Genomic DNA, 72,089 nt, shown 5'->3' on the forward strand with positions numbered 1-72,089 from the left:
AACAAAATGTCCCTTACAGTGCAAAGTCTTAGACACTTTGGTTTCTGCATATAATACAAATATAGAAAAAATCGTATGCAGTGGTAGAGACTTTAAATAAAACTAAATCATCATTGTGTTCGACATCTTCTAGATTTTAGTTAAAGATATGAAAAGATGAAACTCGAAATAACGTATTTAAAATATTATTATTATTATTTAAAAGGTAAGGGTTAGATTTTGGGTAGTGTATGTATTTTTAGATTTAGAGTTAGTGTAAGTTAGGGTAAATATTCTAAAAATGTTATGTTTCAATTAACATACTGGCATTATTTTTTTAGATAAATTGGTGTGTGAAGTTAGTAAAAAAATTGGTCTATATCGACTAAATTTAAAATGAAGAGTAAAGGGGCTGGTTCTAATTGTGTGTATGTTAACCAGGAATTATAAATTTTTCTAAATTTAAAAGCAAGATTGTCGTGTGATTTATAAGCATTCTGATTGACTGAGTACATCGGCATCTTTCGACTATTTACGAAAACGTTCGGGAAATCTTAGAAGAGAATCTCCGTTTAGTTGAGTTTAAATACTTGATCAGTAACGCAATATACATATACATACAATAAATGAAAATACCTTATAGGAAAAATAAGAAATGCACAGTAATATAAATCCAAACGTTCGAAAGAAAGCAATGAAATAAATTCAGATCATCTTCAATGTTGTTAGAAAAACATAGTAAAACATCGGAAAATGTCACAGAAAATGTCGATTTTGTTTGGTTTTATATCACAACATGCGTATAAGTGAAATAAATTAAATAGATATAAGAAAGGAATGAAGAATAACATACATTGTAGTTTGCAAAAAAAGCGTCGAACATAAAACCATCTTCAAAATTGTTAGACAATAAAATCTGAAACAGCGGTCTCGCAATTTCGAATTCGCGAAAAGTGAAGAACAAATTAAATGTCCTCGAGGCTTTTAAAAAACCGATTATCTTTCAACTAAGAGAAAACTAGTTAAAAACTAAAGACAATCCAGACGTAAAAACAATACAGCACTCAAATAATCATAAACTATGGGAGAAGACAAAAAATAATTTAATCGCTTTCAAGCGTTCAATAAATCTCAAAAATACAATTTTTTTTTACAAAATGAAAACACTCAGCAGATAAGTAAAATATAAGTCGAAAACCAGTAGACGATAAACCGTTTAAAAGCACTTTTATTTATTTTCAGGTGCGATTACGCACAGTTGTAAACGGCGATGTCCGTCAATCTGTTAACTCATATCTCACACTTCATTTTCCTTTGCATGAGATATAATTGGAACGCATTATATTATTCGCATTCATTCATCTTTGCAATATATTCTGCCAGTTTGCAGAAAAAACAAAAGTATCGCCTTTTATCAAGATCTAAAGTTTACTCAAGGATAAAGATTAATGAGTGTAAGATTTACAGTAACTCAACACTGTCATTGCCATATAAAGGTGTACGTAATCAGCGCATACATACACACACACACATATATATATATATTGTGTGTAGGTATTAAAGATAATTTTAGTAATAATTATGTCAGTCCCTTTAAAAAGTCGGTTCCTGTTGTTGAGTTCAAATGACAGTCAATACATGCACAGATCATATTATTATAATCATGAGATCACTCTAGCTGTCTAGAGATTTATATAAATGTTACTTTCAACGGTGTTTCCTGCTGTTACCCTTGGCCTGTCCTTTGCCACTAGCTAATGAAGTAACAGATTGCTTCGTGGCCTTGTTCCAATCTGCCAATCTGCTGTAATCGTAATTCCCTACACTGAAGATCCCCGAAAAGATGAAACACTAGTATAGGTATTAAAACTAATGATTATAATTATATAAGCACCTACCTATAAGTAGTCGGTTTTATGGTCGAAAACTCTGAATTGAAATTAAGTCGGTCACTTTAGCTCGCATGTGCTGATAATGATTTAAAATAATAAGATCAATGTAGCCGTTTATACATTGATATAAATGTAAATTTCAACGATATTTCTCGAGGGTAACGTTGACTGTGTGGTTTGTTTCTTTGTTAATGGAGTAAGAGATAGCTTTGTGGGTTCCAGTCTCCAAGATGGTTGTAATCGTACATCTCTTCAGTAATTTATCCTGAAAGGATTAGACAGTAGTGTCCGCACCTGTAAAAATTAACTTAAAATAGTAATAATAATAATAATAATAATAATAATAACAACAATAGTAATAATAATAATTATTATTATTATAATAATAATTATAATAATAATTATAATTTATAAATATATGCGACGACATAGATATATTAAATACTGAAAGTAAACAAATTACCGATAAACTAAAAATTAGCGATAAAGTTGGCTAATTGAAACCTAGAGGCATACATTCTGCTTAAAGACCACAAATGGGATTTTAATAATAATCCCAGCACCCGCCTGAAAAACTCAACTAAACCAGAAATCGGTAGAATTAGCTAAACAATACTTTTTAGACTAAACAAACAAATCAAACAAGACCTAGAACTAAACCAGTGGGCAAATACTACCGAAGCAATAACCTGGTTTAAAAATATAGAACACAAAAATAAATGTACGTTTATACAGTTTGACAGCATAGACTTTTATCCCATGATATCCGAAGAACTTTTTAACATTGCCCTAGAATTTGCCGAGTCATTCACTGATATATCCTCGGAGGAAATCAACATCATTACAAAATGTAGAAAATCAGTTCTAACAAATAACAATAACCAATGGATAAAAACTAAAATTAAAAATTCGTGTGATTTGGCGATAGGTGCCAAGGATTCTGCAGAGGAATCAGATCTTGTGGGATTATTCATTCTATATACCCTCACAAGTATATTCGATACTACGGATATCGGCCTATATAGAGATGACGCACTAGCTATAATAAAAACACCCAACAAAGTCAAGGGAGATAACTTTAAGAAAATCATACACAAAGAAATGAAAAAAATTAGGCCTAAAAGCAGACTATCAGCTAACATAAAAATAACAAACTTCCTGAATGTTACGTTTAACTTAGATAAAAACACATATGAACCATATTTAAAAGATAACGCTACTCTAATTTACGTAAACCCTAAGTCCAATCACCCACTATCAATTATAAAACACATTACTTACTCGATCGTAAGAAGACTCAGTAATAACTCAAGCGATGAAAACGCATTTAGCAGGTCAACCAATATCTACGAAACTGCCCTAAAAATAGTGGATACAAAAATATCGATATCAAATATAAGCAACAAAACACTAATAACTATGATAAAATTAAAAATAAAAGTAAAAAAAACTATAATCAAATGTTAAAAACAAAACTTGGCAATTTATTCCTAGATCTTAGTGAAAAACACTTTCCCGCAACCAACCCCTTTCACAAAATCTTCAATAGAAAATACCTTGAAGTTATCCTACAGTTGTTGCGAAAATTTATAGATGATAATTAAAGCACATAATAACAAAATACTAAATAAAAACAATGTAAACAACAACAAAATAAAACATAAAAAATAGACACCATGACAAAAACACAACTAACACTAGCAGAAATAATAATAATAATAATAATAATAATAATAATAATAATAATAAAAATAATAATAATAATAATAATAATAATAATAATAATAATAATAATAATAATAATAATCACAAACCAACCACGGACAAGAACAACCATACTATAAATAGACATACCAATAACGAACAAGATAAATGCAACTGTAGACACCGCACACTTTGCCCAGTTCAAAATAAATGTCTAACAAAAAGCGTAGTTTATCAGGCAACAATATTTGCGAAAGAAACCCCGAATAACAAGACATATTACGTAGGCATGACTTCCTTAGATTTAATAACCCGATACTATGACTACAAATGTACATTCAACAATAAAAAAAACACCGTATAAAAACAACGCTAGCGAATAAATACTGGAAACTCAAAGAAAGCGGACATTTGCCGGTAGTCGAATAGAAAATAATGAGACAAGCTACCACGTGTAGGCATTTAGACGACCCATGTAGATTATGCCTTGATGAAAAAATTGCTATCCCGTATTTTAAAGAACCCCAAAATCTATTAAACTGTAGAAGAGAAATAGCAAATAACTGTGTTCACAAAAAAATACTCTAGGATAGCGATACAAAATAGTTTTAAAACTAACAAAAATAATAGAAAATAAACAAGTAAATAAATTAAATAAACATGAATATACATAAACGATCACACATATAAGTATGTATATATATATATATGTATATATATATGTATATATATGTGCATATATGTGTGTGTACACATATGTATATTTGTATATAAACTAACAAAAAAAATGTCTGCCTTAAACCACTAACCTAGTTCTAAAACATATCCTTTGTTCGATAAAATACATGCCCATTGGCTGATAGGAAGGGGCGCTGTGGATACTAGAAAGCTGATTGGCTAACTAAATCCTCAATAGAAGAGGACAATATACAAACGATAAACAACCACAGAATTCGCGCATAAGCCTGGGGAATCCTAGCGTGGATGAAACGCCGAATATCCAGTGTAGCTTAATCGCCATATACATTTTATAAATTGCTAATTCCCTACGTATTGAGCACTTTTGAAGTAAATACTTAAAGTTTACGCATAAATCTATACTTTCGTATATTAAATTTATGTGAGTAAATGAAGTAGTTATATATATATATATATATATATATATATATATATATATATATATATATATATATATATATATATATATATATAGTCAACCACATACCGTACTGTTTCGCAGCTGAACAGTGCAGCTAGATAAGCGACAATTTAAAAACGGAATCGAAACCCGACTGACCATATGACAGTCGGAGCGTCTAACCGTTTTATTATTATTATTATTATTATTATTATTATTATTATTATTATTATTATTATTATTATTATCATTTTTATTATTATTATCATGTATGAACGAGATAAAGGGACGATCTGATAGAACACATGGGGTCCACTGAAAGTGGATAGCTAGGGACAGAGATAGATGGCTACAGTTCTGGAAGGGAGTCCTCCTTCAATGATAAAACCCTTATTGATTGATTTTGGTTGATTGATGTTTATATGGATTTATGTAATTAGAATGACAACAAATGACCTTATTCACATTTATTTTGGGCCAATTTCTCGAATAGAACGTGATTGTACTACCTTTTTCAATAACATTTTTCTTTCTACTTAGACGTGGCGTAATCTCGGTTATTTGTGCTATGCCTCTCATTTGTGAATGAAAGTCGTAGGGAGGAAAAGAAGACATCGCACCCTTGATTTTGGAAGATGTTTTGTATTCTGTAAAAAAATAGTAAATCTGAACAAGAACTTATGTCGATGAGTGTATCATAAGTGAGATGTCTTTTTTGAGCGGTAGAAATAAACTAAACATTTTTCTACGATTTTATTTAAACAGATTCATTGTAACTTTTCATTTAATTTCTAATTGAGTGCCGTTACCTACCTTTGTAAAAGTGTGTAGACATACAACTCGCTAGTCCTTCATTTACACATGAACGTATAGCACCTGTTCTGATTTTAATCTCAACCCTCAGTGAGGAGGTACATTATTCTAAACTGAAGCAAGTTAGAAGAGTGTATTCCGTCTTTCTCTGCTTGTGTAGAGTCTATCCATTGATTTGACTTGGCATTTCCCTTTAAATGCGCGCAGATTGAATCCGTGCATCTTAACAGAATGTGCTGAGTTTATCGCTTTTTTGCTATCGTTCATTTTTTCTCTTTTGTCCAATGATTGTTTGACAAATTTATTGCATTTCTCAGTGCATTGAACACACGGGGCAAAATATAATGCGCAGATTACGTCGCGATATAATACCACATATTTCTCGCTTACTTCAAAAAGGAGTTGCAAAACTTATCATATAGTTGCGTTATGGAATGTTAATTCAGCTAAACACACACACACACACTGTATATATATATATATATATATATATATATATATATATATATATATATATATATATATACTTGCATGGGTGCCAGGCGTTTCACGGGATTATACCCAAAATTGTAGGAGGAGGTTGAGGGGGTTCTCAAAGGTCAAATCGTTGAACTTTGACCCCTTAATCGCCAGATTTTTGTTCGAAAACAAATCAGATCGAGTTCACCAAGCCTCACCACCCGGTATATCAAATTTCGAATGGGGACGCAACAAATTGACAGAGTTATTGTGTAGAGAAATGTACACAGACGCACAGACACACACACAGACAGTTTCACTTACATATATATATATATATATTTATATATCTATATATATATATATATATATATATATATATAAACACACACACATATATCTATATTTATGTGTTTATGTGTGTGTGGGTGGCATATTTAATTAAATAAAATTGAGGTTTGTTGCTATTAATTTTATTTTCGATCCTTTCCAACTTCCGAATAACAGTCTTCACTTTTGGCAAAACTGGTTGATGTAATCACTATGCTCATCAAAAGTCCGAGCACTCGCCTATACTTCAAGATTCATGAAACAATCGAAAACATGCTATAGAGAACAAAATGACACACACACACACACACACACACACACACATATATATATGTATATATATATATATGTGTGTGTATGTGTGTATGTGTGTGTGTGTCAGGGGCGTCGTCATTCGTTTTAGATGAGTACCACGAAACATCAGTGATCATATTATGACTTGGGCGTGAAAGTTTTAAAGCAAGCCTTGCACAAGGCCGCGCAACACTTTCACAGAGTTGGTAGTGCTAATAGCAATTACGAGTAGAAGTTTCAGAACGACTAGAAATATCCACAAACATATATATGTGTGCACTTGCATATATATATATATATATATATATATATATATATATATATATATAGATGTATGCATAGACGTATGTATGAATATATATATATACTTTTCAGAATATTAGAAATGATATCGTTATGTCCGCAATAAAACAACGTCGGTGTTCACAAGTGTCAACTCGAATCTCAGACTGGAGTTTCACCCTTTTTTGGGTACATGTTTTGAACACATCAGAGGCTGGAATCTGAAACTTGAATCTCTGGCCTGCGGGGCGATCACTTTTTCACTGGCGCAACCGCGTCACACAAGTACGTCCGTTAGCAAAAAAAGATGAAGGAAACCGCGGTGAAAATTAGCCTATGAAATAAATCTGTTTCGTCTCGAACAATGGGTGTGATCATCCAATTAACAGAGCGCAAGATGATCCGTCAAAAGTGGAAATTTTACACGAACAAGGCCGATGTTATCCAATATGTTTACCTAGGAAGCTATTAGTTATAAATTTTTCAAAATGTGCGAGAACATATAATTCTTTTCACAGTGTATATATATATATATATATATATATATATATATATATATATATATATATATATATATATATATATATATATCTATATATATATATATATATATATATATATATATATATATACTACCAGAAGTACCCGTGGTTGACTGGGTTTAAACACAGCCTTCAGAAAATGGACTGTGATTGATAAAAATATCATAGATGAAAAGGGTGTGTGTAAAGAGATAGGTTTTTATACTAAAAAAATTACTTTAAGCAAAATATGATGAAAGTAAAGATACTTTTGGCGAAAATATATATTTTATATCAACTTTGTTTTCATTCGTAGCCAAGAGTGACCAACAAAATGATGTTTCCTTACAAAGAGAAAATGTTATATATATATATATATATATATATATATATATATATATATATATATATATATATATATATATACAAGAAATAAATGTTACCATAGCCAATAAAAGTTACTTTTATGGTAGAGAAGTTCATTGGTTTGTAAAAAGAAATAATTCACGAACAGGTAAAAAAAAAAAGATCAAAATGGCAGCGACTTTTATATGGATAGTCCCGTTTTCAATTTGAAGGAGGGGCACCTGAACATTCTGTGTGAACAATTGAAGAGAGTTCCGTCAACGTAAGGAATATTTATAAACATACAGGGTGTTCCAAATGTCTTGGGAACATAACGAGTTTAAATATGTTGTAATGTTCCCAAGAGTTTTGAAACACCCTGTATTTTTATGTTTTCCGTTATCTTGTGCTTGAGGACTATTCGATTATGGTATGTGTAGTTTATTTAAGAATTCATTTAAGTAGTTATCGCCTCAAATTTCGTTTTAATTTCAGTTTGCTGAAATTATTTCAAGTAAAGAGCATTAAAAACTATTTAAAAACAAAAAAAAACATAAACTGAACTTTATTGACTATGGTAACATTTATTATGTGTATATTTATTTTTCGGGTAGTCGTTTGTTGGCTTTTCTGCTAAACACTCCTACTAAATAATATCGACGAAATATCGAAAAGCAAAGAAACAAAAACAGTTCTGAAAAATAATGAAGCTTTACTTATTTTAGTAAAATAATCCGAAACAACAAAATGAGATATTAAAAAAGTAAACACGTAATTACTTTAGTTTTTAAAGAAAAGAATCAATATAAATATGAATAAGAAGAAAATGGTGCCCTGTCAAGCAGAACAGCTTCGTTTAAGTTTTACAGTATTGACCGGTGTAGTATTGTACCGTTAGATTCAGGGTTGTACTATTGTAATGTAAAGACCACGCAGAAAGGGTTGTAAACAAATGGATTCTTTCTAGTACATTGACAAAAAAGTTTAAACATATATATAAATAAAAAGGTCATGTAAATGTTTTAAAAAGACACGCAATTACGTGAGAATAATTTTTACCTTCTTTTGACACGATTACAAGTAAAGTTCTTATATTTTATGATTTATCTATTTTCGAAAGAGTGTCATGTGCATGTGGTGAAGGTAAAAACAGAGTTATGGAAAATTTTTGTCGAGAATTGTCTAAAGTTCCGACTTTTTTTTTTGCTTTAATTTTAATAAAAACGTAAATTTATGAGGCGAATTTATTCGACACAATATGATTCAATTCCAAAAAATAAATAAAAGCTAACGTGAATAAAGATTAAAGTAAATGTGTTATTGTGGACCCTCACCCCTTTTAAAAAAAAACCTTGTTATACTTTGTGACGTATTTACATTCTATGGAGGTCAGACGCGAATGAACACCCACTCATTTTATTATACCATATTTCTTCAAACTGAAACGTAATTATCAAAGTATACTGACGCAAATAGATATGAAGAGTCTTTGTAAAAGTTTGTGCCATATTTCCATGGAGTACAGGCGCGAACGCCGACCCCACAATTTTATTGTACCATCCCTATTTAAGTTGAAACACACTTAAGAAAGTACTCTTATGTACAACTATGTCAAAACCCCTCGTAAACGTTTTTTTTTTCATTTTTTATTCCAATACATTGGGAACCAGGCGCGAACGCACACCCCACAATTTGTATGGACCACCGTTCTTCCAGATCAAACATCTTCTATCATTATATGAAACCAGTTTTTTTTTAAATGCTTAACCATACAGAAGCATATTCGTTACCAAACACACACAACGGTTTAGCTTCATATATATATATATATATATATATATATATATATATATATATATATATATATATATATATATATATATATATATATATTGTATTGGTAGTAATTATTAAGTGTGTCTACCAAAAGAGTGCTCAATGTTTAGACAGAGCCAAAATAATTTAATTTAGTATCCAACTAAATGGCTACATATAGGCATACATGTTTAGGCGAAAACCCGGCAAGGGAATCGCTTCGTCAGGCCAAAGACAGGGGTGAGATGTCTTTGGCCTGACGAAGCGATTCCCTTGCCGGGTTTTCGCCGAAACATGTATGCCTATATGTAGCCATTTAGTTGGATACTAAATTAACTTATATATATATATATATATATATATATACATTTGTTGTTGTTATTTGTAACGATAAATACGGTTAAATAGTATCCTTGTGCTCGATTTCTAGAAACAGTCCAGCTACTCTAATGAGAAGTTGTCATCTTGAAACACGCGTGTACGTACATTACTGAATTAAAAAATAATAAAAATAAATTATATATATATATATATATATATAATAAAAATAAATTATATATATATATATATATATATATATATATATATAATGAACTTCATTGATGTTTACCCAATCCCGAGCAACGTTGGATCTACGGGCTCGTTTAATATTGTTACGATATGTTTATTTATGGAGATCCAGGGAACAATTGCATCTAAACGGAAATGCTATTTGTTGGTTAAAGGTTGATATATTTTTTCAATACTTCCATACAAATTAGCTAGGTCCTATTCAGTTAGACTAAAACCGGTATACGATGGTTTTAGCAGTAAGTTGTAAAACTATATGTTTATACATTTACATTCGTATGGTAGCTTAATTTACATCATTCATCTATGAGCTGGCATTACTATTTTAGGTACAAACTGAATTATACCGCATCCTTGTTAGATGACACTTTGTCAAATGTAACCACATCCTTTTTCTGCGTATCGGTTAAATTTTGCGTGTCTTTCGGTTTGTTTCATAATTGCCAGATGTCTTATATTTTCTTCTTCTTATCCTACTTGCATTATAAGTAATCGCAAAGTATAAGTAAGTGTACCTATTTTCTATGGTTTCCATAATTTTCCTCAGCAAAAGATGTTTTTAAGCCCCGAACAAATATATACCTCAACAATCATATGGTAACGTTAATAAAATATTTAAAAAAATCCCGATTTAAAAAAAAAAATGTGATTTTAATTGCAGCCAATTTTACGCTTTCCATGATTGTATATGTAATTAACTCATCACGACCATATTATATAATTGCGGAAAGAAAATCCACAAGATATTACAACTATTTTTCATTTATGTGCTGCCCTTCCGCATATATATGTTTATATAGGTTTTCTCACTTAAATCACTTTGGACTTCATACTAACGATTTCAGCTGTTTCATTTCATATATAATTTTAAGGTAGATCACTGATTAACTAGCAGAATTCGTCAAAATTCCGCGCTAGAAAATTGTTATAAACACATTATAAAAAATAAATAAAACATAAAATAAAACAAATAACGGCGAATTAAAAACAATTTTTAGCAACTGTATGTTTAAAAGTTTAAAGAAAAATATATTTTTCCAATGATGAGTTAACACTCAATACATAGTTTGGCTTTCTGGAAATCTTTTAGTATAAATTATAAAGACCAACTATTAATTCACTTGCAGATTTTGTTTAATTAAAAAAAAAACTCCATGATAAACTATCAAGTATCAGCTGAACATTATTTTTTTTAGTCTATACTCATATATTTTTGCGTATTGATAATTATATTAAACCCCCTTTTTTCTCTTTATTTAGAAATAAAATACAAGTCGTCGATTCATACACATAGAACCAATAAAAATTCATACAAACATAGCTGAGAGGTTACATTGTATAAATTTAAAAAAAAAATGTATTCTTAATAGAATGCTCAGTGAGCACAAAGGTAACACTCTCCTAAAACAAACGTCACACATTTTTTTACTAATTTCTCATTCTTTATTAAATTTTCCTTTCCGTCCTTCACAAAAAACACAATTAACAAACACATTTTTTTTTCTAAACAATTTTTCTTATCAAAGGAACGTCACATTTTATTTTAAGGAAGCAAAATAATTACAGGGAAAACAGAAACAAACATTATTTTCTTTCTTTTATTACCTGTTCGCATTGTTTTTCTTGCACCTCAGTTATTCTTGAACACAAAGTAATTCACAATTAATAAAATAATTTCGACAACAAACCAACAAAATACCTTTTTTTAAAGCAATCGCTTATCCAGTAATTTTTAATTCTTGTTAAGTTTTTCCTGAAACACAACACTTAAATTACATCAGCAATCTCTGTAAAACGTCAACTACGCACACATTTCTTAATTCCAGCCACAAACACACACAAAAAAGAGCACAGCTTAAAATGAAACCTTCTTTTCATTATGTATAAGGATTTTCATTTCATGTATATTACAAGCGACTATACTGCGCTATTTTTCCGTTACCTATTTTCCTTTATTATCATTTGTCGATTATATTCTACGCTATTTAACTTAAATATATTGAATCGATAATTCTATTAACAATGCATAAACACGAGCGAAGGGATGAGAGGTTTTGCCCGGTCGTAAAATACGCTTAAATATGATATTTTAATTTGACCAGTTTTCGTATATATTATTACAGAATCATAAGTTTTAAATTTAAAAGGAAGTGTTTGGATACTATCAGCTAGGATCGAAATCGACTACAAATTGTACCAATAAAAACAGCTGACGTTACCACTTTACCAACGTGACATGCATCTGAAATTAAAAAATATAAAAATGAACTAAGATGAATGTAAAAGATGTATAACGTTTAAAGAAAAATGTTACCCCATTTTTTACCCCTTTAAAAATATTGTATCTTGCTAAGGACACGTAAATGAACGCCCCGTAAAAACATCAATCATAAGAGATCCCTAGCACTGCTCTTCGACTTTTAGTCCCAGGAGAGATAGAGTTTGAAAATATGGAGACAAACAGACTTACAGACATGTAGTATTTTATACATTAGAATAGCGGAAGTGATATTTTGGTTTGCTCATATTTGGTATATGTTATTACAGAATTGTGATTACAAACGAAAATAAAGCACTTCGTTGGCATCAGCTAGAATCGAAACTGAAAGCAAAACTATAGCATTCAAAGTGATTCCGTTACCACTGTACTAACGTGACACATGCCTGAACTGATCAACAACTAAAAACTAAAACTTAATAAAGACGAATTTACAAAATATATAACGACTTTTTCAATTTTGACATATTTTTAACCCCTTAAATACTACTTATACTGGCTAAAGATCCGTAAAGGAACGGTATGTACAAAAAAAAATCCAGTCATCAGAGACCCTAGCGCCGCTGTGCGACTGTTAGCTACGGTAAGATCGAGTTATAAAATATGGAGACGGGCAGACCTAATGCCTTTTATATATAAGAAAAGCGGAAGTGGTAGGTGCCACCCCGGTTTTGCTCATTTGGACAATACGATTAAATATGATATTTTAATTAGTATGAAGGATGTATATATTAAAGCGTCGTGATTTCAAAGATAAAAAGAAAAAAAATATTTGGGTGACATCAGCTAAAAACCAAACCGTAAGCAAAACAGTATCATTTAAATCTGGTGACGTTACCACATTACCAACGTGACACACATACGAACTGATTAAAAATTAAAACTGCAATATAAATAAAGATGAATAACGGATTTTTCAGATGCGGTCTATATTTGACTCTTTGAAAACTATGTTAACTGGCTAAAACCCATAAAAGAACGTCTCGAAAAATATTCAATTTGGTGCTACTAGCGCTGTTCTGCAACATTTAATTTGGAGGGATATGGAGTTAGAATATATTCAGACAGAGAGACATATAAGATGTTTATATATTAAGTTTTACAAAATTCTTTCTAAATAGTCAGTCTTCAATAGAATCTAAAATCCAAAATTTATCGTCTCCTAATTTTGTATCATCGATATTAAACAGGATTTATCGATTTGCTACTTCTGTGTTGTGTCTGTATGTGTCTCCTAAGATTCCTGGTCGTGAATATGATCTTAAACTCTATGTGCTGGTGAAGCCCTAGCTTGCCAGCTTTGGGGAGTGTGGAACCACTCTTTAATTGACCATTTAATGGTAGTACCTGTTAGGGTCTCAACTATGGGTTTAATAGAAACCAATATGAAAAAAAAAATTCTATTAAACAATTTTTCTTAAAAGTCACTGACTTCGGCAGTAAATAACCTGAAGAGCGTTAATATGCCGTAAAGCAAAACAACCAACCAATCAAATCATTGGGTGTCTATTGCCTTTTTTTCTATTACATCTACTTTCGTCTTAGTATTTTTTTCAATAAAACTTTAGAGATGTCTCATGGCTATCAATTTTTATATAACCCACGACTCAAACTTCAGTTGTTTTTTTTTATTTCTATTTTTTTTATTTTATTAAGTTTTGTCTGATTTCAATTTTTTTTTACTCTGGTTTTAATTTTATAAAGTAGTTTGTTTATCTGTTTCCCTTCTTTTTCCCATACTTTTATATGCTCTTATATATTATCATTTTATATTTTGTAGACTTTTATAATTTATATCATATAATTTATATTATATAATTTGTTTACATTAACTATGTGTTGATGTTTTCTTTGTGTATGTGTTACGTTTGTAGTATCAACTCTGTTAATCCCTAATAACATTATATATATGTAATGTTTTAGATTTTAATTTTAAACTATTATCATAACTCCGTGCTTATTGACTATTACAAAATTTCAATATTATTTTTTCTTTCAAATTATATCCTAGGATTTGATCATTAGCAATAATTCAATATGGATCACCTTACTCAAAGTCAACAATCTTTATGTTGCCGTTTTTTTCTTTTCTTTTTTTTTTAGAACGTGCGCGTGTGAATTTCCTTTGTAAAAAGATGTATCTATTGCTTACCCCGTTCAGTTTCGAAAAACAAATAATAATCCGTGTAGGTATAGATGTGTGTTTAATTGTAATGCAAGTATTGCGCAATCACACCCACACCTCTCCGTAATCGGCACTATTTGGCTCCAGTTGAAAGGGTAAATCCAGCACGGCTGGAAACAATGCCGAGAAAAATGGAGAGCGAATACCACACCTAAGAGTCCTTAATAGTCACCTATTTATTACTGGCCAGGTTCAACATTGTTAAACCTCTGGTAATCACGCGGAGACCGGTATGTAAACGTGATCATGTCGTATATATGTAAGTATAGAATCCATTTAATAAAGTAATCTATCTATCTATATATCTATAAAAGTTAACATGTCCGTGTGTGTGTGTGTATGTGTCTCTGTGCCTATGTGTCCGTGTACATTTCCCTACGCAATAACTCGGTCAATGTTCAGTCTACGGACTCAATATTTGATATACAGCGTACTGAGATTTGGAAAAATCTTTGTAATCCGTTTTCGGCAGAAAATTTTCTCATAAGGGGTCAAAGTTCAACGATTTGACCTTTGAGAACTCTACCAAACTCATCCGCCTTACGAAACTAGCATGAATATTGAAAAAGTGTTCAATGCAAGTCAGAGTATGGTATATAGTTTTTTTTGCCATACAAACAATATTTGTCACATTTGTGCATACATGTTTCAGTAGAATCCCAATTCAAAAAAAGCCACTGCATTAGACAAAACAAAGAAATATATTGAAACGAAATCACATTTGTTTGTAAGATATTCGGATGTGGTATACGCTCTAAAAAGTGGTGTGTATAATGTCTGAATGAAACCAGTTGAGATTTGAAAGGAAATACGGTGATAGAAAGGGGATAAAGGTGGTGTGAGAAAGGAGAGGGGAAGTATGATTCAATGTGGTCAAGCTATAAAAGCAGGGAGGTAATATTATTAATTTAATCTGGTGGTTGTTTATTAGACTTTTTTCCGCAATATTATATCTTCAGCGCCATTACCTATCTTAATTTGCTTTGGTGTTTTATTGTGTTTCGATTCTAGTGACGGCTTTATATTAATCTGTTTTATTGACAAGTCATATTAATTTATTTATATATTCCTCGCTTTTATATTTGTCCATTTATCTCTAGTTTTAAATTTAATTATTTATTTACTTATTTATTCATAAGATATACGTCCATATGGTCAGATTAACAACTAATTAACAAATAGACGAGTTCATGTATAAGTTAAAAAAAACCCTGATATACTGAGAGCTGTTGCCCACCCTATCGCTGTCTCTAAAATACTAACAACGGCACAGATATATATATATATATATATATATATATATATATATATATATATATATATATATATATAAACGTAATTTTAATGATTTTAATTGTTTCTATTTCGATTGTTTATCTTTTACTCAATACTACAGTATGTTTTATAGGTTCATATGCTTCGTTATAGAGATACGTTTTTCAGGCCATATACATGCAAACAAGAATATAATAGCAAATATCTGTCTATATTGATAAGATGTACTTTTCCCAAAGTCCTTTAGAAACAGTGCTTAGTTATCGTTTGGGATCAAGTATGAGGTCGGTTTCCTTGTGTAATACTGCATCATTATCATGCTTCACGTAGGTATATATTGACATTCCAATTAAAAGCGGGATAGACCCATACATTATTTCATTTTATCGTTTCCAAGTGTTAAATTATTAATTATGCAAAGTGCACTTACTTTTATCCAGTTGTTAGCACACTGTTATTTTTTTATTCTCCTTTACTTTAGTATAAACAGGTTGCATCCGTTAGTGCAAATAATCTGGAGGCTATGCTTTAAATAAAATATAAAAAAATTAACTGCGCGCCCCTTATAATTAAAGGGGAAATATAAGTTTCTTATAAAGCGTATATGCCTGGTGACAAATTCTGCACACTTGGTAGATATAACGCCCTTCATATATTAAAATATCATAACAATAAGTCCATAGACGAATTTTTTTCAGGGTGCATTCATAAACGTTGTATTAAATTCGACAGGTTTAAACCACAATAAAATTTAAAAAATAATCTGATTACGTATCTGTTTTTGAGATGTATAATTAATAACTTAATAACTAGTATTATAATTATTATTATTAGTAGTAGTAGTAGTAGTAGTAGTAGTATCATCATTATTATTTCACTAGCAATTTTATTAATATTTTTCATGTTTTCTTATTTTATATTTTCCAGTATTTGTATTAATATTATTACTATAGCTATTATGATTATTATTATAAATATTAAAAACTTTATTAATTATACTATGTTTTGAGCATAAAAATAAATAAATATTCTGCTTCTTAAATAGTTAGTGCATTTCTCCCTTTGATCTGTAAAGGGCATTTTATTTATATTTAATTTTTGAAGAAATGGCAGTTGCCCCTTTTTCTAAATTAATAAGACGTAAAATTTAAAATCTAACGTTCCAACGATAATAAACTGACTACAATACATTGAACAGCATTTCTTTTAAAGTAATGTAAACTATAAATAATAATTTCACCCATTCGGATATAACATTTAACAGCATGCCAAAGAATAGATTGACTGAAATAATAGGAAGCGGTAAAAGGGAACGAAAAAGGTGTATATATTTTTAGTAAAAATAATAAAAAATATTATTATCTAACCTTATTTGTCTATCCTATTTTATTTTAGTTATCAACATAAACATCATTAACTTCATTTTTTTTTATTTCGTTTTTTTTTTTTAATATTTCCAGACATATCTGCCTTACTATCAACACAAAATGCTAATTTTATTTTGGTGCCCCCTTCTATTTTTGCTGATGAGGAGACTTTTATCAAATCACTGTTACAGACATATTCTGATTGTGCATTTCAATAAAAATATCGTTTCCGAAACAACTGTACGCACGAGTTGATTGTTTTTTTTCCCATGAATGTTTAATTCCCAATTATGATTCATTTTACTCAATATATGCTGTACTAATTGAGCTTATAATATATCTATATAATATATAATATATCTATATCTATATATATATATATATATATATATATATATATATATATATATATATATATGGGAAATTTTGCCACGGTAATAACTTCACACACTACAGTAGAGTGAAAAATATAATATAAAATATAACTTGTTTCATGATGAATAAAGATCAATAGAAATGATTTAAATAATAAAGAAATTGAAAGAATATAGCAAACCGGGTTTCTTTTCACTAAAATATACTCATTAATATAACAATTACAATAAACATTTTACAAAAAAAATCCCATAGAAATCAAATACAATCCTAAGCGATTTTGATTTTGCTTTCAAGGGGAAGGTCTCAAGGACGTAATAAAATAGTTTCTAGAATTTTTAGATGAAAGGGCGAGTGCGAACTACTCGAAATCGTAGACATGCAAACACTGAAATACTCGATTCACGCACGGTTATTTATGATGGTGGCCGCAAATTCCAGTACCATGTGTATTACTCAGAGCATATGAAGGTGAAACATTTGCATTACGAATCCGGTATGACACGTGTTGTTTTAAGCGAACATCCCATCTTTGCGATGCCCGCTCAAGATATTGCTCGCTGCAGCTACATTTGAATAAATAATAATATAATTATAATTGGTAGTGGAGAACATAGGTCTAGTTGAAAACAAAAGTGGGTTCCATGCAAAATCTTTACATACAAAACAATTCGCTTTTGACATCGCGCATGGATATTATATAGCCAAAGTAGACAAAGGTACACTGGGCATATATTTATTAGAGTTTATTTAGATTAGTAAAAGTTAGAAACTGTTTCGATTAATAGTAGATTTAACAATGTTTAACAAGTAGCAGTTGTGGCAAAGTGTCTCAGTAATACATTTAAGCTCGTCATTCAATCTTTCACGATAAACACCCGTCTGGCTGAAACTACTGTCAATAATTTTCCCCACTCTTTATCTGTGCCTAAATTCAAACGTAGATTCCATGAGCAAAGCTTCTTTCTTAGAACTGCACGCTAGTGGAACTCTCTGACACTAGCCTGTTTCCCACCTGACTACAAATTGGACGTCTTCAAGTCCAACATAAACAAACTCCTAACAAACCGCCCCCTTAAGTAAGACACTCTATCAAAACCCCCAATACTAATGAGTACTACAATACTATCTCATTGATTACTGTGCATGCAATAACCCTTATCCCTGAGTGGCATTTGGGCCTTGATAAGTGGTGACCCCCATGTAAAAAAAATCCGGATTGGCATTGGAATAAATCATCAAAACCTTTCGTGTTAAGGTCTTTATTAAATAAATGTTTTGATTTGAAGGACAATGAGTCCCAACGTGACAACGTCGACAAATGTTGGTCTACGATAGACGGAAGAAAGAAAACATGAAGAAGTCTTGGAAACAAAAATATCTAATGGATGAGTATAATTGGTTTCTTCCTCTACCGTAATCCTAAAAGCTAAAGAAAACCATCCGCTTTCGACTCAACATAACGAAAGCGAAGTCCTGGTTTATTGAAAAAAAATAATAAACCCTCTCCGTGATAACCGACAAATATATTAGCCAATGCTGGTTCCTATGGAAACCCCATGGACACACTATCTATTTGTACATAATATAATTAAAGCTGAATTGAACATAATATCATTAAAGTTGAATTAAACGGACGTAGTAGCGAATTTCATCAATTCTACGAAAATATTTTCGGGTATAGGGGGAGTTTGAAGTTGACCCAGATATAAGCCGTAGTAGATATATTAATACGCTACAACATTGGAAGGCAAGTAAATATACAAGAAATATCAAAAATACACATAAATTTGTCAGAATGGGTATTGTTTTGAATTGGATAAGGTAAAGCAATCTTTAATGCAAAAATAAACTGTAATGTTCCAACACCGGTTTTAAGATACTTCTCAAGCATTTAGCTAACTTTTGTTGAGATGGCCCTGTCATTGATAATACGTGTCTCCAAGACACCCCACTTTTATGAGTCTTAGGTAAACCATACAGTCCGCGGTGAACAGAATAAGTGGTCGGATAAAATTCGAAATGAAAGTAGGGAGAACACCACTTTACGTACATTTGATATCACGCAGGAGCAGGGACCGGGGTGTCAACGTGATTGTGCTGTATATATATATATATATATATATATATATATATATATATATATATATATATATATATATATATAATGTGTGTGTCAACGTGAGTAGGTTGTATTATATATATATATATAATTATTTTTTACTATATATATACGTGTGTGTTTATAATAATAATAATTATTATTATTAGTAGTAGTAGTAGTAGTAGTAATAATAATAATAGTAGTAGTATTCCAAGACTTTTTAGAACTCGGCTCCTATTGTTGAGCACTTTAAAATTGAAATGAAAGTCGATCACGAAATCATGCATGCAAAAATCATGTTATAATAATAAGATACCATAAAACGGACATCTCGGCATTTAAAAGTAAACGTTCGGATTTTAAGAATGTTTCTCGCAGTTGTTTGTTCATTGCTAATGAAGTTAAAGATGGCGTTGTGGCCGGGTTTCAAACCTCCAGACTAGCTGCCATCGTGTCACTTTGCACCGATGATTCCCGAAATGCTAATATACTAGTGTCCGTAGGTATTTCAAAATCATTATATTATTATTATCATTATTAATACTACTACTACTATTAATAATAATAATAATAATAATAATAATAATATATATATATATATATATATGTTTACGCCAATCCATATTCAAAAACGCTGTGTAATGACACTTCAGGCAGGTTTCATTTGATTTATAACATATCGATAATCAATACATATAGTGTACAAAACTTTTTTCAAAGATGTCTTTTTTTGTGCTTGGTAAATATTGATTAAACACAAACTGTATTTTTTGTATACATCACCAGAGAAATTAAGTTTGCAGGCACGTATACATATGTGTGCTTTGTTAAGAATTACATACACATAAATTTTCTGAAAGACCCTTTAATTAAAATGTACAGGAGGCAGTAATAGAGGGCAGAATGAAAATGTCATTGTATTAACAGTTTAAGTATTCTCGAACTGATCAATATTTAATCAATAATGTTACTTTTATAATCGCGTTTATTATAAAAGCACATGTTGATTAAGGAAAAGTGGATACCTTCCTCGCAAAGATAAGTGCCTATGAACTTTCAAGGATTCATTGTGCATTGTTATATATATATATATATATATATATATATATATATATATATATATATATATATATATATATATATATATAACAATGCACAATTAATCCTTGAAAGTGATTTGTAATTAATCTCCGATCGAGTTCTATGAATATTTTCTTACGTATATTTCGTACAATATTTTGTTACCATTAATAAGAAAAATAGATGCAAGAGACAGGTTTGGTTCAATCCACCAATCTGCGAGCACATAAAAATAATATACCTAAGGAATTCTATAGAATAATAGACCAACACTTCCCCCACGATAATAGACTAAGCAAAATAATAAATAGGAACTCTGTAAAGTTATCTTTCTCAAGTCCAGAAACTTAACGTACACTATAATTAGCTCCAAACATAGAAAAATCAGCAAAATAAGGAATAACAACGAACTAGCATCAAACGAAAATATACCAAAGAGAAAATGTAATTGTAGAATACCTGAAAAGTGTCCGTTGGATGGGAAATGTTTAAACTCGGAAATAGTGTACAAATGCGAGATAAAAATCGATAACTCTAAGAAGATATATCTGGGAGCCACGGGAACAGTGTTTAAGGACAGATACAGAAATCACGTAGTATCATTTAAAAAGTAACCTGGGATAGAAACTAATAGAAATGGCGTAAACGACACAAAAATAAACATTAGAAATAAAAACAAAAAGAAAAATACCACTGCATTAGGTGATTGGATTAGGGAACTTAACAGAAATAATTAAACATTTTAATTAAAATGGCCAGTAGTGGACAGGGGGAGGACGTACAGCCCTGGGAAATCAAAAAGGTGCAATCTATGTTTATTGGGAGACTTCTACATTGTGAATTCCAAAGAGGAATTTTGAATAAAAGACTTTATGCCATACAGGGATGCCTTCATAGAAATAGATTTCGGCTATTACGCCTTAAATGTAACTAAGGCATAACCTATTTACAACAATAAGGATCATCGGATGTCAGGATTATATTTTAATGTAGAGTTAAATAGGTAGAAATGTTACAGTATAAATGAAGGATCCACATCTAACATGCGAATATAGGTTCCTTTCTTCTTAACCGGGCAAGAAATACAAATAAAGTATATAGCTCATCTAAGAATGTGTGTGTTTTTTTCTCCATAACAGCAAGCATCCTTGTATTCAGTCGTAGCAGCATTAACGGTAAAATTAGTAACACCCTCTTCAAATCAATAAAAAAATTAAATAAGCAACTTGGGGTTTGTTAATCCATTTAAATATTTATTCAATTGATTTTTTCGTCTGACACCCTAGGTTGGTAGAATCCATGCTTACGTATTCTCGTACTTCACTCCATGGTCTAAGTGATTTTCACCCATAAATACAGGAGTTGACATCTTCCTACCGGAGTAACATACAATTGGAGCCGTGGGTGGTTTCGTTGTAAGAATAGTAATTAGAGGGCATACAATATTTTATTTACTTAGACAAACCAAGAACACAACGCACACACTATATGACAGGAGCAGCACAAGTGATTAATAACAGATGCGGGACAAACACATCCCATTCCTTTAGTTAAAGACATAATTTAATTGTTAAACAAGGCATTTTAGCACGTTCTGGAACCATCTGATTAAATTTATTATTAAATCATAGTCGCCTTCGGGTAGTCAACAAACCGAAAACACAAACTGCCTGAATTACCCCCATTTAACCATTATAAGAAACAAAATCGACCCAGTTTCAAACAGAATTAACTAGCAGTACTTAAAAACTTAATTGGATTATCTCCCTTCAAATCATCCCAAACAACGACACAAAAATATTTTTCAAGTAGAATAACATAGAATTATATTAAGTAAAATGTTTCTCGAATGTTGCTCCCATTAAGGGTCCCCGCTCTTTTTTCTTTCTATTCAAAAAAATGCTAAATTGCCAAAAGTGTGTTTATTCATAAAGTCTGAAGAAATGCTCGTTTTGAAAATTTTCAAACGATAAATGCTTGAAATTTTCGAACTGGACATTGAAACAAGCTAGTTAATAAATACATACATACATACATACATACATACATTTTTCTATTAGTCTGCGCCTGTTACAACGCTTGGCTGACACCGATGCTTGCCAGTCTCGCCCGATCCATGCTTGACTGGAATTCACGAGTCAAATCATGCAAGAGCACCTTTTATTCTATTTTTATATGAGGTGGGTGTGATCTAGAGGTTAGCATACTAACCACCTTGGTGTCCAGATTTTGAATGCAAGAAATCAATTTCACTGATGATAGCAATCTTTACGTCAGTTTTTATGTATTTTCTGGATGTTTTTCCAAAAAGAATTCTGAGTAGTAAACTATCAGGAAAAAAACCGAGCAACATAATTTTCGGTTTAATACGATACGATGATGATTTATTTTTATAATTCTTACCTATTCGTTCCACCCCCTCAGCGGCCTCGATCTTGAAGCAATGGCGCCGCTGGGGTAAAATATAACGGTGAAGAAAGGCAGGACACAAAATGATGAGGACGGCGTTTGTTGTGGATGGGTGTAACACGTGTTATCATATTTCTATAAATATGTTATCTAACTCAAGCGTTCACTGTCTATAGGGTATATATACTATACAACAATCTCACAAATAGTCTTTCAGTTTTTTACAAAGGAGTCGCTACTTATCATGGCCCGTAGGATAAGGGTAAATTAGTATACGCTAGCCAAGGGAACAATATCGTAGTTATCGTTGGTAATTAAAATTTGGTAAACTCGATTACGTAAGGGGACGGCTCATCAACAAGTTGGTAACGTTGGATATGAAGACGATCATATTGTAGTCAGTTGGAAAGCAGGGGAACAGATAAGAGTTCTACAGGTGTGCAGTTTTAAGAGAGGAGCTTTGTTCATGGAATCTACTCTTAGGCTTAGACACAGATAAGGACTAGACGAAATTATTGACAATGGTTTCAAGAAGACAGGTGTATTTCGTGAAACTTTTCCGAGGGTTCATAGCTCGCATAGGTGAGCTCTTGCCATGAATATAACTATAAATCAGAGGCAGAATCACAACAAGTTTTCTATAGTTTCAATGCGTATGATTTTTGGGTTAATATCAACGTCTAGCGAATTTGTATAATGCCTTTATCATTGCCGACGAAATTCTGTACGCACGCACAATAACGAAATTGAAGCTTTCGTCCGTTCGACATTTTTAATAAACTCACAAATTCCGATAAAGTTAGATTATTAAATACGACCAAGTTTTAATTTCTTGTAGTATTGATTATAAGATGAAGATAGAAGAATTGCTAATCAATAAATATTCACTCAGTTTTCAATGGATATGAAAATCAATTTTATCTCTGTCAATTGATGAATAGACGTTGTTTGAATGGACCCCACCATTTATGCAGGTCGCAGCTTCCAGTCTTACAGTAAAGTGTATTTTTTTATAATGTTGGCTTTTATGTACAATGTATTGATCTTTGCCCTGTATTTTCGCTTCGATTATGGCCGTATTCATCGAGCAAAAAATATCACACACTCAGAATAAAAATAGAGGAAACACAGATGTTCTTTTACTTCAACTTGCTAAAATAAGGACTTGTCTAATCTAAACAATCCATGTGTGTATATTTGAACAACACTTTGTAAATCGTCTAGTATGCCAGAGGTCATGTTTGTCACAAAAAAAACTAAACTAAAAGTGCATTCAGGAGAAGCGTGGCATAGCCTGGAATTTACTCTTTCCCAATACGGTTAGATTGAAGAAATTATTATGAATTATATTAGCAATGACATAAGCGGGTTAAGTGTTAAGTCAATCTTTTAAATGCTTATTAATATGCATATATATATTTATATATATATATATATATGTATATATATACATATATATATATACTAGTAGAAGTATCCGTCGTTGACTGGGTTCAAACCCAGCCTACAGAAAATGGACTGTGATTAATGAAAGTATGATAGGTTATGAAAAGGAGGGGTTTGAAAAGAGATAGGTTTTGATACTCAAAAAGTTTACCCTAAGCAAAATATGATGAAAGTAAAGATACTTTTCGCGAAAATATATTTTAACTACACTTTGTAAATCGTCTAGTATGCCAGAGGTAATGTTTTTCACAAAAAGAACCCCCCAAAAAATTAATTAAAAGTGCATTCAGGTTCACCTCCATAATAAAAGCTACAATCCGTCCTGTAACCTATTTTGTACAAATAAACTTCAGTATATGTCTAGCTTGCTTACAAAGTCACAATCATAAAAGCCCATTCTTACGAATTATATCTTAATACAACTTTTAAAATATCAAATTATTTACAAGTATTCATCTCTAGGTACTGACCTGATTCATTTTGTACACACTCTACGAATTATTCATATATACATTATATTTGAAATAACAGATAATAATTATGGTGAAGGAAGAGGAAAGTTAATTCAACAACATAACTTCCTAATGAAAGCATCAGCAATGTTTCTTCATATCTCATCTTAGAGATTTATTTCGGGAAAAGCGTAGCATAGCCTGGAATTTACTCGTTCCCAATACGTTTAGATTGAAGAAACTATTATGAATTATATTAGCGATGACATATCGGGCTAACTGTTAAGCCAATTTTTTAAATGCTTATTAATGTGTATTTATATATATATATATATATATATATATATATATATATAAGTGAAAGTGTGTGTATATCTGTGTATCTGTGTGTCTTTGTATATTTCCCTACGCAATAAGTCTGTCAATTTTTACTCTACAAACTCGAAATTTGATATACAGGTTACTGAGATTTGGGAAAATAGATGTTATCGGGTTTTTGGCCAGAAATTTGGGGATTGAGAGGTTAAAGTTCAACGATTTGCCCTTTGAGAACCCTACCAAACTCCTCCGACAATTTTCGGTTTACGCACTTGAAATTTTAGATATAGGTTCCTTGGACATGGATCTAACTTAATAACTCGATTTGAGCCCAAAACAATAAATGTTAAGGGGACATAATAGATGTCAAAGTTTATAAAACATTGATCTCTGCGGTCTCTTCCAAATTAATCAAACAATTTCTGGTCTAAAGTGTATTCAGAGATAGGGCAAGCTTTTTCTTCAGTTTGGGCCGAAAATTTTCAGTTACCAGTATACAAATGTATGTATGTATGTCTTTTTGCATGTTTGCCTTAAACTTTTAATAGAGACGATGGATTTTACCAAGATTAGTATTCTTTTAAATTTTGATCTTTCATACGACAAATATTGAAACATTTGCTAAAAACATTAATATCTTTCCCTTCAACTAAGCACTTTTCTACAGAGGGGGGGAGGGTCACTTTTTTCGCCGATATTTTTAAAAGGTATCCTCTCCTTTAGATTGTCAGCCTCAATTTTTACAAATGTCGCTTCCGGGTTGGCGGTTGTTGTAACAGCATAGACGTTAGGTTTTACCCCGTTCTTTTCCTCCTTTGCGGTACGGGTTCGAGCCTGCCTTCCTACTACAACTTTTTTTTTTTTTGCTCAACATACAAATCAACACATCCGGGCAATACCGGGCGCCCATGCTAGTATATATATATATATATATATATATATATATATATATATACATATATATATATATATATATATATATATATATATATACAGACACACACACACACACACACACACACACATATATATATATATATATATATATATATATATATATTGCGACGCTCGCTGTTTTTTTTTATAAACAAGCGTTTACAGCCCTGTAAAATGGTGTACAATTGTTTGCTTGATTAGAAATTTGGCGAGGTAATTTACGGGCGCCGCTCCCGTGGATCGATCAGTTGAACTACTGACTGTCAATGCGATGGTTCTAGGTTGAATCCTCGGCTTGGGAGAGGTGTTATCTAGATGCTCTGGTTAATTGTGATACAACAAAACAGGACTGTATGTCGATGACTACAAATCTCTCTCTCTCTCTCTCTCTCTCTCTCTATATATATATATATATATATATATATATATATATGTGTGTGTGTATGTATGTATGTATATGTATACATATATATTTGCATATATATATATATATATATATATTTGTTGTCAATCTCTATGATCTACTTCTGAATTAGTCATAGATATGCGAACATATATGTAAAGTTACACATTACAAAGAGATTTTTAAGGTGTAAGGTTATCAGTGAACAAACACCCCAACGACGGCAATATCCAGATCGCTTAAATACATTTGCTATAACACGTCGGTCTGGTATAAATGGTGCACTATAACCAGGACATATTGTTTCCTAGCATGGAAATAATTTCGACCCTTCGAGCTTAAATTGATTACGGTACCACTTGTTATAAATGTTGCTTTCAGACGAAATATTGACCCTGAAAAAAACACACGGCACAACAACAATTTTAACCATTAGACGCCTCGAATAAAATAATGTCCACGTTCTTTAAAAATGAATATTTCAGGCAAAATATTTATAAAAATGGCAGACCAGTACACACAAAAAAAAACGCACTCAAAAAGAAAATTCAGAACCTGAGAAAAGAATGGTTTTGCACCTAGAAAAAAATATACAGTTACAAAAGATCAATTAAAAAAGTGTATTGAAAAAATAACCATAAATGAGAAAAGGCAAAGATGAAAAAAAAGTGTCTCTAGAATATAGAAAAAAAAAAAGATATATCAATATCTCTTTCTCTCTCACGCTCTCTCTCTCTCTCTCTCTCTCTCTCTCAAGATATATATGCATGTGTGTATACCTATGCATGTTGTTATTACATGAAAGAAAAAGCTTAGTGGGGGATGCCCTGTTCTCTACCCTGCAACCTCTCTACCACAGAAGAGACGTTGCGAGCCTATCCTTGTTTTATCATTATTTCCATGGCAGGTGCTCGTCTGAACTCCAATCCCTGGTCCCGCCACACCAATCTTTCACGAAAAACACCCGTCTAGCTGAATCCACTGTGAAAAATTTCCCACGTGGATCAGTTTCTTTGAAATTGGGCCGTATGATAGGGGTCCCTGAAATATTGACTGAGGAGTATTTACGAAAAGTTGAATTAATTCTCAAGAAAAATATTTCCTCAGTCTAGAAAGATCTCTTTTTAATTGAAACTTTTACTTTTTCAAGCGGTTAACTATACATAATTGGTTGCTTACTAATATAACTCCCAGGTTTGGCGAGAGTTTATTAATTCGAAATAATCTTTGTGAGTGATCCTAGGAAGAGGGGTATTTTTTTAAATAATAAACTATTTCTTTTTAAAAAAAAGTTAATTAACGTGAAAAGTTTCTGAATTCGAAATGACTTTGATAATAGTATATAAGAAGAAATGATTTATAAGAATAAATTAAACAACTTAAAATGTACATGGAATTAAAAAAAAATAATAATTACGAAATGAAAAAAAATGTGATGTCTCTGAATCTCATTGTGAAGGGTAAATTGATTCAAAATGAATTTTCTATGATCTGTTAAGAAGATTAATTTTAATAATGAACCAAATGTTTGAAATAATTTTTTAATTGGATTCTGAAAAAATGGGTCGATTCGAAGTCTATGATCTTTTGAGAAGAGTGTTTTTTAATAATAATACGAATTACATTGGAAAGGAGTTAACTAACATAAATTCGGAATTTTTTATGGTCATATGCGAAAGAAAAATTGATTTTAACGATGAACCAAAGGACTTGAAATAATTTTTAAATTTTGGAATGAAATGTTAATGATCTTTTGTAAATCAAGTTTTGAAAAAATACACATACTTTTAAATGTACCCTGAAAATTGGGAAAAAGTTAATTACGAATGTAATAACAGAAACGCGGTTGCATTGGTTAACACATTCTAATTTGACCCAGGTGCTCTGAAATGATTTTTTAAAATTTTTTGTCCTTTTTTTTTAAGAAAAAAGTTGTTAACACCCTATTTCATTGATTACATGTATACCAGGTTTCTAAATAGTTTATTGTGTGAATTATATTGACCTAATTTAGCATTCCAACTCATGAAGTCTGAGTGCCCGTCTTAATTTATTCTTTATATGATTAATAAATATTCCGTGGTGGATAGTTTTTATTGGTCGTTCGGCGGCAGACTCCTTGCTCTAACAGAATTTAATTGGATTAGAACATCTGAAGACCGAGGGTTAACTAAATCCATATAGGTCGGCCTGATAAGGTCACGTAACACCGACTTATTTAAAATACATTATACTGGTTGTTAAAGAGAGAGTAAATCCAGTTACTGAAATAATAACTTTAAAACCGTATAGGTCGGCGTGATGAGGTCACGTAACCCTAACTTGGTTGTAATACATTATACTGGTTGCTGAAGGGAGAGTAAATCCAGTTACAGAAATAATGCCATGAAGACTAAATTAAAAAAAAACGTATAGGTCGGCGTGATGAATTCACGTAAAATCCGGCTTAGTGAAATACGTATAGGTCGGCGTGATAAACTCACGTAAAATCCGGCTTTGTAAAAAAATATTATACTGGTTGCCTAAGAGAGCGTTAATCCATTAACTGAAATCATGACGTCACTGCCTCGATGGAGGACGAGGATGATTACCCTGTCTGGTATTTGAAGCGGTATACCAGTCTACCAGGGGCCTGGTGGAAAAATAACTTGCTTCACTGAGTCCCTGACGGAACGAAGAGCATAGGGGGCATTGATCGCTGACGGCCGGTTGATGCACCATCCACGGAAAATAAGGGATTTCCGACATTTATGAATACTCATAAATTTCGGAGTGCATAGGGATGTGGCACTATTTCTCCGTGCCACTGTTTCTAACACACTCTGCAGCATGGCCGAGTGGTTACTTGGCCATGTTCGTAGAGATACAAAGAAACGCCTTCCCATAATTTCATTTCCTAGAGAACTCCCTCTTTCTGTTCAGGCCGTCATGAGCTGAGAACCATAAGTTTTGTCTCTTCGTAAAGAGGGGGGTAGAGATCACCCCCTCCCACAAAACTAGTTAGGTTAATCAGCTTTGAAAAGTTTATCGTTCAGTTTTAAATTGTACAAATTTTTATGTAATATATTGTATCTCTAATGCAAAATAAAATAGTTATGCTCCATATATATTACAATTGTGTCGCGTGTCGTCTTTCTTGTGTCTGCCATAAGTTCCTTCATGAACGCCTTCATTGAACAACAAAGCGGTCCGGAAAATGAAGAAAGAAAATTCCAGTCAGAATGCCACCAAGGGTGTAGAGCTCAAGGCGTTTCCTGGGAGAAGAAGAAGCACATATCACATCCAACATCTCAGGTATGCTTTTCTTCTTATAGTCGCTAACGACGGGCATCTTCATATCTTCTCGAGACCGCTTTAAAACATTTCCAATAACACGTCTGTCGGTCACACCTCAGTGACCGACTGATGGTGGCATATTTATACCTGACTATAAACGAAATAAATTAATGTTCTTTATTTTCTCTTCTGTTACTTTACTAAAGTTTATGTTTTAAAATCACGCTAGTAAAAATTTGCAAATAAGATATTACGAGCAGTGTTTTAAAAGAGACCCAGTAATATCAGCAGAGCGTTTGCCGGTAGGAGCAATGAACTAAAGTCAATCCCAAATGTGTGTTTTTTTTTTAATGCCGTCAGGTAATAACAATCTTTAAGTTGAAAGAGGCTGCCGGCATCATTTGCTGTTGACAGGAGTAAAATGAACCCGTGATTACTTTAATGAAACTTTGTTATACAATTGTAAGAACACCAAAATCAGACGATGGGCATTATCTAAAAGAATAAGCGGCATTCAAAAAATAAGGCCTCCCATATTTTATCCCGCAGGAATAGGAAAGTTGGAATTGCGAATTCCACGGTTTTGATGACTGCACATGCATTCATGATCTGAGAGTTTCTTCTACCTGTCGCTAATAATGACGGTGTGAGACACTAAGAAAACAACATTGTGCATTTAAAACAGATATTGCTGGAAAAAGTATATTGGAAATTCTCGTGACAATGTAGAAATACACATTCTAAAACACGAGAGGTCGGTTTTTTAATATAACTACACGTAGTTTTATAGCCTTTTTGAGTTTAATGAATAAGAAGATAAAATTATTGCAATAATTAATACATGACAATTTTTAAATATATATATATATACATATATATATATATAGAGAGAGAGAGAGAGAGAGAGGAGAGAGAGAGAGTGTCATTTACATACAGTACTGTTTCGTTGTTTCACAGCTCATCAGTGCGGCTAGACAAGCAATTACCTCAAGTATATATATATATATATATATATATATATATATATATATATATATATATAATCTATTGCATATAGTACTGTTACTATGTATAACAGCTAATCAGTGTTGCTAGAGAAGCAACTACCTCAAGCTTGAATCGAAACTCCACAGCCCTAACGACCAGTAGAAGTTTCTAAGCGTTGGGTTACTCGGATGCTGCTATGCGGGTGATGAATTAACATTGTTTTTACATTGTTCAAATACCTACGCTCAATGTGTTTGCACAAAGAGTATCGCTTAATACGCTAATTGCAGTTTGAATATCACTTAATAATATGCTCAACCCAAAATACACACACGCACATGGACGCACACACACACGCATATATATATAAACATATATATATATATATATATATATATATATATATAAATATCGTCTGAAGAGGTATCTAGTTACTTGTAATTGACTGACCGAAACATGCTCATGAATATGTAGGGCATATCTATGCTTATGTAAATGAATAAAAACTATATTTTTCATATTTTCGCACCTATTTATAAACCTCGTTAACATTTTATTATTTTACTTTCCAGTGATTTATATATATATATATATATGTATGTGTGTATGTATGTATATATATATATATATATATATATATATATATATATATATATATATATATATATATAGGTGTGATTGTGTGCGCACGCGTGTGTGTGCATATGTGTGTGTATGTATACGTATATTGTGGTTGCGATAGGGATTTAAGGCAAAATAGCTTAGCAAAACTGTTAATCTCGACTTGCCAATGCAGCTATGTGTAAAATTGCAACTTTTATTTAAGTATCTGTATATAATGAGACACTTTTGAAAAACTTTTTGTGTTTCATCATCTGATGAAAAAACAATAGTATTAGTTGCTGAAACAAAGTGAAACATAAACAGCTTTTGATAGTGTTAAAAAATTTTGTCGGATAAAAATATCCTAATCGAATGTCGAGAGTGATGAATGGTTTTCAACCAGAATCTCCCTATAAAATAGATTCAGCAGAATCTGGTATGTGATACGTGCATCCATTAAAAGAATGCAAGAGGACATTTTATTGGCTCGAAAAGTTCTTCACAGCAATGAAACATTAAAACACCGTAAAACAATAAAAGAACCACATGGGCAGTAATACATTTAAACAAATAATATAAAAAAAGTTGAATTGTAAACGTCAAGTCAGTTGAATGGATGCCATTTGAAGCGAATATTTTTTTTGTGTGTTTAGTTTATATTATTGTTTTATTTCGTCGTTCTAAATTATTTATTGAATGCGTTGTTTGTGAATTACTCATCATTTTAGAATAGAATTTCCATTTCGAAACTTTTATCACAAGCTGTATAATTTTTCACAATCGACCTCAATAGTTAACTGTTACAATATAAGCCAGTGGGGAGACCCGCCCCTGCCCGCGATTGAATGATGATCGAGAAATGTTTCACCTTGCCATATTTTTTGTCATAAAAAAGTTGTATACTGACTTACAAATAATTCGTTCAAAAGCGCCCTTGTCATATCAAAGAACGTACTGTTTATTGTATTGTTTGGTCTTACTGCTTCTGCTGTGATATTTGCGTGAATTGAAGATTAATTTGCAAAATTGCATAGAGCAATTGTGCTTTAAACAGTAACATTCATTTCGAACGCAACCCTGTAATATGAAAGAACATGCTGTTGATTTTATATATTTGGTTTTTCGGCTTGAGTGGCTATTAAATTTCTCAAAATACGTCATATTTGACTGTATAAAATGTAAGCTTTGAACAAATCCGCTGTCCTTCTTTAAATCCTATTATTTTCATTATCGGTTATCGATACTTATTAATGCCATCCCGATACAAGACGTATCTAATAATACTGCAATACAACCAAAGTACCTTCATGTGAAATGTTATAACAAATCTTCATAGCCGTTTTGGAATCAATAGGGAAGGCACTTACACACACAGACTTGTTCCTTTTATATAACAGTAGAGATAGACGGACCAGCATTATGAGATTATGGTTTAAACGAGACCAAATTTAAAACATACCATTAAAACATCTTTTAGGCATCGAAATATATGGCACGATTTTTTTTTTTCTGATTGCGATCCCGATACGTCAAAATTATCTGATGTTTACGATTACTGGTTCTGATTAGTCATCGAACAGAAATATATATATATATATATATATATATATATATATATATATATATATATATATATATATATATATATATGCAAATATTTTTTTAATGTAATAATTAATTAAATACCTACAGACACTAGTATCTCATCCTTTCGGGAATTTTCCATGCAGGGTGTCACGATTAGCACCAGTCGACGGATTCGACCCGGCAACACGAGCCATCTCTGGCTTCATTAGCAAAGATCGTATCCAATCGGTTACCATTAACCGCGAGAAATAACGTTGAATTTAAACATTTTGATTTTAAATGTTCTTTACGGCAGTCAACGTGATCTAATCGTTATACAATGATGTAGGGGCTGACAAAATATAATAATAATAATAATAATAATAATAATAATAATAATAATAATAATAATATATATATATATATAAGTGAAAGTATGTGTGTGTCTGTGTGTGCCTGTGGGTGTGTCTGTGTACATTTCCTTACGAAATAACTCTGTCAATTGTTAGTCTACAGACTCGAAGTTTGATGTACAGGGTACTGAAATTATGGAAAATCGATGTGATCGGTTTTTGGCCAGAAATTTGGGTATTAATGGGTCAAAGTTCAACGATTTGACCTTTGAGAACTCTACCAAACTCCTACGACAATTTTGGGTCTACACACTTGAAATTTTAGATATAGGTTCCATGGGCATGTCTCTAACTTAATTATTTGATTTTTGCTCTAAACAATAAATTTTAAGGGGTCATAATAGGGGTGAAATTAAAAAAAGTACCACTTTTTTTGCTCAACATACACCTCAAAATACCCGGGCAATGCCGGGCACCCACGCTAGTATATATATATATATATATATATATATATATATATATATATGGTATGACATGCAGACATTCAAGTGTAATGTAAAACAGAATCTTTTTTCCTCAACTCCCTTTATAATACCTCTACAAATTATGTCACAGATATTAGTCATCTTTGACTGAGGTGGCACTGCCCATGCGTTATAGTGAAAAATCAATAAATTCTTAGAATTATATATATATATATATATATATTTAGTGAAAATGGTAATTAATAAAAACTGAAGAATGTGCTCAATACTGTTGTAGAGCAAATATGCGTTGTATTTTTTTATTACTCTTAAGTTACATTATTTTTTCAGCTACCCGGCCGTTTTTTTTTGGCCGTCTGTAGCTTCCTCAATGTCCTCTGTTTTTTGGGTCACCCTATATATATAACATATATATATATATATATATTTATATATATATATATACATATATATATGTATGTATGTATATGTAGGTATATATATTCATATGTATATACATTCATTTATATATATATATATATATATATATATATATGTATATGTATATTCGTTTCTATATATTAAATTAAATTAGGTTTTTATTTCCGAATATCGTTTGATTTTTTTAAATAGAGAAAAAGTTTATTCATAATCGATTTTCATATTTAATCCGGTTTATGTTTTATTCTGTAAAGTTATAATTTAGTTCATATTTTATATAAGGGGCGTCTGCTTTTTTTAGTATTAAAGGTACTGTCTATTAAACAATTTCCATCCGAATACTTTTTTATTAATAAATAGTAAATGTTTCAGATTTAAAAAAATGATCCGCAATTTTTCTGATTTCACTCTCAATCGAACCCTTCGTTATTTCGGCAAGCTTAAACTTTATATACAAACATAGCTACTTATATTACTGCATCTCTGTATTTTATATAAGAAATAGCCCGATACTAAACATGAAACCAAGTGATACAAAAAGATAAAAAGGTATTAAACAAAATGAGAATATTATAAGATTCCGACCCAGAAAACAATTATTCGTTCCCATTTTTTGTCAGAAACATAAATCAATTAACGTTGCCGCTTAGGTATGTTTCGCAAGATAAAAATCGAAACTATTTCCCGTGTATCTTTATACAATGTGCCATGTTAATTTTTATTTTTGAATTTGGAAATGTCGAATGCAATGTTCATACGACTGCTCTTGTTAAGACGATCCTTCTCTTGCCGCTGTGTATTGGTTGATAGGCTCTGCGGATGTCAAGAAATTTGTTGTGCTTGCCATGTATTTTCTGCGTTGCAGGCCCACCAACACCTTTTTGTCTCCAATGCACGAATTTGAATGCAATGTACGATGATGCCTATTGACCAAGATTATTTTAAGAGAAGACGTATTTGATTCTGTCACTCAGCAGATCTCAACCCAGAACAGTTCATCCACGAAACCATATGTCCATAACCATTCTTAGTTTAGCAAATACGACCGCGCGGAAAGATTAATACGTGCTTACAAAGCATCCAAACCGATATCAAGTCTAAGATTTGTCCATGTATCAACGGTGTTCACCGCTGGTCCCAGGATAGGCACTTCATAAATATCTTGATCACCGGTGACCGTCAACGTTGTCTGGAATGAAAACCTGGATTCTATGAACAAAGCTTCTTTCTTAGAACTACACGCCTTTGGAACTCTGTTCCGTCTGCCTGGTTCCCACCGGACTACAACTTGGATGTATTCAAGTCCAACGTTAACAAATTCCTAATGAACCGCCCCCTTAAGTAAACACGTCATCAAATCTCCACACTAACGTAATGTACTTGCAATAACCCTTATCCCTGAGTGGTTTCCGGGCCTTGATAAGTGGTGATCACTGTGTAAAAAAAATAAAAAAGCGGTATGTTCTGTGACAAGATCCGTTTTAACCTAGATAGCTTTATACCAACAAAGGCCAAATAATAATAGTGGATAAACTTTAACGTATGTCAATTTTAATCTGTCACGTCCCATATTGAACCGATCATGTATTTAATTTATACAATTTTTAAAGCTCAAGTGAAATTTCTCACTATTTTGCTCACGCTATTTATTATATGACGGGCACACACCAGCTCTGTCTTTAATTATCGCCAGCGAACTCCATGGGAGTGTCCGTGTATATATCGGTCTTCCTTTTAAGTATCTCTCCTCCGTTAATTTTTCTTTGTTTCTGTCTTAATTTGTCTTTCGTATAATTTAATGTGTTACCTTATTTTCCCATAAACCATTTCATACTGTGATAGCTTTTGAAATCGACATCAAAACGATTTTTACGGAATCTTTGATTATTTACAGAAATACTCGAAAATATAACAGCTTTTATCCAATACTAGCGGGGGTACCCGGCGTTGCCCGAGTGTTTGTTTCCGGGACGGGGGGGGAGTTTTAAAAAATGTTATGGTAGGTAAGTAGGAAGGATCAAACCCGGAGTCATGAGTAAAAGTAGGAAAATAAAGTGTGAAAAAGAAAAACATCTGCAACGTTAACAGTTCGGCCACCAAGAAAAGTCCATTCCAGTTGTTTAGGAAAAAAGAAAAAAAAAACGACTACGGTAGGTCGGCGCGAACGTGAAAATATAATGTGAATTGTCCAGCACGCTAACCACTACGCCACAGAGCACTGCAGCTTAGTTTAGTGATTTTAAATAACTTCACATGAAAGAACTACGAAGCCAAACCGGTGTTCTCTTCTCAACTGTTCCTTGTGAACGATCCCCAAACGGTGTAAAGTGGTGGCAGGGGGAGGAGGAATTTATTAGAGAGAAAATATTTTACCACTTCCATTGATCTTAACCGATTTTGGCCGTGACTTCTCAGCAGAAAAGTATAGAAATCTAAGATTATCGAGGAATTTGAGAAACAATAAGCCTATAACACACCTCAGATATTGTTCTGCCGTTTGTGCATATTATATTTGCATGAAATATCTTGATTTTTAATCCTATTAATGTCAAAATCCGACGGGAAAAAATGAGTTTATTTTATTTATATAGAAGATAGATTAGAGAAGATAGATAGAAGAAGAATAGACGAATAGAAGAGAAGAAGAGAAGAGATAAGCGCTCAAGAAATGATGAAAAACTACAAGAAAATTAGGTAACGTTTAACGTTTCTTACAAACAAAAATCTGCGAAATAAACAACTCAGACAACAATAGCCATTTTTTTTTAATCAGAACAATAAACTATATATCTTTACTATTAACTAGGCGGTTTTGGTCATTTAAAAAAAAAGTGCTATTACCAAAATAATAAACGCAAAAATATGCAAACAGTAATTTTGCAATGACAATGTGAAAAGGTATATATATATATATATATATATATATATATATATATATATATATATATATATATATATATATGAAGTAATGTGATCTATAATTTAAAAGTTTAAAAAAAATTTTAAATTTAAAAATCAAAATTTAATTAAATTATAAATCAGTTTCATAAGAAGGAACAACAACAAAGTCAATTATCTGTACGATCGTTTCGGAAATCCGTGCTTTTTATTTGTGGTATACATGAAGTCAGGTAGAACAATTATACATAGTTTTTTTGGTAAGCACGGTCTCCTCATCAGCAAATTTAGGAGGATTTCTATTGAATTGAAAAGACACCAAAAATAAACCTAGCATTAACAGTAAGGCAGATGAATCTGAAAAATTGAAGTAAAAGGTTTGGATTTAAAATTTATAAGAAAATTAATAAGAAAATTGGTATAGGTTAGAGATAGAAATGAGTAGAAAAAAATATATTTTACCGTGTATACACGCATCAACGCTTGTGTAGATTTTGTTCAACCAAAACATTATTGCTTACAATGCACTTTTGAACTTGATTATCTTTGTGAAAATATGATTATTTAATTACATGTCATTTCGATATTACCATAAACTTTAATAATTACGAACAATTATAATGAAGATGTACCAAATGTATTTTACAAAAAATATCATCCAAAATAACCTTCTGTTTTAATATTGCGGGTCCTTTGTTTTATTCAATGTAAGCCTATGTAGATAAATGTGTTTATAATCCTGAATTAGTCCACTAGTTTTCCAACATTAGACCTCTTTAATTCTATATGTTTTATTTCTACAGGTTTATGTTTCTATGAGAATAATTTTCGTGTTTTCATGAATTAAAAAAAAAATCGACATGACATGTATGGACGTAATAATGTTTTCTAGTTGAAATGCGTTGGTTTAAAGGATCACCTATCTACACACGTACAGTCTCAAACAGCGTTGTCGTTGTTGAACGCGTAGGCAAAAAATGGGCTCATCTTCCGAATGAATCGTTCTTATCTCCGTGTGTGTTTGTTTCTTTATGTCTTTCGAAAGTGAGTAATCCGGCGTGTTGACATTTATCGGATCATCTGCAACGTTTACGATCTAAATTGGGTGGCGCAGAGTTATCTCCCATGATTCGTGAGAAGAAGAACTATTGACGCCATTTTTAGACGTTTATAGATACGATCGAATCTGTAGTTTTCGCACATAAATTTCTCTTTATTGTTCGTTTTTTATTTGTTTGCGTGACGAGCACCGTCGGTGATAACGAAACAAATCCTTGCTTTTACGATAAAAATGAAATAAATTGTATACGCCAACAAACTGCCTTGTTGAAAGACAGATGTCTCAGCTAACTGTCGGCAGTAATTCCAAATGAGATTAACAAAGAAGCAATAATTCTAAAGCTACAAAATGCTAGTGCCAATGAGAATGATTTTTAATATTGTTTTTTTTTTTTAGCTCTATTTCTTTACCTCGATAGGACAGTTTATAAATTGTTACCTTTATTTTACTTACAAAACAAAGAAAGATTAATGATAAAAAAGCACAGTTAAAAAAAGGGGGAAAATATGAAAACCAGTATTGGATTATTCATAATTCATAATAATGAGTTTAATCCTTATATTATCCTGAAAAGGTGTTTGCCAATGTAGACTTGAACTTTCTACTAATGCATATATTTAAACTTGGGCACCTGTACGTGAAGTGCAGTAATTGTACGCATTTTTGAACTGAATTTTTTTGTAACTACTTGGAGAACGTCCTATCTTTACTCTCGGTTATAGCCGAGCAAACGTTTTTTTTTTTTTTTTTTTTTTTTTTTGTAATTGTATTCGTAGTATCGCTGGCCCGGTTAATTGATCCATAAACCGTCAGAATACTGTAATTTTATCATCATCATCATAATCATCATCATCATCATTAGTATTATTGTTATTATTATTATTATTATTATTATTATTATTATTATTAATAATAATAATAATCACAAGGAGATTTCACAAAAGCCATGTAAGATCTCATTGAAAACTGCCTGTGGTGTTCCCTGGAAGCTGGGTGACACCACGTCTCCCCAGATTTCCAGTACTCTCCACTTCTTTCGATAACAATTGCAAATAAATTGCATTTTTTGCAACTGCTGTTTGCAATTGATTTCTCGTTGGAAGCGGCCAACAGTCTTCACTTGAATCTGAATGGCAATAAGCCTTCCCAAGGTCCCAGTTCTCTTGGCACTTATACAGCGGGGATATGGTCAGTGCTCACTCCTCGGTCTTTCCTTTCTCGTTGACTCTACTTGACTATTCGGTCTTACTATTTCTTTTTTTTGGGGGGGGGGAGCAGGGGTGTGGTAATGGGGATTCTGGTTAGGTTTGATAACATAGATATGCAGCTTCAATGGCCTTTGTTCCATGTAGCGCATCATGTTTGTCTTTGCAACATTTTGTCTTGCCTGCGCTTGTACAGCCATTTTATCTCTTGCGAATTAAATTATAATTACTTGATATAGTCTCTTCAATTTCACATATATCGTAAAGACTGGAGCCGATGGTGTAAAGTCCGCAACCGGTTTCGCATCATTTAGAATAATGGGATTAACTTAGATAATGACTTTACAAGGTTTTCGACAACGAATACTCAAGCTTTATTCTAGTGCATATCGTCAAACTCGCGGAACGTTTTGTGCAACACAATAATCTGTACTAATTTTCAAAGTGATCTTTTTATCTTACCCACAAAGAGAGCTTGCTGTCTTTCTCTCAATTATGATCGAGCTAACGTCTTATAATTATTCTCGTTGTATTGCCCGCACTGATATGTGCTCCATATGTAAATGAGCGCGTAGAAGCTAATAGAGAAAATATCAGTAGCAGCGTTGAGATAACTAGATTTCGTTAATATTAGCAGGAGTAGCTGGGGAAAAAATCTGATATGCAAATTAGGAAGTGTGCTGAACTCACACGACACATAAAAAGAAGAAAAGCACTACGTGCTCGGGAGAAGAAAGGATGCGTTTGAAAAGATGTAAGTGTAAAGTCGAAAACGGGAAATGGCTTTATACAGCCAGCTTGTAATGGGGCAGAAAAATATAATTAGGGGAGATGGATATTTTTCCGCAGTGGCAGAGAATTTGTGTAAAGACGGGGAGAAGAAAACAGTAATAAACGACTTGTATAAAAAACAGGAACGAATACCGAGTCTTATTTATTTGTGTTTATTTTTGTTCATTTTCGCGTCTGCTAAACGGCTTGGTAGTCCGCGAAAGTCTGGAACTTTTATTAATATGGTTTACGCGTAACGGCCAGGTTACACCTACAGCTTCAGTAATTTATGAACTGATTATTGCATAATTGTTTTATGTCTTGCAGATTAAATTATTAATACTATGGTCTGATTTTACAAACTGAATTATTGGATCTGGTCTCTTCGGCTCCCAGTCTATCCTAATGGTCGAAATCGATGGTTAAAAGTCGCCAAGAAAGGAACTGCACAATCACCAGATCCCGTACCTTGGTTATAGTAGTTGCAACGCACCGCCTAAGCGATAGCCTTTTTTACTCCTCTACAAAACCGTGCCCTTTTCGACAAGTATTAGAAGCATGTTAGAATAATTATGCCAATATTAAAAATAATGCGAAATCATCCGGCAATTTAACAACGGGAAAATTAAAGGAACGTGCATAAGAAAATTCGCTTAATGCGCAGAAATAGACACACCCTAACTCTCCTCTTTATACAGCCACTCGATTTGATTTCTATTTTATGTACATTTGAAAACTCCATTACATAAATGCGATAGAAAAACTGAACAAAGCGAAAGTCTATACTATAATACGAGAAGATGCAATGCCGCACGCACAAAATTAGCGTTCATTTTCTGATATAAATGCGGTAAATTTATTAAAAACTAATGTCAGATCTATTGACATAAAAAAAGACAGAAGTAAATATTCTAATTCAGAGATTCACCGTTAGTTCGAAATTACTAACCAATTTATCGCAACACGCACATTTTAAGCTATACAATTATTTTTCTTTTAGTAAGATATTGGGTCAGCTTAGTGCATTGAGTGACATATGCGATTGTTTCTTAGATTCAAAGACTGAGAATAAAATTAAACTGATACTTTTTTGTCGAAGATCAGGAACCGAATAAAACCAAAGTTATCTTATAAATATCTTCTAAGTTAATATATATATATGTATATATATATACATATATATATATATATATATATATATATATATATACAGAGAGTGAGGGAGAGAGAGAGAAAGAGAGAGATACAGACAGACCGACATACAGTCAGACAGAAAGCAAGTGGGTAAAAAGAAGTCAGTTAAATAATTATATAGGATTCTATCAGGGAGTATGCTTCGTCTTTAAAACTCCAAGTTATAATGAGTTTCTAATAGCGTCTTTTCATTTATTGCACTTCAAATAAATGTATATATATATATATATATATATATATATATATATATATATATATATATATATATATATAGGGCGGTGTCCTCAAAAAAAGCCCATTGGTATTGTTTAAATAATATGTAGTTTTATGAAAGATGCCTGATTTGCTCACCGTTGACATCTATGCATTTCTGGCCATGTTCAACAACGTTTTCAGTAACTACCTGCAGACCTACTCTGCTAATTCCCCTCGTAATGTGTTTCTTTATTTTGTCAAGATTGTGAGGATTACTTGCATAAAGATCTGTTTAAGTGCGTTAACGATAGAAATAATATAATGAAAAAATCGGAGAACGGGCTATTGGTAACTCTTTGATAAATTTCCCTTCTTCCATAAAAATATCATGGACTCAGTTCAGTAATCTGTGAGAAGTATGACATGTAGCGCCATCTTGTTGACAAAAAAAAAAGGAATTTGTCTTGTGGTGTCAGTGATTCGTTATAAATAATAGAGTAATTGGGCTACTTTAAATACACACACACACACACACACACATATATATATATATGCATATAAAATGAATAAAAAATAGATTTACATCCTTACTTCTAAATGAAGAATCTAAATGAACTAAGTATAAAGTAATGTTAAACTTCTTTTCCATATTGAATAAGTTTTAAGCAAAAACTTTTTCTTGAATCAAAGAAATATGTCAGTCGATATTTTTGTAAATAAACAAAGCAAAGTCCAGATACGAACCTAACACAGAATCGTAACAATTTAACATAACTGGATTAAAAACATAATTCAAATTGAATAAAGAAATTAAAGAAATCAATTAATAGTATTATTAAAACATATTAAATGGACATCGAATGGAAAGTAGTGGTAACATTGTATGATATTTTGTTAGAATATTGTTTTTAAAATGGAGATACGAAAATAAGTAACTTTATAAATATTTGACAAATACGTTGCAAGGATGCGATATAGGTAAATTCTTTCGCTTGTTTTCTTATAAGGGAAATGGTTTCCATAATGTTTTATTGTTAAAGTGTTTTTTTTATTCAATAATCTGAAAAAAAGGCTGTTCTTGTAAAAATTTCAAACAACATAATGTTTGGATTTGTGCGAATAATCTTGCAACAATTGTAACTACCGATGAAATACACTATTTATTGCTATAAACATATTCTTTGAAGTCTTCTTTTTTGTTAAAACAATATATAAATGCTCAATTATGAAATATGATAATTTTATAGCTTGCAGTTTAAGTCATCTCTTTTGGCTTAAAATTTATTGGTATATGAACGATTACTGTATTATATAAACGCAGTAAAAAATCGGAATACGTATGTGTGTATAAATATATATATATATATATATATATATATATATATATAGGTATTGTATGTACACACACATATTGGTTTGAATTAAATTGATATATTAATTAATTTTTTTGGTGGATTAATCTGGTGTTTTCCCTTCATATGTGCACTAAAGGCGTCCCTATGACGTAGGCGGTAATTTGGAAATTGTTTGTTCCCCAGAAAACACGTCTTCCTCTATTCTCTGTGGGCACATGCTACACTCTTCCAGGAGCTCACAGAAATTCCACGACACTTCAGGTTGTCTTTTAGTTTATTTTTGTAACGAAGTAGGGGCGACCTAATGGGCGGCAAGAATTTGGCAGTTGCCCATAAAAAATTCTAAAGAACTCTTGAGTCATCAATTCTTACAAGATGACCCAACCACCGCATTTGTATCCTGAGCAAAAATGATTCAATACCAGTTATTTCACATCTCTCCAGTAATTCACTATTTGGAAAAAAGGTCATGCCATCCAACATTGCAAGCAGAATGCAGACATCTCATATGCAAGGAATTAAGCTGATTTATATGCTTGCGGTAGCAAGGTCAACGTTTCAGTACCATAAAGACGAATAGGCAGAACAACTGAAGATTGCATACTGAACCCTCATCTGGACTGCCTCCTTCACTTTTAGAGACACATTGTGGCTGTTCCAGAGTCTGTGTCACAACCTACCAAATGCCTCATAGCGTCTTTAATTCTACCTTGGATGTCCTTTTCAAATTTAGTATTATCAGATGCAAAAAATCTGGGGTATGTAAAAGAAGATACTGTTTTCCAAATTTTAACATCAACATATATCACTGGTTGTGAAAGAGGGCGTAGCGTTTGGTTTGTGCTGGTAATTAATTTCAGTATTTTTATGCTAATTGTAAGATCGAATTACATGCATCAGAAACGCTATCTAGGATGTTTTGCATGTCACCAAAACTATGACTGACAAGAACACAGACATCATCATAAAGGAGATCTAAAAGAGTATGTACATAAGTCTTGGTTTCTGCCTTGAACAGTTGCTGGTGAAATAACCATCCACTTGATCGATACTTATCACCTACACCTCCTGAAGTGTTCTTGAAAGCTTACTCAAGTATCACCGAATATAAAACAGCAAATTGGATCGGGGCAAGGAAAAATCCTTGCGTAGTTCCATTTGACACTTCAAATGGTTCACTTTGTTCACAGCCAGATCGTACTGTCGCCACCATTCCTCAGTGAAAGGAGACACTCATATTAAACATCCTGTCTTGAATACCGAACCTCCTCAAAACAATCCACAAGGCATCCACAGAGTATATAAAATCCCTTTGATAGGTAAACGAATGTAATAAATAAGTTCTTAATCGCTTTCGTTTGTAGTTGCCAAAGGCTGAAGATCATGTGCACAGTGCCTCTTCCTACCCTAAAACCTCACTGGGTTTCTGGGAGCACACCGGGCTATTGAGTCTGTTTTAGATTACAAGAGGTAGAATCTTACCAGCAAGAGATAAAAAAAAATTCTGTATGATTATCGCACTCTCACTTATTTTCTTTCTACTTAAGCAGGTGAATAATTAGCGCATCTTAGAACACTGGTGGAAGGGTACCGAATTCCCATATTAATAAAACAGGGCACTTCATTTCCAGATTAGCTGTTGGCTTCCATACTTGTATACTTCTGCCGCTATGCCGTAATGACATTGAGCCTTCCTACTTGAAAGTTGCTTTACAGCCCATTCAATCTCCGTCATGGATGGATTATCAGCAAGCATCTCGATGGTTAGCCTCTGAGGAATATCTGTTTAAAATATTTGAAAAAGGCTCAGTCCAGCGCTAAGTAATTTCCTTCTTATCAGTGAAGAGAATGCCATCCGACGAAAATATTGGAGATTCCGCCCCTGTAATGCGTATCAATCACCCCCTTTAGGTTTTGGTAAAATGATTTAAAATCACACCTATCTGCCACATCTTGTAAGACCTTAGATTTCAGCTCCCACCAGTTTTATTTCAATTTCCAGAGCCAAAATTCTGCCAACCTATTGGCCATTCTGAGAGCTGTGTGTTTCACTGAATATTTTTTGTCAGTGTCCACACTTAATGGGATTGATGCATGTTATTGGGAAAGGGGGATAGTTGGATCATTTTCATCAAACCAATCTTGCTTTTTCTTTCGAATATATCCTAATGACTATTTGCCAGACTCATACACTGCAGTTTTAAACACTCTCACAGATGCCATAATGCCATTCCCACATACAATGGAGGACAGCTTTCATCAGTAGTCTTTTTAAATGAGTGAATTGTCTCCTTAAGCTTCAGAACGACGTACAATGATATAGTCAATGAGATGATACTGATTAGACCAGGGATGTTGCGAACTGGCTTTCTTGCAATTAGGAAGCTAAAACACTGTATTAGTGAGCAAGAACCAAATTAACTGCAAAGATACAATTTGTGTTGACTTTACCAAATCCATGTGCACTAATGATATTTCCCCAAGATTGTGTATTACTGCCCACACGAGAATTGAAGTCACCCAACACAAACAGCATACCGTGTATACCGACCCTGTTAATCTGTTCACGTAAAGAGGAGTAAAACCTCACTGATCAGATTAATTAAGCGTAGGTGCATATCAACTAAAAAATGTAGCATATTTGCCCTTTCCTACTGCAACGCATCAGGGCGTAAGTTTCTCATTATTACTAACAGGCAGGGGCTCATGATTTTTGAAAATATCATTCATGATGGTAAAACAAACGCCAGATTCACGTTTCTCAGTACTTAGTTTTCCAATCCAATAAAAAGTGTATCCATTTCAACTTCCTCTTGCGGTCATGTATCAGAAAACCTAGTTTCAGAAAGGCTTCGCAGAACTTGTTCGATGTCTTAACACGAGCTATGATAGTGGCATTTCGTTCAGGGTTATTTTTATTATCCCTGAGATTTCTTACATGCATTTGGGTTCAAATATTGGATGCCCAGAAATCTTCACATGATGACTGGGACAAGAGCAGCTAAACAATATTTAGGTCACCCTTTTATAGCCCCCTCCCCATGTAGAAGAAAAGCAATGTAATCCTATTAAGGGGTGATTCGTTATTAGAGGAGGACACAGGTCACCCAATTATTGCGGATGTTGTGGAAAACAGTTATCTACCTTTCACCACCTATGTGCAATGTTAATGCTAGGAACAACCAGTGACAGCCTCCCCGGGTTTTTTTCACAATCCCATCATCGCCACAGTATTTATTGATTTATTGTTAGTTATAAAAAAAGCCCATATCAATGTACCAAACCTTAGTGAAAATGGTTTACTGAACAACCGACACTTTGATTTGTTGTAAGTGGTCATTGTTAGTGCTGAACAAAGCAAACTCTCAACCGAATTAGCATGGCCTGTAGAGATGCACACTGAGCTACACATCAGATAATAAAAACAATCGCAGGGTTTTCTTGTAAGACTGTCCAATCTCCTAGGCCAGGTGCGAGCCAGCACTAAAGGTCTTGAAACATCCATGTAAGATTTCTGTGCAGCTAGGCACTATACAAGCTATTTCTTCATTCTTGAGCATAACTGTTAGTTCAGTCTAGTGGACACTTTGCATAGTGGTGCTGCACCAACACCATCCCCTCACAAGGTTTGGCAGACCTGCTGAGACCGGTACCCAGGGTATAGCTCTTGGAGCTAGCAAGTGAGAGATTTAGGATATGAGTGAGGACCAGTGATATATGTCCCCTCTATTGGCTGCAGCAGGCAAAGATGCAAAGGATTTACCTCTACCCAGAGCCCCCTATACCCTATACACAGAGCTCCATGTACCCTATATATAGATATATATATATATATATATATATATATATATATATATATATATATCGGATACAACAGAATACCGTAATGTGTGTGTGTGAGTATGTATATATATGGTGAGTGTTTGTGTATGTACACAATGAAACTCAAGTGTTCATAACGTAGTTCTCACTATCAGCAACATATGTATGCATCCGCTATGCAAATATTGTGTGCTAAATATACTGCTATGTCTTTCAGCTACAATTCCACTTGACAGAAAAAATGTTTAATATTATGCCTGCTATGACGAGGTAACAAATAATAAAATATGGGTCTAAATGAGAACATATATTTTATTCCAAATTTCTCTATCTCCTCCCTACATAGTATTCAGATATTTTATTTTTTAATTTAACAATTGCTTGTAAGTTCTTCACAATGTCAAATGTAGAAAAAATATTCATAAGTTGTGTTTGAACCTATTGGTGCAATTTTTTTTTATTTGTGTCTGTCTTTCCGTTAATCTTTTTCATTCGGAGGAGCGTATTTGTTTAATATGTAATTGCAAAAAAATCTCAGTTTTCTTGATGCGATACTTCTTGATATTAATGGTTTTCCTACCTCTTATACTGACTTAAAATTCATCTTCACACACACATACGCCCACGCATATATACGTATGTATAGAAATAGTTTTATATTAGTTGATTCGATTTGCGTAACAGCTGTTTAGTAGTTGGTGAAACTTTTCAAATTTTATTAAACAAGACTTCTTGTACATGGTACATATTTATTTTTATCCTTTACTAGAAGTACTCGGTTTTGATCAGTATTGAACAGAGCATAACGTTTGTTCCTTAAAAATGAAATAAAAATATATGCGGAAAGAAACTGAGACATATGAATGCAAGTATTACTTTTAGTTTTCAAAACTGTTCACATATTTTAAGTAAAAAAAGAAAATAATCGACCTGAGATCGAAACCAAAACCTAAAGACAGTGAATGAAATACAATTACTATTACACCAGCTCACTACAATCTTTAAAATGTTTTCAAACCTTATAAAATAGTTGACAAGCAGATAAAAATCCGAGGACCCCAAATACCAATTTTTCAATCATGATCTCATTAGCAGATGTTTTTTTAGTATGACTACCCAATAAAAATTCTCCACATGTCTGAATATATGTTCTAAATTTCTAGTTTGTAGATGGAAATTCCGTTGAGTGTATAGTTTGAGAAGTATCCTTACACGTACATATTCTCATTTATAGAGATATATAGACTACACCATTGTCACTATGTAATCCATTCAAAACAACGGCTTCTTTGCTAATTCATAGTAAGTCAACGTTAGAGTTAGCTGAGTAATGTTTTGTGTTTCACTATTCCCGCGTACTAAAATGTTCTAATAAGTTCTTGTTGCAAGACCCTAGAATAGATAAAGTATATGCACATCAATATATAGAATTTTATGTAAATGTGTAGAAATTCGTGGAAATTTGCAGCCTATCAATAAAACCAATTTATTTCATTTTAAAACATTTATTGTATTTCTTTATTTAACATTTTTCTATGAGTTAACTCAATTGCTTTAGATTCGAAAAAAAGGAATACACAATACAGATTTAAATTTGATTTTGTATTTTTTATATTCATTTCAAAGTCGATAATATTAAACCCGACATTCCCTTTTATTTTCTAAACATTTATTTAAATAAAATATTTTGCAAGCTTTCAAATACAATGAACTTGAACATTAGTCATTGCAAATATAGCCGAAGTTCCTTTATATGATCTTTTCACAGGTCCAAATAAAACATTTTGTAGAAAAAAAATTCCCACGTAGCAATATATATCCGAGTTAGAATTCTGGCGCCAATTTTATTCTTTTATAAATAAAATTTAGTCTATATATTTTAAATCATTTTTTTGTTTAGTAATTTTACAATTGCTTTTTAGATTTCAGCCTGTATATATGCAAAAAGCTTCTATCATTTGACCATTGCTTCTATTTTAAATTAAATGTTCTTGCCTGATTAGCTATTAGAAATTTATTGAACATTATATGCAACCAATTTCCGATACGTCCAAATATTTTTTTTTACATATAAACTTCTAGGTAATACACACATATATATTTAATAATTACAACAGGTTTGGAGAATATATTATAACCCCCATATATTTTTAAAATACATTAAACATCCGTAAACTTTACCGGGAACACAATACACACTCTGACTGTCAACTGTTACTCCGTTTGAAATTACATTCATAGCGAGCTTATTGCTTTTCGTGTGCATGTTATTTTTTTTTTAAATTGCATTTTCACCCCAAACAAGGCACATTGCCACTTTGATGTAGGGGGGTTCTATCAGGGACATAAGCTACAGAGGTACAATGTGTGGAATTGGCTTGCAAGATGTCGGTTCACGTTACACTTGAACTTCTGCATGACAGTACAGTTGGGGAAGCAGGAACCCGGTAGGGATTTCCAAAATCTAGCGGTTCTTGGGGAGAAAAATACTGGAGTAGAAGACTCCCATGCATGTAGGGATCTCAACTGTGAAGGGGCTGGATTTTGCTGCTTGTAGGGCTTTTCGGGCTTGTCGGGGGTATTTACGTCGAGGGGTACAAGTGCTTGCACTTCTTTGGAGTATTCCCCGTTAAAATGCTTGTAGAACAAGCAGAGGGATGCTACGTTTCATCGATGGGACAGAGGCTGAAGCTAAGATGACATGAGGTTGGAGACTCTCTTTTGGACCTTGTCTAGGAGAGACTCTCTGTTGGACCTTGTCTAGGAGAGAGAGACTACCAACAGATACATCAGCCCAAATATGCCAACGGCACTCCATACATGGCCGAATTTTGGCCTTATAGATGTACAGGATAGTTTTGTGCGTTAGTAGCTTTTTACCTCGATAGGGAGAACCTACTTTTTCACAGCGTTCCTGACAATGCTCTGAATGTAATTGTTCCAACTTACGTTTCCTGTTATTGCTAGCCTGGAGTAATGACGCTAATAATCTAAGTCAAAGTTTGTTTGCTGGCTTCGAATCTCCTGACTAACAGTAGTTAGTATTTATTTTGATAAACATTAGTTGCATCAAATATGAATTTAATAACATTTCTATGAAAATAATGTTCATTGTATGTTCATTTTACAACTGATATAAATGAGTTAATTAAATATTAACTATTAATTACATGAGATAATATTGTGATACATAGTGTAATACAAATAATAAAAACACAAGTGGCAATTAGTTAGTAAAACTTCATTCCAGCATAATTTGGTATACAATGATGTTTTTTTTTATTTTGTTTCATTTGTTTTTATATGTCGTATTTTTTTTTTACATTTTCCTCCAGTGAAGAGCAATCACACTTCGAAATTAACTCGCGTTCGTTTATTATAACAACAATGATCATGTATTTTTTATTATAATTATATTAAATTAATAGGTTGCCTAAAAGGGAGAGTGAGCTTACATTCATATCCCGACTTGCTATATTAGCGTTTTTAAAGCCAAATCTCGTGAATGTATGCCTTTTCCAAAGAGGAAGGCACAATAACACTATTATATAGCCATTATAAATAACGTCAACAACAACAATAATTTTTATATAAAAGAAAACAGGATCAAATGGGTGAGGCAGTACATTGGGATTTATTCAGAAAAACAGTACAAACAGAAACCGGTAGCAGTACTGAAACCGAAAGTCACCGAATCTCATGAGACATAGATATCTACATGGTGGTCAAAAAGTCAGGTAACATGTTAAAGGTAGAAAAAAACAATATGATCCATTATAATCTCTATTCGTTTAATATTATTTCTTGGATGAAATTTTTCCACAACGATGGATTGGTCGCCGTGACCCAGTTGAATGGCCAGCCAGATCTCCGGATCTTACCCCTCCTGATTTCTGGCTTTGGGGCTATGTAAAGGATAGCGTTTATGGTAAGAAACCTGATGCAATAGCGTCTTTAAAGTTATTTATTGAAGAGGAGATGGCGCGGATATCAGCTGACATGATTACACGTGTTACACAATCAGGGGTTAATCGCTTCCAGCGATTGATAGAGAGAAAATAACGACAATTAACAAAATAAACATATTTCATGTGTGTTTCATTTTATATTTCAATGCATGGTACTTAAATATACGTGTATTGCTAATATCGTTTTTTATTTAAAATGTTACCTGACGTTTTGACCACCCTGTATTTTACCCCACCGAAATTCAAAATAGTGAAATAGAGGGAATGTCCTGCCGTATTGTATATTTCGCCATTTCATCTGACTATAAATTGTAGATAAAGTAAGTAAAGATCCAGAGCAAATACACGCAATGGACCAGAGAGATCAAAGACATATAAAACGCGCAAAAATGTGTGTCTTTGTCACAAAAAATGCAGCGACGACTAATGGTCACTACCAAAGAGGAATTAATTGTAAAAGACTTCAAGATAACATCATTGATAGTAAGGGGTCCTACAAACAATCCCGAGAAAATTTGAAAAATAATGAAGAAGCTAAGAATCAGAGGGATGGACGGGTAAATATAATGAAACCGGCTGCAATATTGAGGAAAATCCTTGTATGCGGAGATTACGCGGCATGAGCTACACATCCAAGACGGACATATAGAATATAATACAGATGGAAAACACAAAATCAGCACGTCGCATCCTCAAAACTTAATCTGCATAACTGTTAATTTACCCTTTTTGCCGCTCTGCATTCCGCCCGACCGAACTCGTTTATTTGTTTAGTGTCATCGTAAACTGATTCAACACAGTGAGAAAGGTAAACGAGAATGAGATGACCGAAAAGAGAAATCATTCTGCAGAACTCTACTGGATAAGTGAGAAAAGGACTTAGAAATTGGGAAACATTTTTGTCACCTAAAATGCAGCGACGACTAATGGTCGCTACAATAGAGGAATCACTGGTAAAAGACCAATGCGATAACGCATTCTAATTTGCTAGGATGCACTGAGTACTGGACATACGGTGTGACTGGTTGACACTCAAACTTCCTTGAACTCTGCAGGTTGTTTTCTTAGAGAATTCCTTGAAAACAACTCATTTGATAAATAATAATAATAATAATAATAATAATAATAATAATAATAATAATAATTTATGATGAACTGAATGCAGCAAACTGGCCCAAAAGGCATGCAAGAACAACCGCGACCAATTGGGAAGGGGAATGCAATGGGGATTATGCAAATAATTGCATCTCGATCGCACAGACAAATGGTGCAAACATAAGCCGGGCGTACTTCAAAACGAGAATCACAAAATTCTATTGGACATGGGAATACGAACTAATAAACCCATCGAAGTAAAAAGACCGGATGTCGTAATAATTAACAAGAAAGAAAAATCCTGTCAAATCGTAGAATTTGCTGTTCCAGAAAACCACAGGGTTAATATCAACAAAAAGGATGAACGGAGAAAATACACAGAGCAAGCCAGAGAGCTGAACGAGATATGGCAGATGAAGGATCAAAATAATGCTTATAATAGTAAGAGCACTAGGAACAATCCTGGACATCTCTGAAAAAAAAATGGAAGAAATTAGAATCAAAGGAATGACTGTAAAAATATGAGAAACAATAATGAAAACAGCTGAAATATTAAGGAAAACCCTTCAACCTGGATACTAACACCAATGAGCAATTGTCACATTTGGGCTGGTGCATCTGCTACTAGTCCCTCGCTCCTAGACAAGGTTAAAAAAAGAGTCGCCAATCTGATAGGCCCTGAACTAGCATCTAAGCTTCAGCCTCTGTCCCATCGACGAAACGCTGCATCCCTCTGCCTGTTCTACAAGTATTTTAATGGTGAATGCTCTGACGAACTGCAGACACTTGTGCCCCCACGATGTAGACACCCTCGACAAACCGACAGGCAGCTAAATCCCACTCCCACACAGTAGAGATCCCTAGATGTAAAAGATCTTTCTACACCAGTAGTTTCTTCCCCAGAACCGCTAGACTCTGGAATTCCATTCCAAGTTCCTGCTTCACTAACTGTACTGACATACAGAAGTTCAAGTGCAACGTGAACCGACATCTTGCTGCCCAAATCCCAACATAGTGCCCCAGTATTTGCTGCCCCTGATAGTAGCCCCCTACACCAAAGTGGCAATGCACCTTGTTTTGGGTGAAAATGTAATTTAAAAAAAAGAAAAAAAGAAGCGTAGCCAGACAAACTGCTGCAGAGGCAAAATATGAAACGCCACATGGAATAAAGTATATCTATAAGCCGCATATCTATAAGATTTATAACGTCACCTCATTCCCTCATTACTAAATCACTGCCTGACGTCATAAAAAAACGATTGAGACAAAACAGCCAAGTAAAGTCAAGGAGGAAGGAAAGACCGAGGAGAGAGCAGTGCCCAGATATCTGCTTGATAGTTGCGAACAGAGCAGGGACATTGAGGGGTCTTATTGCCACTCTAATTCCAGTGAAGACGAATAGCCGCTGCCAAGGAGAAATCAATTGCAAGCAGCTGTTGCGATAATGCAAATTTATTTGCAAATTCTCTCGAAAGAGATGGAGAGTACTGGAAATCTGTGGAGACTTGTTGCTACTCAGCTTCCAGGGAACACTACAGGCTTTCAAGGAGAGTTCTGTGACGACCCGTGTGAAAACTATTTTTAGGCCACTAATAATAATAATAATAATAATAATAATAATAATAATAATAATAATAATAATAGTTTCTGTAGTAGTAATACTATCAATTTAGGAAAGTAAAGAACTAATATTTGCTTTTATGATTGACTTTTTTTAAGATAGTACCCTATAAAATAAAGAGACAGTGTGTTCCAAAATCTGTGGCACATTGTTACATTAAATATCTCGAGAACTATTAAGGACTGCAAAACGCATCTGCTATATTGGAAAGCTTCTAATCTCACCTTTCTTTTGGAATATAAAAAATGTAGGACGTTAAAGTTCCCTACTCGCTCTTCTGATCAGAATACTATGTCTCCGCTGGAAGGCAGTCCGAACTTGTTCAACACTATCTTCTGAAGTTGAGGATCGCCCCTTTCTCTTAGCTTTGTATAGACACTCACCTGGCATCAATTTACCATGCCATTTCAGAAGAATTTCCTTTCTCGTGGCCGTTAAACAGGTGTCTATAATTCAGTTTTTGCAGATTCAAACAAACAAAACGCATTTTCTGGTTGAGGTGAGAAAACAATATATTCAGCTTTAAAATAGCACGACGTTCACTTTACGACCATTCTTAGTAAAGCAGATATGCGGGCTTGTAATGTGCTCCAAACTTTTGAAACAGCGTGTATTACTTTTGATGAAAACATGCGTTCATTTAATAAATATCCTATTGAATTTTGATGGGTCATATATAAGCTTTGCTAACGCATTAATAATTTCTGTTATATATAATGGTAATAATTACTTTGGCAATAAATAAATTATTAGAACACATACGCCAGTCAATTACGTTCGTATTGCTATATGTTAAAAGCGGAAAACTACATTAGTGTCGCGGTTGACATAATAAACAGGCGTTCGATTATGAATAGAGAATGAAGTCTTTACGACTCTTGCTATAATTACGCCTCTCTCCAACTCCCAATACACATATATATATATATATATATATATATATATATATATATATATATATATATATATATATATATGGGGGTATGTGTGTGCGTACGCGTGATCGTGTGCGTGTGTTTCACTCGTAAAGGACTCTTTAAGCATTATTAACAGTCTGAGTGTTTATACTCTAACAGGAAAACCATGTGAAATAACGCGAATTTAACGATTGTCTTAGTCACCAAAGATACCAACAGATTTTTGTTGTTCCACTTTCTTATACATTATATTCATTTCTTTGTAAACCTTTCTTAGGGATAGAATTATATATATATATATATATATATATATTTTTTATATATATATATATATATATAACCATCCACATACAGTATTGTTTCGCTGTGTCACAGCTCATTAGTGCGACTAGACAGGCAACTGCCTCAAGCCAGAATCGAGTCCCCCCGCACAAATGACAGTCAAGACTTCTCACCATTGTTCTATACGTGTGGTAATGACTTAAGGATGTTTTGACATCTCGAATGCTTCCGCTCCATTTGTTTACACACACATACACACACACGCACGCACACACACACACACACACACACATATATATATATATATATATAGTGAACGTGTATGTGTGTATATATATATATATATATATATATAGTGAACGTGTATGTGGGTCTGTGTGTGCACATTTTCCCTACGCAATAACTACAGACTTGAATTTGACATACAGGGTACTGAGATTTGGGAGAATATATGTGATCGGTTTTCGGCCAGAAATTTGGCTGTTAAGGGGCCAAAGTTAAACGATTTGACCTTTGAGCACTCTACCAAACTCTTCCGACAATTTTGGGTCTATAGACTTGATAATTTACATATGGGTTCCTTGGACATGGATTTAACTTAATAATTTGATTTGAGCCCAACACAATAAATGGTAAGGGGCCATAATAGGGGTCAAATTTAAATTATTATAGTTATTAGTTTCAAAGTGCAAGCATATAAGAAATAATTACTTATTAGTGGTGAACATGAGCGAATCAAACAAAAATGCAAATAGTTTTTTACAAAAACTTTTTCATTATAACTAGTTACATTTATAAGCTAAAAACAAAAATAGCGACGAACGAATTATGAAAATATAGCAACCTATTGCTTTAGGGGTGTAGTAACATTGGTTTGGATCACTCCAAAAATTCATAGTAATATGAAATATTCACCATAGTTTATTCGTTGGTTGTTTTTTGTTTTTTTTTGTTTTTTTACACAGTGATCACCACTTATCAAGGACCGGAATCCACTCAGGGATAAGGGTTATTGCAAGTACATTACGTTAGTGAGGAGATTTGCTGAAATGTTTACTTAAGGGGGCGGTTCATTAGGAATTTATTAACATTGGACTTGAAGACAACCAAGTTGTAGTCCGGAGGGAAGCAGGCAGACGGAACAGAGTTCCACAGGCGTGCAGCTCTAAGAAAGAAGCCCTGTTCATGGAATCTGCGTTTTGATTTAGGCACAGATATAGCGTGGGGGAAATTTTTCACAGTGGATTCAGCTAGACGGGTGTTTTTCGTGAAAGATTGGCGAGGGGGGACCAGAGATTGAAGTTCAGACGAGCACCTGCCATGAAAATAACGATAAAACAAGGATAGGCTCGCAACGTCTCTTCTGTGGGAGAGGGGTTGCAGGGTAGAGAAAAGGGCATCCCCCACTAAACCACGAAGTCTATTTTGTACTCTGTCAAGGCATGATAGGCTGTTTTTGGCAGCTCCTGCCCAGATATGGCAACAGTATTCCATCCTTGGACGTACTTGACTTTTATATAGATAGAGAATTGCATCAGTAGTGAGATATCTTCTGGAGCGGTAGAAGGATCCCACCATCTTTCCAGCGACCTTGGCAACAGACTTGATGTACGTGTTCCATTTCAGATCAGGAGTTTTTACCGCATATCAACCTTTTTCGGGTCATTTAATGCCGAATTCAAAGATTCGAAGAATAATTTTTTTTAATAGAATATATTTGTTGTTTTCAAGTCGGTTCTTATTTAACCCATATTTGGGGCCCTAACAGGTACTACCACTCCGGGTCTCAGTGAACCTGGGAGCAATGTCAAATAAAGGGTGGCTCCACACTCCCCGAAGCCTGCAAACTGGGGCCTCACCACTGGATATAGTTTAAGATCATATCCAGGACCAATCTATAGTTGATATATACATAATAATATAGCTGAACCGAATGTTTTTTACGTCATTGGTTTGTTCTATTCGGAGTTATCTCGAAGCAATAAATATGAGAATGCAGTTTTTCATTGGAAAAAAGGAACGTCGGGCATGTGGACCATATTTTTTAGCAAAACACAACAAGCGAGAGAGAGGAATAGATTGGGTGAAAATTACCAAGAGGTTTACAGAGAAAAACTGTAAAAAAGAAAGGAAAACATTAATAGTTGGCTGGAGAAGGAGATAGACATTATAATATATTTCGATTATTATCATTTTAACATATTAAACATAACTTCTATTTAAATTTTAATGATTCCGTGCAACACCGGATACCCCTGCTAGTGCATAATATAATGGTCAAATTAGTGATACATAACATGATTTTGTCTGATTTTTGGTTGACGGGCAATATAGGTTGCATTAACTCGCCGTTGCTCGGCTGTTTTTCTTTTGTTTATCGTTCATCGCTGTTTACAATTCCTCTTGCGCAAGAGCAGAGGTAGGAAAATACAATTCCAGTCCATTAATTTATTCAAGATTTTAATCTATATACTAAAAAGAACAAGTTTATAATCGAGATTGTTTATCCCTTTCTAGTAGAACGAAAAATGTTTATAAAGTTATACTAAGCAACATGTCATTTATAGTTACCAATCACCTAGGTTCACTACACGCCTGAAAACACGCGCAATACCATCAATCGAATTCGTTTTATCTGATGACTTGTAGAAATGGCAATCTTTTGTATTCGCCTGGATAATCATCCACATAATTGCTCATCCAAGTGAACCACTTTGTCGTCAGCATATGTTATTTATATGTTATGCGTCTATTTTCGGACCCTCTGCTTTCTCTATTTTATTGATATTTAAACTAAACGTTTCGGATGGTTAACTCGGATACGTGTTTTTTTTTTTAGTATAATACTGATTTTCTATTTTATTTTTATGTTTTTGTTCTTGTGCTTATTTTGCTTTTGTGCCTGTTTTACATTTTATTTGCTTTTTGGCTGTTTAAAAAAAAATTCTATTGATTTAGTTGCTCGATAATATGTGTTATTTTTATTCTTCTTTTATCTTTATACTCTTTCTTTATCTTTTTAGTAAATTGTGAAAGGTATTAAACTTTCATGAAATTACACACACATATATATACATATATATATATATATATATATATATATATATATATATATATATATATATATATATTAGCAAAAGTATCCGTCGTGACTGGGTTCAAAAACAGACTACAGAAACTTGACTCTGATTTATTAAAGTATGATAGGTTATGAAAAGGATGGGTTTGAAAGAGATAGCTTCGAATTTAAAGGTATTAAAACCAAAGCAAAATATGATGAAAGTAACAATAAAATAGATAAACCACATCATTTATCATACCATACATGTTTACACTGAAACACTTATCACAATATTCTGTGGATCTATATTATTAAAAAAACTTGTTAAACTTTGTGACATATTTCCATTCTATGGAGGTCAGGTGCGAACGACCCCCCCTCATTATTTTATTATACCATATTTCTCGTAACTGAAACATGATTATCAAAGTATACTTACGCAGATAGATATGAAAAGTCTTTATTAAAGTTTGTGCCTATTTCCATTCTATGGAGGTCAGGCGCGAGTGCAGACCCCACGATTTTATTATACCATCACTATTTAAATTAAAACATACTTATGAAATTATTATTTTGTACATCTATATCAAAAACACTTGTGAACGTTTTTTTTTTTAATTTCCATACTTTGTGGACCAGGCGCGAACGCAGACCCTAAAATTTAATGAACCACCGTGCTGCCAGAGCAAACATACTCATCCCTTTGTCTCTATACATCTTCTATCATTATATGTGATCATTTTTTTAAATAGTCAACCATATTCGTGACCAGACACACATGCCCCCCAGCAATTCAGCTTAATATATATATATATATATATATATATATATATATATATATATATATATATATATATATATATATTAGCAGTTCAGCCTGGCCTTGCTCGGGTTCTATGCACTGTTGATTATTTTATGTTCATAAGTATATATCTATTAAAAATGTTGACGACTGTCTAAATAACCTACATCTAAAATTTCAAGTGTGTTGACTCAAAATTGGCAGAGGAGTAAGGTAGAGTCTGAAAAAATGTAAAAAACAATAAAAAATAAAAAGAGGAGTTTTCATTTTAGATATTCTTTAAAATAGAAGGAAACTATAAATTATTGAAAGCGCATATATATATATATATATATATATATATATATATATATATATATATAAAATAAAATAAAATAAAATAAAACAATTACAATTTAATTTCCCAAAATGATCGAAGATGGCAAATCTAAAGTAAATTATAAATATTAAAGAATAAATATTTAGAAAGTGAACCAAGCTGCTGTTCTATTGTCTTGAACTTGACTGAAAAAGCATATAACACTTTGGCGGTATCTGTAAGCATTTTGCAGTACCTGTTAGCTCTTCTAGAGGCGACCTTAATTTTAAAATATCTATTACGTTTACAGCAATTAAAAGAGTGTTATATATATATATATATATATATATATATATATATATATATATATGTATATATATATGTATATATATATATATATATATATATATATAATGCCCCTAGCATATACATAATTAGTTTCTCGGTTCCTGTTAGACTGTGTCGGTGCGTATGTAGTTGTTTATGCTGAGGATATCCTAATTAGGTAAATCGAATGCTATATCGGATCTATTCTTTTTAAATATAGAGCGTAGGCGTAGGCTCGACACGAAATTTCGGTAAGTGTCTCAGTCAGCCATCGAGTATTGATACACAGATCGATGAAGAAGAATATTTGGAGTTTTGTTGCAATTTATTTCATCTTTATTGAGATAACCGATAAGCTATTGCATATTATAGTCTTAAACCTCTATACACACGGGACTGATGGCTGTGGGATGAGCAAAAAGTGCCTGATCAATTTGTTTTACGATACTCTCAAGGATAGCTATTGATCTATTAATGCTGCTTGATTCAATGACAATCATTTATCTAGTCTGGTTTAGTCTCATGTTTTGTTATGATATTTGATGGAACTTCACTGAGTATCTTGGCTGACGAGAGGGGCTTATTTGGATTGAGGATGCTAAATCATTGTCAATATATAGCCAAGATTTGTTTGTATGGAAAAGTATTCTCATGCAAGCTGATCTTGACAACCTCCATGAACAAAGGTGCTAACCACTCGAGAATAGTTCATTCCGAAAAAAAATTAATTCTTTTCAGTTGGCATTCAAATACTCTCCATTTAGGATAGTTTTATACTACCAATCGATATAAGTGAAACGTCGGTCGTGGCCAAGGCTATTCCGTCCAGGCGGGATTGGATCAACGGTTCGCGTGGTCGCTGTAACGAGCGGCAGTTTTACGCGATAATGACTGAAAGCCCTTAAGCCGGAACCGATACCGGCGCCGTCATGTTTAGTATCAAGTTCATCATCGTATTATCTCCAGTCTCAAACGTCTGCGCTTATAAATTATCGATAAATACTAATAATTTTTAAGAACCCGTTGTGGAATTTTATAGGTTAGTTTGCTATAGGAATTTCTTCACTACTTCCCGCATGTTATCTATAGTGATTTTGTGTGTAATTTCGTACCTGATCTGTTACTGCACTATATTTTTTGTTCTACGTCAATAATAGATAAATTTGTTTCTGTGAATCTTACTTTAGCTAGCTGTACAGCCAACTTCGAGGATAATTCTGCCTTATTATCGATGAAAATTATTACGATTATCGCCCCTTTGTATTTCCTTATATAGTAGCGGTTTATACAATAGATTATAGCATAAGCATATCAAGAAACGTTAATCGATATTTTAACGACCATATTTTAAATGGTTTTAAACGTAAATTAATGTTTTTAATGGTAATGTTGTGTTGCACAACCTGTGAAGAGAATATTATATAAAAATAGAATTTAAATGTTACAAAGAGAACATGAAGTTATATTTATATCTTACCAGATTTGTCTTCAGATTAAAGGAATAACATCTATCAACAATTTTTATTTTTGTTTTCATTCGCCCATGTTTTGTTTTTTTTAACTTACGGAACTCATCGGGCGTGAATATTAAAGAATCTATCTCATTTAATATGGTCCACTTCGTGAAAGAATGGAACAATTATGAACAAATAAGAAAATTACTCGCTCTTAAATGGCGATATGCGTTTATTATACGCACACACACACACACACACACTAATTTCTCCATTTTGAATGCTATTCTGTTTTCCCTCCACTCACTACTTCCGGTCGTTTAAAATCTAGCACTACGGACAAATCGGGGCAACTTTGACCAAAGAAGTAAAGACTTACTCCCTTTGAAGTGTACTTTTGTATCTTCCTAACACATAACAACAATTTTTTTTTTTTTGCTTTAATTTGTCCATGTTTTTTTTTTTTGTTTTCAACTTACGAAACCCATCGGACATGAATATTAAAGAATCTATCTAATTTAACATAGTCTGATATATGTTAATATCACGGGAACATTATGCGTACAGAATATTAAACTTATTGCCAACAATTGTAGTGATATCCCTTTATGGATTTGGCACTAATAATCGGTGCATTAATTATTAATACTCACTTATATTTTTTAGCGTATTGAAAAATATCAATATTAAGTAGTTACTTGAAGTCGGCATTTGACAAAAAATATTTTCAGGAAAATAAAAAGTACGCAAAAATAAATATAAAATATTCGATTATTCTTTTACATTTTTATTTGTTTTGCCCTTTCTTTGGGAAACGCCCCTGGAAACGAATCATTCACAGACAAACAGAAAACGATTATGACATTTTGGAAATGAACAAAAACATTATAATGAACAAAATTAACAAATAAAATTATCAATTCCAAACTATGTCCTTGACTTTTCATATTGTTTTGTTTGTTTTTTTCTTTTTTTTTATTAAAACAATCCATCTTTCCTGACAAAACCAATTGTAATGTCATTCGCAGCGCAATACAACAACAGCCCCCTATTCTTTCAAGGTGTATAGGGAAAAATTATACGTGCCAATCCTTCATCCCTTCGGAAATCTAATCACAATAGCACAGAATTTAGCAAAAGCAGTGCTTTAGATACACTCTATATAGTGGCCAAACCAACTGTGATGGTGGAAAATTACATCAGTAACGGTGGTATTAGAACTGGTTTAGAGATTCTTCCTCAGGTGGACCATCCCGGCTAATCGCTGGGTTGTCTTGCTGATCCAAACTGTTTAGTTGGTGACCCAAAATGCAAGAGGAAAATACATCTTCGCGAAGGAGGAGTCTGATAATAACCATAATAATAATATTGTGTCATGACTTGAACCGTAACTGTGTCGCATAGCAATCATTTGTCTTGTATATGACCATGAAGTCAAGGTTTTCAGTTTTTGCCCGTGTGTAAAAATATATGATGAAAAAGTAAATTTATATCAAAAAAATACTAATTAAATATGCACACGTGATTTGTAGAATTTAGCTAATAATGACTAACGCTTTTGAGGTAATGAAGATGGATTGAATGAGAAACCCTGACTACTGAACCCCCACATCGCTATCTATTAATAAAAGGGTGCGCAGAACCGTTTTCCTCAGTCGAGGGAAGAAATCCCACGTAAGTTTGAGAATAAACTACTTCCCGCGCTACACATCGTTTACTCACCGTAAGAGAAGAAACTATCGATTCTCAGAAAAAAAGAATAGTTGCGTCACTCTCAAAGCAAACTGCTTGTTGAAAAAAAAGGCATTGCATATATTCTTTTTTCTTTTATTCATCAATGTAAAAATAGCATTTTTCTCGTATTCGGAAATTATTTGATAATTAATGTTTTTAAAGGAATGCCCAAGATTACGTTTTGAGTGAATTATTTGTTGCGTACGGAATACATGACTAATTCATAAAGGAATCAATGATACCAATTGAAAATACTTCTCTCAGGAGACGGCAAACAACAGAAGGTTGTACAATCGAGCGCTAGTGAACTGTAGCCGCGATGCGTGCATTTCTATGAGATTTTTAGATGGCCACTTTGTTTTTGCTTTTAATTCTTTTTTTTTGTGTGTGTGTTTTTTTTAATCTTTACATTCGAACCACTGGAAAGGTAAACATACAGGAGTCTTGCATCAACCCCGTCATTGAACTTTTTTAGGTGTTCCGGTTATTCAGAATTGCAACCACCTAAAATATACTCATGTACCAGTGAGCACTACGGTGTCTGCGTGTTATAAATGAGATTAATATTTAAAATTATTCACAGGGTTGCACGCTAAGATTGTCGCGCTAGAAAAGGCGACACAATTGCATTTTCGTTTGAAGAAAACTGTTTGGCTTCTTTTTTTTCTTTTTTATTTTTTGCAGACTATCTTCTACTTAAGCTGTTATGCAAATATACTAAGACCAATAGTAGTTTTCTATCATGTCTGAACGTGACACACTTTTGAAGGGGCAAGATGGAGATGCGCTGCTGTACAACACATGTTCTCTTCCAATCCAAGTTATGGCAATAGCATAATTTCCAACGCAGTAAAAATGCGAATCAGGACGATGCAACGCTTAGAGGAAGTGCCCAGAATAACGAAAACAAAATTTTTGGTCATAGTTATGGCTTTTGATGTGATTTCAAGTGAGGACTACATCATGCAAATTCAAATCTATTAAGACGAGTGGAAAGTCAACATTAAAGTGTACCTGGCTGTAAAGATTAGTGTCGTGATCCTCTGGTACAATAAGTTGCACACTGGCAGATTCTGGTTTTGGCAATAGGACTCAACGACGGCATATAAGTTCAAAGAGACCTGGTCCTGGCTTCACAAAGAAGGCTACGAGCTTGCACTTTACATTCACTGCCCCTTTTTCCCCGACCTGAACATCCGTTTGGTCATACGTCGAGACCATCATAAACATAACCTCCAACAACAATCTAGCCAGCCTGGTCGCTGCCAGCGCTTATGTAAAACGCACGCTCCAAGTCTCGAACCCGTGGTCGGGGATTCAGGTTGAAGACCGCAACATTGAATAGCTCTACTACATAATCATGTTACCCGAATTTATTTTATCAATAAAAGTTTAAAAATAAAGTTCCAGTGCCGTTTCTTTAGGACGACACTTTAAACGTTTTATCTTCATTCATATTTGCTGTAAAGAGAGTCATCATATGGGTTGAAGGCATTCATATTTGGTGTACAGTATGTTATCGTATGATTTCATGCGTTATTTATTTTATAACATTAGTTACCACATGAAATCATAAGTTCTAATGTCGTTTTTTGAATTATAATATACAGACTGAGCCAACTGAGATCCTATTCTAAGGATCTGCAGTTTTGTGGATATACAACAGAAAAACAGTTGGAAATATGGTATACATTATTCATAGTCATGTATCTAAATACCAAGGATATTGAAACCGGAAAGCAATGATAGTACAAGCTAATGTATACAGTGATACTTGTTCAAATAGTTGTGCATTGTATTGTACTCTAGCTCAATCGCTTTATTCAGTAAACCTAGCGATACTTCGTGAAAAATCATTCCAAAATCACAGCCGCTACACGATCCAACCTATGAAAACACATCATGCAACATTTCACTAAAGTCATTATGCAGCATACTGAATGATCTGATGTTAATAAGTACACAAGAACGAATCAACACGAGGATAATTACATCCCATCCTAAAATTCAAAAGCAATATTTCCAAAATGTTTCGTCATTTTTTCGATTCCATATAGAGTTGAACAAGTGCATAGTTTATTGAAGACAAAACGCGATCTATTATAGCACAGTGTGTTTACAAGAGAAAATGGCATAACCGCAGTATTTATGTTTTCTTTTACTGTTCCAAGATTATTGATTTTATCTCCGCGATATCACGGAGTTATCCATTCAGCTTTCGTTTTTGTTTTTTTACTGGATTTAAAACAAAAAATGTAAATATATATCTATTCTTTCTCTCTCCCTCTCTCTCTCTCTCCATATATATATGTATATATATATGTATATATATAAATATATATATATATGTATGTATATATATATATATATATATATATATATATATACGTATGATATCATACGTTTACGTAATATTCTAAGCGCCTAAAATACGTGTTCAGTCTTTTATGTACAGGCATTTAAATTGTCGTAGACTCTTGAAAATTCAGTGCGTTCTTGCTATACATTTTTTGAACTTTTTATCATTTCATGTCTTAATAAACTGCTACAATAGAGATTGAAATGCACTTTAATAAAGTCTGATTGGTGCAGCATGTGAACTCCTAAAAATAGAAATAGATAGCAAGCCAAATAAAATGTTATACTTTAAAATGCCAGGGAAATGTATGGAACACGTCTTACTGCTTTCTGTCACTCTTGCATAAATCGAGCATCCGTTTATTCAAGGCATAAGAGATACAGGGAAGGCGGATGATGAAAGGTGTCTGAGAAGTCAAGAAGTCAAAACACCAGAGTTAGTTTGCGAAAGATTAAAAATCGCCGTGTGAGTATACAGACAATAAATACAAAGTTTGAATGTCAAAATGGGGCTGTACACACAATTATGCCCGCGGAATTGAAGATGGGAAAGATTTGGACTAGGTTTGTCGCAAGGGTGCTCAGGGAGGATCGGAAACAATACGTTAGGACAACCCTGAGATAGCCGCGCCAATCAATACAGACGCCGCAAGTAATGTGCGATGAAAGCTGAATCTACTGCTATGGCCGAAAGACCAAAATATAGATCTCGCAGTTGAAGCATGTAGGCTCTCTCAAACTCTAGAAGGCCAGACAGAGAAAATACACCCAGAAACATGTGATTATAAAATTTTACTATACGAATTGACTTTCCACTGGACACACTTCACAAGGAATACTATTTTGAGGTTTTAAGGGAGTTTAAAAATAGATTCCGCCCGAAGAAGTTAGGACGCTTCAAATTGGGGCAATGGCAGTTCAACTACGACAACCCAATATTGTTACAGATTATTTGACAATATCAATATCATTAAGAGAGCTAACCATCTCTCTTGTCCAGACTTTGATCTCTGTGACATTTAGTTTTTCGTTAAACTCAGGGAAACCCAAAGAGAGTGTTGTTATGAGACAATTAGAGAGATGGAAGAGGCTGTAACGTGTATCATTAACACGCTCTCACAAGAGAACTGTCAAAAGCTTTCAAAAGTTATTCAAGTAGGAGAACAAGAGCATTGAAGCTGGAGAAGATTATTGCAAAGGCGACTAGAGTTATATGTGTTACTCTTTTCATCACTTACTTCAACAGTGCTCAATATGTGAGTAGATCTACGCATTAATATTTAATAATACATATGGCGTTTAAGCGAGAAAGAATGTATGCTAATTTTAATGTAAAACTATATTACTTCTTGCGAGTTTATTTTTCTCTAGCGTCTTCACTGAACCAATTCTTTATCACAGTTGTCGTTTTAATAAACCGGAGAACGATTTAGAAGAAAGTGTTGTATTGCCGTATATAATACAGGGTTGAGTGTTTGTTGCGTCATCTCTAATAATGGATTAGAAAGATGACGTGTTATATTATATATTTATGTTGTATCATAAAGGGGATCGTGTGTGAGTGACATGTATTTTAAGAACCGACCTCTGCTTCTTCGATGTTGGACCATCTGGAATTTCTCGTCCTGGAGGGAGACTTGATACCTGTTTTTAGATGAAGAGTCAATCACTCCAAGACAAGGAATTAGTTCTATAGTTTATTTCACTTTTCCCAGATGTCCTGCAGAAGGTGGAAAGTGAAATATGCCTGTGTGGGTTCTTCTTCTACACACGTCAGCGTTCGTCCCCCCCAGTGAAGAGGAGGAGGCAACGGGAAGCCGTCCGTTGTCTTCCGAGTCGAAATCAAATCTCAACGATTCAGCTGATCTTATCACATGACTCACACGCAATCAAATCAGCTGATCTTTTACTTCCGGTCAACGTGTCTACACTATAATTCACCTATCCCCCTCTCTCTCACTCTCTCTCTCTCTCTCTACCCATTCTCTAACAAAATGTATCAGAAATAATTACGCACAACGCAGAGAATTAAAGAGAAAATAATGCACACACCTCATTGCGAAATTGTCTTAGTGGCGTATTTAAAGGTAATACCAAAACGGCTTCGTGACTAGTCTATTGTATACTAGGGCTCTCTGGTAAAAAATAGCATACATTATCGAATATAACGTAGCAAGAAAAAATAGCAATATTTTCATAGAGTAGAGCTGTCATATCTTGATGGAAATGCTTTTGACAAGTACAAAATTGTCCCGTTCTCTCTACTAGATTTTTCACACAAGAGAGATGTTGCCACCCTTTCTTTCCGACATCGTTATTATCTATGAAGTTCAATTTATGACCTTCCCCGTCATCATCGTATATTAATATCGTATACATGAAAACATACTATTGTTAGTTTGTTTCCCCCGTATTTTTCTTGTTGGAATTCTTTCAAGAAAGAAATCATATACTTACAGAAAGGACTACATAGAGGTTGCCAACATCCTAAGTCAAAGAGGTTTGTGTTGTATGAACTACATTTGAAGTCGTGATACCCAAGTTTTCAGTGATACCCTAGCTTCAAAATTACAATATTTCGTAATTGAGCATTCATATATTGTTTTAACAAAATCAAGACATCAAAGAATGGATTAAAAGCAACAATCATTGTATTTCATCGTTCGTTACATTTTTAAAGACCAATCGGGCGAATTAAAACCCTATATCGTTCAGAAATGTTCATAAGAAAAGCCTCTCATCAGACATTTTGAAAAAAAAAACTTTTGCAATGATCAACATGGAATCCATTTCCTTTTTAAGGAAAACTGTGAGAAAATATTTTACCTACATCTCAATCTAGATCAATAAAACAGGTTAACAAAGAATAGCAATATAATATCAAAACTAGAAACATAAAATTAGAAATAAGGATGGTGGTATAGTAGATACTGATTTAAGATCAATACAACAGCTCAACAAAGATATAATATAAATTCAAAACTAGAAAAACAATGTTAATAATAAAGAATGGAGACTAATAGATACGGTTTTTAGATCAGTAAAACTTGAAAAATCCTTGCGTATCTCTTCTTCTCTTCTTCTTTCTTCTTCTGCTTTCTCTTTTCTATATAAATAAAATGAAGTCATTTCCCCCCTCTGAGTTTGACGTTGATAGGATTAACACTCAATACATTTCATGCAAATTTAATATGCACAAACTGCAGCACATTATCTGAGGTGTGCTATAAGCCTATTACCTCTGCAGTTGCTCGATATTTGTACATTCCTATATTTTTTTCTGTTGAGCGTTCAATGCAAAAAGCTGTAAGAATCAATGGAAAGTGTAAAATCTTTTATCTCCATTTAATTCCTCCTCTACCTGCTCCCCCTTTTCACCGCCGCTTCGTCTTCATGAGGAACTAATACAAACGCACGCCGGTTAGGGGTTTAGTAGTTACATACAAAAATTGAAATGCTACTACGGGAACGCACGACACAAAATCATACATTGCTTATTTACAATTTATTTCGAAATATTGTTACACTAGGATAAAAAAAAACGTTTCTCTTCTTTTCTTTTCCTTTCATCACCATATAATATATCATTTCCTTAACATTCCGTTTCGTTTCGTTCGCTGCTTTCTTTTTCTGTTTATTTTTTCCGATTACTGCTTTACATATTAATTTTCCGGTTAACGCACTACAAAATGTAAGATGCCAATTTGTCACTTACAGCGATTACGAACAAATTAAGCTCGATTAGTCAATTTAGGTGTGCTTTAACATATTTACCGACTCACATTGAGAATTACTATATTAAAAAATATGAACAATGCATTTCTATATGCATCTCTAAAAACCGACGTTCAAGTTTACTGCGTTTCGTATGTTTTCGTTTCGTTTCTTTTCATGTTCCCATTTTTCAGATACCATTGCGGTTGTAAACATTGTTACGATATAACTCATACCAAAATGAATTTCACTACTGACGCTATTTTTAGCACAAACAAGGTGTTTTCTTTTTGGTAATATTTACTGCATTAGATTATGAGTTGACTTTACTAATTATTTGCAAATTATATAAAGAATACTAGGATTTCTCTTGAAATGTATTTGTACATTGCATTTACTTAACTTCAAAAATTAACTGAATTTGTAAGCTCGCACTGAAAAAATTCTCATCACTTTCTTTCCCTCAAGTGTACAAACGCTTTCTTACCTGGGGGAAATTACGTTTGGTCCTTAATCTTCAATGTCCTATTCAAGTCACCTAAATTAATTAGTGTTAAAGGAGCTTAGGAATTTCGGCATAGAATGATGTGCCTGTACATTATTACATTACGGCAAAACCATCGTTCAGATTCAACAAGCAAATTTCGATAGGTTTCCTGGTGTGCTGACACCGTTACGGGTTGTCTATTCCGAAAACATTTCTTAACAGGTTTGGGGTCTCTATTCATGGAGCACTTTAATTGGAAATGTGTCGCTTTCATAAAGGAGAACTGGAAATTTTTACATGGAAAATATTTGGTTATTAAAATTAGACAATCATATAACATATTTATCAGGATTTAATAGGCGCGAGCACCATTTCATAACCAAAACAAAACCAACAAATTTATTGTATAAAAATTTATCAAAATATAATTGGACAAACATTTATTGCATAAAAAATTATCAAAATATATTTGGACAAACATTTAGTGAAAAATTTGCATTAAAAAATTAGATTTTTAATACAACAATTTCGTAATGAATGAGCAACATCGGATTTTAATATAATAGTTTCTTTTTTTTTCAGACAAATAAATATGCCGAAAAGTTTTTTGGAGATTAAAGCAACTATATAATTGGAAAAAGAATCATTAAAAAGTTTGCGTAAAACATTTAAAAGTTTAATAAATCAATTTGGTAAGCAACATTGGATTTGTATAAAATAGTTTTCTTTTTTTATTTAAACAAATAAATAATTAAAAACGTTATTTTTCATTAAAGCAACTTTGAAAGGTCAACAACAAATTATTCTAAATGATTGATTTTTTTCCTTTTTTTAAGGGGGAAGTGTTTTTTTGTTATTTATTTATTTATTTATTTATTTATTTATTTTGAACGGCAATCATTATACATTTTAAATTATGGGTTAATTAAGAAAATACAACGGAACGAAATTTAAGTTTCCCTTCCATTTTTACAACAACCAAACAAATAAGGGGGATTGATTTACTAGGATTTTTATTAGAAGCTGAGTACTTATTAAAATTATTTTAGTGTTGAATTTTTTTTTTCATTAGATTTGCTACTTTGCAATCGCTGGTAGCCCACTTTAAAAGTTGAATACAATACAAAATTAAATAGAATGGTACTCATGCAGAATTTTACCCCCTCTTGATTCCATAAGTTCCACCGGATTAAACCGAGTGTTGTTTAAATGTTGAATCACTAAATCAACATTTTATTTAATTTTTTCGCATAATAAATAAATAAATTAATTAATCGTGGGAGTAATCTTTCTGTTTATTTTCTTAGCATATTTTTACAAAAAAATAATTTGTACATTCTCTTGAAATTTTTTTTCCTTGCTATCACATTACTATTTTGATATAACGCATTCATCTTTTATTTTCATAATAACAATTCCGTTTGCAAAAAGAAACGTTTACTGCCAATGTTCTTTAGAAAAAAAAATCATGTTTTCCTGCAAAAAACAATTTATGGTAAAAATGGATTTTTTTTTAAAGAAAAAATTGCAGAAAATATTTGATAATTTGGTAAATAAACAATACAAACTGCATTTTTTCTTGCGGAATGTGTTCCATGTTAACAAAGTGGTTCACAGCAACGCGTCGCCGAGTTAAATATTTTTTTTGTTTTGTTAAATTCAAAATCCAAGGTGGATCTCCACTTTTATTGGAGTAAAACGTAGTTGAGCTAAATAATATATTTATGAATAGAATACTTATTAATATGACATGTGTATTACTAGATACGTATGTAATAACTAAAATTCTGAATTGATATTATATACATGAGACAAAATAGAGCCATCAGCAACCTCAGAAAATTATGGCCTTGAGGCAAACTTAGGTTAAAACTTTGGAAGTAAATCGAAATCCCGGTAAAAATGTGCATTACAAACTTATAATTTGAAAAGGTTAGCCTAGAATTAAACGGTGATGATTAAATAATAAAGCAATCATAACAAAATATTAGGAATTTATCAGAATCTTAGAATACGACAAAGGCATTAACATTTCTAATGTATAGAATTACTCTTGAACTTCTGCATATCAGTACAGTTGGGAAAGCAGAATCCCGGAAGGGAGTTCCAAAGACTTGCAGTTCGGGGGAAGAAACTATTGGAGTAAAAGACTTTCTTACACCTAGGGGTCTGTACTGTAAAGGGATGGACCTTAGTTGCTTGCCGGGTTTGTCGGGGGTAGTCAGGTCGAGGAGGCACAAGTGCTTGCAGTTCGTAAGAACACTCAACATTAAAGTATTGTAGAAAAGGCATTGTTGCTATTAATCCATTCTTGGATGCCTTGATTTTGTTAAAACAATATATATATATGGGGCGGTGTACATTTATTACATGCTAAGCACAAATATATTATATATTTTCAGCCACATTTAAATTTGTGCTGGGTGGAAATACTTTTTTTTGTATGCATACTGCATTCAAGTTCATATAGTGAAATCATTAAATTCTACTTAATATATTATCTACATGTATCTTTGATTAAAACTTACCATTTAGTTAAATTAAAGTTTACTATAAGTTAAGATATGTGGTATCAAAAATACATGACTGGTCTAATTACCCTTTAATTAAGAGGAATGCTGACAATTATTAATGATCTTGTATATTAATGAACTACAATATATTCATTTTAAAAGTTGTGGTTTCTTTAAGCAAAGTTTAAACTCATTGAAATAATTCACTGTTTGGAAATACAAATATTCTTGGCAAGTCCTTCCTTTCAACTGATGCAGAATGTCTTTAGTCAATGCATTTGGCTGTGTGCCTGGTCAACTGTTTTAAATCAATACTACCTGCGCTAATCGCCCTAAAGTAATTGTAAATCTCAGTTTAAGCTATTATTCAAATGTGCTTAGGCAAATGGCCAAAACAATTAAAACTGATGCGATGTTATATCTTCAGGTGCCGAAATATAAAAGCAAACGTACTTGTAGAAGTATATACTTTGTAAGGCTTATGTCTCAAGATAAGTG

The sequence above is a fragment of the Euprymna scolopes genome, chromosome 26, assembly GCF_053919585.1.
Source record: "Euprymna scolopes isolate OS-2025 chromosome 26, ASM5391958v1, whole genome shotgun sequence".
Lineage (NCBI taxonomy): Eukaryota > Metazoa > Mollusca > Cephalopoda > Sepiida > Sepiolidae > Euprymna > Euprymna scolopes.